The 72,089-nt window shown below is 33.9% G+C and overlaps 1 non-coding gene across 1 annotated transcript; it reads left to right on the top strand.

Annotated features, from left to right (window-relative positions):
- Nucleotides 1-51,189: 51,189 nt before the first annotated feature.
- On the top strand, nt 51,190-51,268 carry LOC137763168 (small nucleolar RNA SNORD79). Its single transcript, XR_011073731.1, has one exon. It is a non-coding gene; the product is annotated as a small nucleolar RNA SNORD79 (small nucleolar RNA).
- Nucleotides 51,269-72,089: the final 20,821 nt, after the last annotated feature.

The raw sequence follows: 72,089 nt of genomic DNA, 5'->3' as shown, positions 1-72,089 counted from the left end.
TTCTATGGTTTTTGGTGTCTGCCCCCAGTGGGTAAGTTCAGTTCAGTGGGCTGTGTAGGCTTCCTGGTGGGAGGGACTGGTGCCTGTGTCCTGGTGGATGAGGCTGGATCTTGTCTTTGTGGTGCGCAGGACCGTGTCCTGGGGTGTGTTTTGGGATGTCTGTGAACTTACTATGATTTTAGTAGGCAGCCTCTCTGCTAATGGGTGGGGTTGTGTTCCTGTCTTGCTAGTTATTTGGCATGTGTTGTACAGCACTGGAGTTTTCTGGTCGTTGAGTGGAGCTGGGTCTTAGCGTTGAGACAGAGATTGTCTGGGAGAGCTCTCGCCAATTGATATTACATGGGGCTGGGAGGTCTCTGGTGGTCCAATGTCCTGAACTCAGTCTCCCACATCAGAGGTTCAGGCCTGACAGCCAGCCAGAATACCAAGACCCTGTCAGTCACACAGCAGGTAGTTGGGGATTTTCTTGCCTTTTGGGAAGTCTGAGGTCTTCTGCCAGTGTTCAGGAGGTGTTCTGTAGGAGTTGTTCCACATATAGATGTATTTTTGATTTATTTGTGGAGAGGAAGGTGATCTCCACGTCTTACACCTCTGCCAACTTGAAGCTCCTCCATCTGTCATGATTTCTATCTTCAGATCTCTACCATCATTTGACTTTTCCATTTCATCACCTATTGTTGTTTTTCATGGTTCTAATAAATTCTTTGGCAAATTTTCCTAGTGGATTTTCATATTATCCTGTTTATTTACTTTAATTTTTTATCTCTTTTTCTCTATGTAATTATTTTAATAACTGATTTTTTATTACATCTTTCAGATTATTCTACTACTTTAACTAGAGTTGATAATTATTCCAATAACTGGCACTTACTTCACAGAGATTTCTTGGTGTTTCCAGCTCTTAAAGATTTCTTTTTTTTTCCCTTAAAGCTTGAATATGTTTTCTAAGACTCTGTGTTTTGATGTGGTTGTTTTTATAGATGATTTTGCTATTTTTATGTGATTACAATGCAAGAAGGCTCATTATATATTATTCTGATTTAATCTTTGTAAAATTCTCTCTTCTCTCTTTCCCATGCTTTTTCTACTACATTGCCTACCAAATCTTTAATTTTTAAATGTAAGAAATTTAAAGCATATTTATCTTAATGCTACAAATCTTAAGTATATTTTTGAAAGTTAGTTTTAAAGTAAGTAAAATATGGAAATATTAACAAAAAGGTAATATTTGTATACTGCCACTCTATACCAGATTGAAATGCTCTTCTGAAATGATCTACTGATACAATAATGATTATCCACTGACCCCAAATCGTCTGACATTCCCTAACTTATATGATGGTAGAGTAAAATTTCATCTAACAGAATTTAAGCAAATAAAAATTCAAAATTTTTAACTACAGGAGCTATCATCCTTGAAGAATTGGAATGTATTGTTAAGTTTGGAAATTAGATAACCAAGAGTTGAGGAATGATACTTAAATATGGAGAAACAGTGTCCTCAAGTGTGTAATAGGTTGTTTCTTCATGTGTGTAATTGCTTGGGTTAGGGTCAGCAGGAGAAGAAGGAAAAAAACATAAGGAAGAGATATGGAGTGCATTTACATACACCCTATTTTCACTTATCTTCCTTTGGAATTAGAACTTACTGAAATAGTTTTTGATGTTTTCGAGAAAAAAATACTAGTAGAAAAGCAGTAAACAGAAAAACATAATGACATAATCTGTAAGAAAATAGATTTATGTTACTTTAAAATAATAATTTGGATATATTTGTGTCCCATATAATTTAAATATTTTACACTTCTTGTGGTGCTGAAGTTCCATCAGTAAACCTGTCATTCATATTCTCTATGTCCTTGTAATATCTTGTCTCATAGAATCCACTTCATGACTTCTTGTGATCGAAAGACCTTATTAAGGTCCTGTGAATTCTGAAAGGATGTTTCTCTTCCTGCTTTTGTTCAGCTACCGTCTCACAGTTTTTCAGCTTGCTCCCACACTTTAGTTGAGAACTAATTTTTTGGTTGCCTTTTTTTTAATGATCTAGTTCCTCACTTCTCAACTCCCACTTATATTAAAATATAGTCACTGGTTACAGGTGATTAATCTTTAAAAGATGGTATTTTAATCAGGTTGGCATATTGAGATTATGAATGAAAATAGCAAGAAATGAGCTGGAGTAGCCACATGAGATTTAAACAGAGGGATTAATGTTGACTCCATGGATAGAAGACAAATGTACCTGTTATACTCTATACCTGAAAAAATACAGCTCAAACTCTTTTGTCAGGTAGGAGGCATTAAGAAAATCGGTAACCCTTTAAAATAATTAATGCAATTAATCATTGTTGAAATCATTGTCAAAATCCCAAAGAACTAGTTATGACATGCACATTAATACCAGATGAGTTCATCATGATTAATATTGTGACAATAAATACCAGAGGAAATTAATAATGATCAGCTATTATTTTAAAGCCCTGCTACAGAATTCAAATATTTTACCTTGAAATGTAAGCACTTTTAAGGTATATATTACATACATTTTAAGAATGTGTTTTTAGTCAACTTAATTTCATTTAATACTTTTTATTTTTATACTTTTATTTCAAAAATACTTATTACTAGATAATATCATTTTTTTTCTCATTTCTACCCAGTGAGAAGTGATTACGGCATTAGACAGACAATGTGATTCAATTTTAGGTAATGGAATTTTGATTTTTTAAAAATTAATTTAATTTAATTTAAATTAGAACCTCCACTACAAGCAGAGAACTGTGCCATTTATTTACTTTTTTCTCAAAATGACATTCTTTTTCTCAAATTAAGGACATTTATGTGACTAGCAGCATTAACGTTCCCCAAGGCAGAGTGTATGGCTACTCGAAGTACACGATTTTTCTAGAGCCGAGCCCCTTAGTTAGTCAGTCAGTTTTAGCAGGACTTTACTACAAGTTGAATCTGTGCAAATATTGGGAAACCTCAATTAGTCAATATTACTGTTAAACAAACTGTTTTCATAGGTCAATGACAATTTTAAATTATTGCTTCTTTGTCAGCTCTAATTGTCACCCCTCCTAGAGAAGGAGACTCAAGGAAAGTAACCCCTAATCCCAAACTTGCCCATACAGATTACTTCCTCCTAAAATCTATTTGATTTTCATTGATTTTATTCCCTTGGTGGTCTTCCGTTACTATGACTTATGTTGAGAAGTTTTTGGTCTTGCTTCATAGGAACAGCCTGTCCCGCTTAGCACACCATAAATGATGTTATTACACCCACTATTTAATTCTTCAGTTTAAACAAATGCTGAACATCACCAAACTCTGTACACTATATGGAAAAAAACTCAATAAGTATGCCCAATATTCTTTCTCTTATAGGCCCCTTGTACAGAATCGCAATTCCTTAACCCCATAGTTTTTAAATCTGTGCTTCCTCTGCAATGTGAAGTTTCTCAAGGTTATCACCCAGCATTAACAAAATAATCTTTTCTGCTTCTTGCACAGATAACAGTAACTTTTTTTTTCATGGGAGTGTCTCTTTTGTCTCTCATCCCCTCTGACCTGATCTTGGGTGAATTCTTACTATGTAGCTTTCAACAGCTCAGCTAGATTTGTGTTCTGATAAGACTTCACTCAATCCACTAAGAAAACTCATATTCTTCCACTAAAGTGGATTGTAGCTCACAGACTGGTAATGTTTGGGCTTCACAGTTTCGATATCATTGTCACTATTGCCCCACCCACTGCTTCTGCTTTTCCCTCCAGCACCAAACGGGAAGAGAAATGTATCCTCTGTCTGTGGGGAACATTGGAAATGACACATAGCTGGACTAATAGGCGTTTTAGGTTTACTTATACATTACTGTCTCTTTCCCTCACTGACAGCCATACTTCCTATTCCCAACTTAAATGGAGCCACAGTATGTGAAGATAACTAGTCTGGAATGGATCTGAGTAGCAATAGCCATAATGCATTTTAAGCACAACAACCCTCTGGTCCCCAAATTTTGTGACTGAGACTAGCTCATCATGCCAGATTCTTCTTCTATCTAGGACTTTGCCTTTTAGGTAAGATTAGAGTCTTTCTGTCTTGCACTGATTACCTCTTAGTCTACCACCCTGATACAATTTTAGTTATTTCTCTGTGAGTTTCTTCAGACCACATACAAATAAAATGACACAAAATGGGGGAATTCCCTGGAGGTCCAGTGCTTAGGACTTGGTTCCTTCACTGCTGGGTCCTGGTTTCTATCCCTGGTGGGGGAACTGAGATCCCACAAGCTGCACGGTGCAGCCAAAAAAAAGACACAAAAATGGTATTGGAAATATAGAGAACAATCACCAGGGACATATATTCAATTTCAATGTAGCCTCAATCTTGAAATCCTACAACATTAGGAGAAAAAAGCTCTTATAATTTATATCCCTTTATGAAAAATTATGATTACATTAGCATAAATAAGAATCAATATATGTTTGGATAACAAAATTATAAAGTCCAATACCCAGCGACATGTCAATCTCTAAATGCAAGTAAATTCATGCTTTAATCCACATAAAGCCTTGCTTAGATGATAGTTATAGAGACAGCATTGAGCCAGCATCAATAAAGTTGTGAATAAAGAATAAATAAATGAATCAATCAATGTATTTTATAGTCTATAATTGAAAACGACTGGATAAGCCATTAAAAAGTGGTCGTGCCTTTTTAAGGATGTGCAGTTGCAGTCTTGTGTCTGTGCAAAGAGGAATTTTGTTCTTGATAGGATTCCAACCAAGAAATTGTTTTTCTCAACAAAATTATTTTAAAATAGCCTTCTCTTTGTCACATTTTAAAAAGTAAAACAACATAACTTTTGTAACACAGATACCAAAATACCCAGGATAAAAAGCAGGCATACAGGCTTCCCTGGTGGTGCAGTGGTTAAGAATCCACCTGCCAATGCAGAGGGCACAGGTTCGATCCCTGGTCCGGGAAGATCCCACATGCTGCGGAGCAAGTAAGCCATGTGTCTCTGTCAGACATTTCACTAAGTATAATACCTTCTAGGTCCAGGTGGTTAGGAGTTTGGATTCGGGAGCTGAATCTGACTTCTGTTTTCAATGTTTAATATTTATTTGTTTTGGGAAAATTATATGGCTTCTCTATTCTTTACTTTCTGCGTATATAAAGTGGATAAAAATGATACCACTTCACAGTGCCATTTTGAGATTTAAATGATTTCATGTTTGTAAAGCACTTAAAAACATGCATGGGAAAATACACACTCAAAAATATTAACTATTATTATTAGCCTTCATTATTTAGCTCTGCAGATTTAAAGTAACATGGCCAAACATTTTATTATAACTGTGATCTACTATCAGCATGCTGTTATTATCAAACTAAGTATGGTTTAATTACCATAATAATTATTAGAATTGTGTTTTTTGAAATGAATAAATGCATAGAAGAAAGTAGATGAATTTGTTTAAAAAACTAAGCTTCAGATGTGAATTTCAATCACTTGCAGTTAATTAGAAAAATTATACTTGGTGAAATATATAAATATGAAAGCAGTGAACTAAAGTATCCCAAGAAACAGAATCTAGCTTGCTTTCTGCTATCGATTTTTATACTATAACCACAAAGCTCTGCAGAAATTTAGATATGAGACTGAGAGGTAATCAGTGAGACCTAAATATTTCCTAAGAGAACAATGATTCTTAATAAACTAGCATTTACATTTTTTTGTGAATCATAAAATAAAGACGCTCCATGTATTTGTCATAAATAGTTAAATTTTAATGTACTTTATGTCATTTATATTTTAATTTTATATGCAAAACAAACAATATTATCAACAAATGTTGGCTGAGAAAGAATGATCACTGGGATTAATATAACTGTCATTGATAATTGATTTTGATTAACATTGGTTAAGTTTAGTCTTTGCTAATTTACTAATAAATGGAGAAAAATCACCATTGGTAAGGCAAACTCATACGGATGCACTGCACACACAATATTGAACCTCAAGCAGAGCAATTTTCAGAAATGGCAAAACATATCTTCTTTAGACAGTTTATTTTAATTGTCTCTATTTAAAAGAAGAATGCCAAAATAATTGTGGCTTAATATTTGAATCTAAAACTAGTGCTCAACAGCCCTTGAATATATATCATTATATCCAGGTTATTACCCAAAGTTCATGAGAAATTATACTCTATAGATGCAAATGCTAATTTATACCTGTTTATTATTATTGGTCAGAAAATTCTCCTGGTTACATTTTCCCTAATGTATACATACTTTCTTAATTCCCTATACTGAAATGCTATTAAAAATGTCTTTTATTTTTCATTACAACACTTAAAATTATTTCTATTTATTATATTCTACTTGTGGTCTTTGGTGGATGGAAGTGTTCTCCTAAAATATGCCTTTGAATTTATAAAGAATTTTTTTTGAAAACTGCCTCTGTCACATGAATAAATGCAAATAATAAAAGTCACTAGAATCGAAAGCTTGTTAAAGATCACCTCATTTTAGCTTTCATTAACATTGCATTGGAGATATAACAGTGTTAGAAATAAATTTAGACAAAGTCATTATTCTTCAAATACAAGGCTTTCTAGAAATGTTTATGACCATAATCACATTGTTTTCAGAGTAATGAATTTTATACATTACAAAACATCATTTAGAGATATTTAAATATTATAAAAGCATTTAACTATTACAATGGACAACTAAGACAAAGTCTTACTAGATAATCTGTTCTAACAAAACATACATGTTTGACATACAAAAATAACTAATTGTATTAGAAGTTTTCTTACTTTATACTTAATCAAGCTGATTGAGTTCATTAGATCATCAATTTTGTTAATAAACACTGTATGTTTATTGTAGAATATCTATCCTTCATCAATAATTACATTATCACTACCTCTCTTGCTAGTCAGTTAAATTTATTAACATAGTAAAAATCTCATTGCAAATAAGAATATAAACACAACAGAGTTACATTTGAGTTCTCTTTAAACCACCATTTTTTCCAAATGGAAGTGGAAAATTGTAACACTTAATTATTAAGCAGAAAATCAATGCCAGAATAAGCCAATAGAAAAGATCGCGGGAAGGTACATTACAAATAGTTACAGGAAATAAAATGTAGCCAAGTAGCTTTTATAAAGACAGAGACACATTTAAGTAAACAGTGTAGGAAATGTCTAAATATGTAGAGGAACTGTCACAAATTATAATCTTGAAAGATCTTTCTAAATTTCTTATTGAATTTCAGAGCTGTCAAATGTATATAGAGTATAGAACACATTTGTTCCTTGCTTCTCTTTTAAAATATTTGTAGTGAAATAATTTTTAAATTAGAAATAATACAGAGAGTGGACAACCATATTAGAGGGAAAGTATTGAGTAGAATTTGACATGTGCCTCTATGATTACTAGGAAGAACTATCCAAATGGACGCATATAGGTTTAAGAAAAAAAATGGAAAATGTGGAGTATATTCAGTTAAAACCAAGACTGTAGTTTCTGGTTATTTTATGGTCTTAAACTTCTGAGAAAAGTATTCTTTCAGGAAACATATCATTAATATATTTATGACAATGATTAATGTTATACCCTCATCCAAGATATTTGTAATTAACATGGAAGAAATAGGTAACTTACTGGTGTATCAAAAAAAACTAGTGAGATAAATATTATTTTGAATGTTTTCCCTTAAGATGATATGGAATTTGAACTGCTATTATTACAAATGTTAAACAGAGGTCATAAATCCAGTGCCTAAGGGATGGTGGGATTATAAACTAGTTAGAAGTAACTGCCAAACTATGTACCATTATAATGATTTTACTCCTTTTGCTCTATCTTGTAAAAAAGGGATATAAGAACTAATATTTTACAATACCTCAATGCCATGTGGAAATGTCACTAGAGATATCTTAGATACAAAGGAAAGACTTTAATACTAAGGCTTAAAAATTCAAAATACATTTCAAAAGAACCAAGCTACTCTAAATTTTAAGACTACTGGTAAGAATATTGTTTATTTTGTATTGAATTGCAATTGCATAATTTTAATGGACATTTAATTTCAATTTTATTTTTATGATGATTGTACCAGATATCTATTACTGCTTAATAAGTTACTGCAAAATCTAGTGGCTTAAAACAGCAAAATTGATTATTTCAAAGTTTCTGTACGTCAGGAATCTGGGTAAGACTTTGCTGGGTACTCGCTTCAGGATTTCTCAGAGGCTGAAATCAAGGTGTAGACCCGCGTTGGGACCTCATGTGAAGACTTACTTGGGAAATAATGTGCTTCCAAGCTCACTCACATCATTGTTGGCAGGATTCAATTTACAGAGTGTCTTTGGACTGAGAGCTTTACTTCCTCCCCAGCTCTTGGCTACTGGCTGCCCTCGGTTCCTTACGATGATGGCCTCGCTGTAGAGCAACTTTTACTACATGGCAACTTGCTTTATCAGAGCAAGTACATGAGACGAGCCAGAGATACAGAGTACAAGCAAGATGGAAGTCAGTCTTCTATCGTCTAATCTCAGAGGTGGCATCCCATCACCTTTGCAGTATCCTTCTTGTTAGAAGTAAGTCTCTAGGTGCAAGCCACATTCAATGGAAGGTGGTTGATTACACAAGGGCCTGGGTGTCAGGAAGCAGGGATCATTGGAAGACGACCTAGAAAACTGCCCATCACAACATTGAACTCCCACCCCAAAAATCTGTTCTTGAGACTAATTTACACGTCTTTTTTTTGCCAGTCTTTTTTTTCTTTCATTAACTATTACTACTTCATGACAGGAACTTTCAATGTTTCTATACTTATACTCTGTCAATATTTTTAAGAAAATTTCCTAAGCTATATTGTTTCTGTGCAATACTACTTTTCAATGCTACCAGTAGTGTGTATGCTGGTAAATGCTTAAAAATGAGCTCTCTGAAAATAATGTATGAGCTTATTATTTTTTGGTACTGATATAAAAGATATATAGAATACAATTTACAAATAATAAAAATACAATACCTTATTGTAATTCCACATAGCCAATTGATTTTCACAGAATGCTTTTATTGATTTTTCCCAACCTCTTGTATCTGTAGCAAACTTGTGTTTGCAATTTAACTATGATTTGAAAACATCAGACTACAAATAAATGCAAGGAAGTCACACATATCATTGATAAATGAGTGTGCTTTGGCATGAATATTATTTAATAATTTTGCTTATTTAGCCAAAGGGATGAGAGTTAAATAATAAAAACATATTTTGGAAATTCCCTCATTAGTCAATGATATAAAAGGGTTCTTCACTGAATCAGATGATAGTGTTTAGTTATTAGAAAAATATTTTCTCTTTTGTGTTTGTGTGTGCTCACCACGTCATGACTACAGACATAGCAGCCTTTTAAGTTTAATCTGCATTATTAATATTTTCCCATCACTTTCTTAAGTCTAGGCAATCAACAAAATAGTGAATCAAGTGTAAATGATGGTTTAAATATTCTCTTCATGGCTGATATCAATCTACCAACATGATGTCACTTAATAGAGAGTTGGAAAGAAGTGCAGTAATACTACAGTAAGTCTCCTACATACCAACCTTCAAGTTGTGAACTTTCAAAGATGTGAATGAGCGTTCACATGTCCAATCATGTACGTTAGTTCACGTGTCTGGCATACATTGTGACATGCGTGCATCCTCTACAAGTGGTTGTGCAGCTTGCCTTCCATCTCCTATTGCTAACGATCCTTCAGCTCTACCATCTCCCACCTCCTCTCCCTCTTCCACTACAGTAACTCTTCTTGCCTGTTCACTTGATGCCAGCCCCTGGATGTCAGCTGTTGTACTGTACTGCTGTACTTTTCAAGATACTGTACTGTAAGAATAAAAATGTTTTCTTTATTTTTTGTGTGTTTTTATGTATTATTTGTGTGTAAAGTATTATAAACTTATTACAGTACAGTATCATATAGCCAATTTTGTTACTTGGGTACCTAGGCTAACTTTGTCAGACTCACGAACAAATTGGACTTATGAATGCACTCTCGGAATGGAACTCATTCGTGTGTTGGGACTTACTGTATTGTTTAGTATTTCACCATACCGACACAATAAACATAATTTCAAGAGCATAGATCATGATTAACATAGAAAACATATGATAAACTGGTGTTTTGAATATTTATCACCTCTGCTTTTGATAATATATAATTGCGTATTTATATAATTTAATTTTAAATAATGACTGTATTTTAAAACAAACTTGTGAAATCTCTGAAAATTTAGCAATGGACTCTCATGAGCCAGTAAGCCAAGCTCCAATACATCAGTGGTTATTTACACCATTTAAAAAATATATATACATATATAAATATTTAAGCTTTCAAAAAATAACTGCTTGATTTTTGCTCATAACATTTTTTGCCAAAATGAGTAGTAAATTGATTGCCAATCATTTTGAGAAAAGTGAGAATTTCCACATGTATTTTTCATTGCTACATTATTTACTTGAACAAAATGGATGAAAATAAATGTTTGCTACAATTATTCTCAAGCAAACTGTCATGAAAACATGAAGGAGGTAGAGGTTATGGACATTAACTAACTCTGCTAACCCACAAATTGTCCCCAGGTTTCTCATTTGTAAAATGAAGAGAAATAATATTTATCTCATTAGGTTGTTTACAGAATTAAGTGAATTAATGTAGTCAAAGATGCAATGGGAAATTTATAGATCAGGAACTGAGAAAGCAAGAAGTGCCTCAACTAATATGAGCCAGTGACAATTTCAGAGAACCCCTGTGTCATTTTGAGGAATAATCTGTTTTTATGCCACAACTCCTGGCCCCTCCGTATATGAGTATACACAGGAGAGAGTCATGTGATGAGTCGGCAGCTAAGTTACTTCATCTGAAGTGCAGAGTGTGGAGACAGGGCTCGGAACAGATTCTGATGTAGCAGTAATACCTCATGCAAGGAAATACCAGATTTTATAACATTTCAGTTTGAAACACTTGGGACAAGCATGTTCTTCAATGCAGAGAAACAGGCTCAACAAATATTCATGGAATTTAATATTCATTCCCTAAAGCAAAATAATCCTGCCATGGTAAAATAAGCAATCTGTTTCTATACTGCAATGGCAATATATATCTAAATCTTGAAATATATTGCCTATGTAATTCGCATTATACAGCTCTAGTAAATCAGCTTTAATTCCAAATTTATTTGAAATAAACTTCAACATGTCAATGCTAAAGCGTTCTGTAAGCATCAAATAAAAAATAACTGTAAAATTTACATCCTATCATTTTCCATGTAGTAGAGTAAAACTTATTATGTTAAGTACTTTGTATCAAGAGAGTCAGAAGTAGTTTCAGCAAAGCTGCACTTTGGAGCCTACACCACCATATCTGTAAAGATTAGAGCTCTCATTAAAACTTGTTTCTAACAACCTCTAATACATATTCTTCTATTCAATATATAAACATCAGATTTTTTAAAAGTTTTTGTTAGTTTTTTCATATGGAAGATGGAATTTTGGCAAGCAATGTTATCCTAAACATGGCATTAAATCCCATTACCAAGTTATAATATTGGTCACCAAAAATCAATGACCTAAAATGTAAGATCAGTAAAAATTAATTCCCAATCTTAGGAAAGTACATTGAAATGCAAGTTTTGCTTTAAGTCAAGAACAATATTGTCAGATAATTAGAATAGCCTATAAAGGTACAAATTATGTCACAAACAGGGGAAAGACTGTTGAAAGCACACTTCAAGGTGAGTTTATGGCATCCATGATGCAAATCCACAATCAATAGCCTACCAATTCTAACTTGTAGGGTCATGGAATGTATTTTATTCACCACTTCCAGAGGGACAGAGTGTAGTGGCTTACATTTCAGCTCTTTTAATTCACTGGCTTTGGACAAGTACTTAACTTGTAAGTGCTTCAATTTCCTTATCTGTAGAAAAGAGATAATTATAGGATTAAACTTAAAGGCTCGATATGAAACTTAGATAAATTGGTATATGTAAAGCACTTAGTCCAATGCTTAACATTATTGAGAGAAGTCAATAAATGTTATTTATTGTCTTATTTGCTCATATGTAAGACAATGCAATTAGTTAATTTATTGCTTTATTCAAGATCTAAACCAAAACAAAAGTAAACTCTTTCAACTTCAAATTATAATCCCATTCATTTGTAAATTAGTATTTGGTTTGAACTTTTAAAATCAGATAGCACAAAAAAAAAAAAAAAATCAGATAGCACAAAATAAGCAAAGAGCTTCTGTAGATTTCATACATTAGCATCATTACCTTTGGGGTGACTATCTTTTCTTCATCAAATTGCAAGAGTTCATGCTCCAGAAGAAACAGGTGCTATATACACTACCTACTAGTTGTGTGTTTTATATATTATTCTTTATTAAAAACAGTGAAGAGAACATTATAACTTTAATTTTAAACTGTCCATTGAGTTTACAAATAACTATGAGATCAAGCATAAAGCTATAGATATTCAACCAAGGGCATATGGTATAAAAAATACAAAATTTCCAATTATGTTGAATAAAAAAGTAAAATAAAAAGCAAATCTTTAACATGTTAAAGGAATACGAAAATGTAGAGATTTTTCTCAAAAAATAACATAGACATGCAGTTAGTAAGAAAACTAAAGAAAATACTAGTGCTCTTGACTTTGTACTAAAAGAACAACATTCCAAAAGCCACACAGTATGAATACATGTTTAGTCAGAGACCATTTCTCTAGCTTAATTTTAGACTTAGAAGAAAATAGCCATGATCTTCGGTAGAGAATAAAAAAGATACATTTGTTTATATGCAAAAGACTTAATGTTGTGTTTTACTAGAAAGACTTTGAAGCTTAGAAGGGCTTATTGCAGGGCTGATGCTGAAAGCTTGGCCTCTGTGCACTGGTGCTAAATTGAATCTCGGAGACAGAGCTTTGGGTGAAGTAGGAAAGAATAGCTTTATTGCTTTGCCACGCAAAGGGGGACACAGTGGGCTTGTGCCCCTCAAAGCTGTGTGCCCCAACCCAGAGGATTTGATGAGGAGTTTTATAGCAATGGTTCAAGGGTGGAGTTACTAATAAGGATCAGGGTATGTGCAGGACCTGCACTCCTCTAATCTGGCCTCAGGTGGTCTGATGAGCTTCTCTGGTTCTTGAGCTTATCAAACTGTGAGCTTCCCTCTGGAATGATTGCCTCATCAAGTAGTTTGTCTTCCATTTATTGGTGGTTTTAATTTTGCAGAAGAGCTCAAAGATATTATTATGGGCATCCCTTGAGGTAGAATCAGGATGCTGCCCAAAGGCTGAACTACTGTTTCTTGGCTGCTCCTCCCTTGTCCCTGCATCCCCTCCCTTCCCTGATTAGCATCTGTTCCTGAACCTGCCCTTTGTAACTCAGGGAAGTTCATGGAGGCTGGAGTCTGCACCCTACAAAGAAGAAATGGGAAACACAGAAATGTTTCCATGCTCAAAAACCCCACAGGATTGTGCTCGGTTTCAGGGACAAGCAAGGAGAATGGGCAGTTCATGCTCAAAAGAACCAAACTCCCTGATGGTTTTCAGTGAAGAGTTTTTAAAGGCAACATTTAGGGTAATGGCTGCAGGGTGTGTGACTCTCTTCTGATTGATTGGTGGTGAGGTGACAAGGTAGTGGTCCAAGAATATCAATCATCACCTTCTGGTTCCAACCAGTCTGGGGTCTCAGCATGTAGTTACCATCCTCCACCTGGGTGGGGGTCTTTGTTCCTGCAGAGCAACTCAAAGGTGTGTATCAGACTGTTATGTGTATCCCTTGAGGAGGAACTAGGACTCTGTTTTTTCCCTGCACTATTGACTGCTCTTCCTTTTTTTCTGCACTCCCTCACTTCCACAGAAAGGCTTTTGTGTCTGGGAGGGCACAGCATGGCCCTGCTGGGTTTTGTGGTTACCTGTGTGGGAGGGAAGAGGAAATAGCAGGGTGAAGAAATGGGGTGAAGATTTTTTTCACCATAAGGTTCACATGTATGTATACTGTGAAATAAAATTCATATTTTATGGCAAGATGAGAAAAATTTAAACAATTTTTCTTTTCCCGTTTGGGTCTACGCCCTTCCCTTTAGTGTGTGTTGTGCATCTGCCTTTATCAGACCTCCTTAGGAGATAACGTTTGTCCTTAATCTCATCAAGGGTCACAACTCCTTAGGAGATAACCTTCCTTCTTAATCTTGTAAGGGACCCTGATGACCCATGACCCACTACTTGCTTTGTACCTGTAGATCTGGATTGTGTAAACTATCAGTAATACATCATTTAATGTACAGCCCTCTGTCTCAAAAACTTACACAACTGTGCTTTGACCTTTAATGGGCAGAACAGTTTTTAAATCTTTCTCAGAGGCTATTCCTGGGTTATAATCCTCGGTTTGGCCCGAGTAAAATTTCCCATTTCTTTCTTTCGATCGACTGATTAATTTTTCATCAACAATACACATTTTTATACACACACACAAATATACTTTTGTATACATGTTACCTCGTGAAGCTGTTACCTATTGTTATTAAATTTTGAAAATTAAAAACTAAATGAATAATTATGTCTAGTAAAGGCAAAGAAATATGATCATCTAGAAAAAGTATGTAACAGTATTTAATAAAATATTGACAAAGGTAGTGAGGTTAAGGGGGATTTGGAGTTCCTTATCTAATGCCCTCTCTCTGTGCCTGTTTTTAAGATGGATGATCAGATAGGGTATTTCCTTCATGGCAAGTACAACATAACCTTTCCATTATGAATGGTTTATCACTTGTGTAGCCAAAAGTTTGCCTTGATAATCTGGCCTCTCTTTTACTAATTTCCCTCTACCTGTGCTGCCCCTTGGGCATCCTGTTAAAACAGTCATCATTGTCATCTTTTGCCTTTTCCTGTTTAAGTACAATGATTAACCCATTTACTTTTCAACACAACCTCTTAAAAGATTTTCCTTGTTATGCTACTTTACTTGTGGAATTTGTAAATGTGGAACTTGAATCACAGAGTGGTTAAATAATAAGGCAAGTGTCACACCATGTTAAACAGTGGCATCAAGATTTCAACTTAAGCTCTTAAGCAGTGTCCCTATAACACTAACCAATTTTATGATACAATGTTTAAAATACACAAAAAACTTAGAGAGTATAAGAGACGCATGAATTCACCATCTAGACTTATTAAATTTTTACATTTCAACATATTTGCTATAGACTCTTTTAATGGCAAGTTTTCTTGAGAGGTAAATTAAACTAATTTACTTTTTTTCTCTTAAGTTTTAGATTCAGTGTAACAGTTGACATTTCTTCTAGCAGTTCATGCTAATGACTATTCAAAATGTTTCTTCCCTAGGCCCCTGCTGCTACAGCTGAAAGGTGCTGAGGCAGAAAGAAGGAAGGAAAAGGAGAATTTATTGTGCACAACTGGGCAGCGGGTTGAGAGAGGAAGACAACTGAGGGCAGAGACAAGCAGACAAAGGAGAATGTTAAGTTTTAGAAGGAAAAAGCAAAATTCACTTATTCATCCTTATGCTTACAAAGAATATTTTCATGAAAAATTTTATATTCAGAAACATTTTCACTAGTAGACTAGTAAATGAATATAACAAAACATTTGTAAGAGAATATATACTCGAATATAGTAAAGGAAAACCATCTTCATAATAATGAATAAAATGCTATTGAATTGTTTGAAGGAATATTCTATTTTGAACTCTTCAATTCATTAAGTGATTCAATGTGTTCTTTGATAAAAGGCTAATAGAGAGAGAGAAGCCAATCTGTGCAAATAAATCAATGCAACTGCAGTTACAACTCCAAAAAATCTTTTCAGATAACATCAATAGTTGGTCCTAAAATGTATAAAGAAAAAAAAAACGTAAAGTGCCAAGATAATTTTGATGAACATGAATAAAGTGTTATTGTTATCCGAAAACTGGGTTTACCTCTTGGTAGGTGTCGAGCCAATAGAAACAACCAAGCCAAAGATTGGGAGAAGGAAGGATTTATTATTACTTGCAGCAGGTAAGCAGAACACTGGGGACCATTCCCAAAGCAGTGTCTCCTGAACAGCAAAACTGAAGAAATTTTAAGCTAAGAGTACATGCATATTCATGAAGGGGCTTCAGCAGAGGAGAATTCAGCATAGAATTGGGGCAAAGGTTAACTGAGTCTGAGCTTCAGTTGATTGAATCAGAAGGGTCCACATCTTCATTCCATCCTCAGCCTGGGTGGAGCCTTAGTTCCTACAGAACTCCAAGGTGTACTGTTATGTATATTCCTTGAGGAACCAGGCCCCTGCCCCAAGGCTGCACTATTGTTTCAGGATAGGCTCCTCCTTTGTTTCTGCATTCCCTTCCTTAAGATGATTAATTACTGAGAACTGTTCAAGGCTAAACACTGTGGCCAGGCTTAGATCACAAAATGGCTTAGGCCAGAATGGCCTTTCTTTCTGTCAAGAAAGTCATTCCTGGTTCTCTTTCTCTGGGGATCCACCTAACCTATCTGCTTATAATAATGATATTAGAGGTTTATTCCCAATTTCCTTGCCTACAATAATGATGAGCACTGTTTATATGTGGCAACAGAAAAAGAAAAAAATTTTGTTTGTTTTGTTTTGTCTTGTTTTGTTTTGACCAAATTCCACCCAGTGAGAGTAGCAATTTGAAACAGTACATAAAATCTATCCAATCCCATAGAGGAAAGGATTTAAGACTGTGAGGAATACACAGGAGTTGTTTTTTGTTTGTTTGTTTTTTTAGAAAAAACAGAGTCTGTGGGGCATAAACTATCTCTTCCATCATCTATTCTTATTTGTGTTAGATGAAGAGAGATTGAACTTGGTTCATTCATGGTGATGGTTCATGTCTAATCATTCCTAGTAAATTGGGGTGTGATATGTCTCCTATTTGAAAATTTTTTGAGACACAGGAATTTTTTCTTTGGAAAAAAAAAGAGGGAGACGCTTAAAAGTAAGTGACATTTAAACAGAGGACTCATAAAAGAAGACTGAATTCTCAACCTTTGACATGGCAGAGAGGCATATTTTTCCTATCAGTTGTACAATACGAAAGGTTTAAATCATGTTCCTGTCATACTAAAAGAGCCACTCACAGAAACAAGGAAACTGCAGCAGCTAGAGGTCATGAGGTAAGCAGTTAACTGCAGAGGTGAGGTATAGGGATGATGCCAAAAGCTCAGCCTTTCTGCACCAGTGTCTAATCAAATCTCGGAGACATAGTTTTGGGTGAAGTAGAAAAGAATAGCTTTATTGCTTTGCCAGGCAAAGGGGGACACAGCAGACTCCTGGTCTCGAAAACCAAGTGTCTCCAACCCAGGAGGATGTGATGAGGAGTTTTATAGCAATGGTTCAAGGGTGGGGTTGCTGACAAGATTAGGGTGTGTGCAGGGTCTGGTGGTTTCCTGGCTGCTCCTCCCTTGATTAGCAGCTGTTCAAGTCTGCCCTTTGGAACTCAGGGAAGGTCATGGAGGCTGGAGTCTTGCCTACCAGAAACAGGGGGACAAAAAAACTTCCATGCCCAGGAGCCCCACGGGGTACTTTTTTGGTTTCAAGAAGGCTCTTGCTTTATTCATTTACGCATAATAGGAAATTTCTTAGAGGGAGAGTCTTAAGGACTCCAGAAAGAACAATACATGTAACCATATCTGTAACTGTATTTACTAGGATTCCCTGCAGGAAACAAACAACAAACAAACGAAACACTGTAAGGCTATCAAGCAGAAAAGATGTAATAAATAAATTACATGCTTAACAAAATCACTGGGATCAGGTTGATGGACGGAAGGGAGCACCCACTAAGCTTTGAGTATCGATGTCACTGTCATTAAAGCTGATAAATACATTGATGAAAGTAGAATACTACAGCTGTTAATATCCATATTGGCCAGACCACCAAAGAGAGATATACTGTGTCTCAGTGTTACCCCCCCAAATTTCACAGAAAGATATCTCATTGGTAGAGTCTGTACTGAACCCAGAATCCTAACTGCAAAGGAGTCTAGGAATGTAGTTTTCAATCTTACTAAAAGTGTAATATGGGCTATTGTGATAAGAAAATAATGAAATCCACTGAAGGGAAGAGCAGTGAACTAGTAAATGACTAAAGGAAATAATAACTGAGTAAGACTGATAATTTACTTGTAATTGTATAGAATTGAGGACTGTTTAGGTTCTAAATCATTGGATTTGAGCAGAATTATCAAGATAGACCAAGGTAATATTAATTGATAACTCTATAACATAATCAAAAGTGGCACTGGGATAGAATTAAAGACAAATTTATCACTAATTAGGAAAAATTTAAATATATTATGTTCACATACGATTGAGTTGAGAGTGCTTAATATATCTGTTACATTGACCTATTGAAATATAGATGTTCTATAAAACAAGGACAAATTTCTTATTAATTTCATAGGTCTCCCCTCCCACCAGTTTATAATAATATAGGAAACCTAAAATCCAATGTGGGCATGGTACTCTGTCCAACATTACTAATACTCAGGAAATAATTTAATTAACCCTAAAGGTAACTTGAGAAAAAAAATAAGCATCACCATCTTTAATCTCATCTGGATCAACTTGGTCACTAAAATTAGTTGATCATTTATCTTTTTAAAAAAATAACCCAGTATTGTTGATTATTTCTATTATTTTTGTTCTCTGTTTGATTTATTTTTGCTCTATTCTTAATGATTTCTTTTCCTTCTGCTAACTTTGGCCTTGGTTTATTTTTCCAGTTCCTTGAGGTGTAAAATTAGGTTGTTTACTTGAAATCATTCTTCTTTTTATACATAGGTGTTTCATCACTTAAATTTCCCTCTTATTACTGCTTTTGCTGCACTCCGGGGGTTTTGGTATTAATTCTTTTTTGACTGGAAGAATTCACTCATGATGAATTCTGTTCCTGGGCTTTTCTTTGTTGGGAGCGTTTTAATTACCAATTCAATCTACATATCTTTCCTGAGATAACATTACTCCACAAAGCCATGAAGACTGATGATACTGCGTGAAGCAAAGAAATAAAAGGAGAAAAAATTAGCTGTGATGCTTATTATCTGAGTACTGCCATATGAGCATTTATATAGTTTTCAGATAGGAAAATTCTTGTTTTAATAGTTATGGAAATCCAAATGTTAGAAACTCATCTAAGAAGAAAATAGATAACACTCAGAGAGAATCAAAGTCTTGGGCTTTACTCTAGGTAACTGTCTTAATGCTTTTTGAGTAGAAGTATCCTTTTATTACATGGAGAAATGAAAATCTAAATAAAGAAGCTCAAGGATTTAATTACATGTTTTCAAAGTCATATTTAGGCAGGAAAGTACCAACTCATTTGAATAATCATTAATTTTTCCACTTGACAAATTATTAACCAAAATTGTCATTTGGGGAACTTATAATTAAAAATTGAAGTGATGAAACCATTTATACTTTTTTTCTTTCCAATATAGGCAGTTTTTGTTTTGTTTTGTTGTTTCTTAATATTCTTTTTTCATTTAACACAGATCTTGGATGCATTTTGCATATTATACAAGATTTGTAATGCGTTAATATTCTCTCTGTCTGATTTCAAAATGGAAGATGTTTTGCTAAGTATTACAATTTTATGATTTCTGGCTTAACCTTGTTGCAGCAAATATGATGTGTTTACTACTATCCCAGCTAAGTGAGCAATTTTAAAGCAGTTTTAAAGTAATTTAATATAGTCTCTCCATTATCATGATTAACAATTTTTCCTTAGTGATACCCCCAAGTTACCAATTCTCTTATCTTCAATTCTAAGGGCTCAAGACTGCTGAGGTCTTTTCCACTACAGAAGAACTGTGCAAATGGGCTGTTTAGTCATCAGAGGAGAGGAAGACAAAATCTCTGAAGCAATGATGTACTGCTCATATCCAGATGGTCAGAAGATCAAAAGGCTGATCTCTGTTGGCCAATGTTTCTCCCTGTGAATAACGGGACCCAATCCTCTGTGTTGAACTGGCTTCTCTACTCAGAGTTCTTGTATTTCTCCCCACAAAATATTTCTTTTCTTCTCTCTTTCCCCTTGATAGGTGTGAATTTTAATCTTTATGTCCCAGTCAAGATTTAGTATTTGTTTCTGTTTCCACTGACTCAGGTTCACTGGGGAAGAGAAGATTTCAGTGGAATCCAATGGAAATAATATAGTGAACATGGTGGATAATATATACATGAAGATTAACCTAAAGAAATATTATCTACTACGCTTTTATATTCTCATATTACAAAACTCACAAGAAAATCTTAAAATTTATTATAACGTGCACAAATTCAGAATTGATTTCAACTGGGCACAGTTTCCTTGTATCCCAGTATATGTTAAAAAAAAAAAAAGAAATGTACAATGACATAAATGATATATCTCATAAATGATATTTAGGAGATAAAATACCCAGGATTTTATGAAGGCTTTAAAATGGAGAGGGTGAGACAATGGGAGGAGGTGGTGGTAGAGTGCTGTTCTTCAAGTTAAGGAGAAAATCAGGTTTGGAGGGAGACTTTTGTGAATTCAGTGATAACCATGTTGAATTTGAACTGTTTGAGACATTAGGAAATTGCTGTCAGCAGAAGGGAGCCCCTCAACCAAAGTCATCCCCTTCTAGAGGCAGAGCTTATATCCAAGTCAATGTAAATCAGGATCTCTTTGCCCCCGTTGAGGACATTTCTGAAGAGCCATGGCAATTCACTTCTATATCGAATTGGCTGATGCTTTCCAAATTTGGCTTAGACACAGAGTATTTTCATAATGGGAGCCTCTTAGTGCTAACACCAGGATGGTCACAAGCAAACCAGAATGGTGTGTCCTCTGTAGCAACTAAATTATATTGGCTTCTCACTCTGCTCAATCCTTTTTCTTGCATCCCATTACTGGTGTTGTTTGAAAACACTGCCTGTGAATTCTTGTAAGCAAATCTTCTCAGATCCTATTTTGTAGGAAATCTCACCTAAGACAGATAACAAACCATATTCCCTTTGGAAAAGCATTCAGTGCTACACCTATTTTTAAGGGGTGCAATATTTAATGGATGTATGTGAGTCTGCCAGAGACTCAGGGCAAACATCACTCTGTCTTACTGTGTCTCTTTTTCCTCTATTTATATATGTTGTCTTTACTTTATATGCCCCACACTCCAAGTATTTATACTATCTATAATATTTTGTTTTGTTTGAGATAAAGATTTCAGTTTAAATCTCTTGAATCTAGCTTTTAGACTGAATATATATTCAAGCTTTTTTTTTTTTAATGATTGAAGTTTTATAAAATTTAATTTAATTAATTTATTTTTTATACAGCAGGTTCTTATTAGTTACCTATTTTATACATAATAGTGTATACATGTCAATCTTAATCTCCCAATTCATCCCACCACCACCACCTCCTCCCTCCCGCTTTCCCCCTTTGGTGTCCATACGTTTGTTCTCTACATCTGTGTCTCTATTCCTGCTTTGCAAACTGGTTCATCTGTACCATTTTTCTAGATTCCACATATTCAAGCATTATTAATGCATGCAATCAATAGGTTAATATTGAAGTACTGCCTTTTGAAAAAAGTTAATAGTTTTTTAAATATTTGAGTTAAACATTCATCTAATATTTATTATGCATTTTTGTTGCTGCCAAATTATTCTTCAAAATCAATATTTTTTCTCTCTCTTTTTTTTTGTTGGTGAGGCATGCATATTACAAGCCTTTTTGCTTAAAACTAGAATTTCACCAATACTATCCCCATAATCTCTGGTTTCAAAGACAATTGCTGTCTGTGGTGATGGATACAGTATTAATGTCTTTCTTCAAAACAAAAGGGTGTAATTGATATATCCCTGCATGCTGTCTAATTTCTCCCCCTTTTTATGCTTTTCTAATGTGATTTTAAGACTTTTAAAGTATTTCATGTCCATCAAAATTCCCCAGTTACTTAAATCTTAAAAACTTGAAACAATAGTTACATTGGAGTCATTCTTTGCAAACTTGTCAAGTTCATATAAAGCTCAACCATTCACCATGAACAGCCATGAGAGTTAATCTACAAACTGATGCTGATCATTCAAATTCTAGCATCTCTTGTTTTAGTGAAAAATTATCTCACCTGATAAGCTCTTGCCTATCCCCAATCTCTCCCATCCTCTGTCTAATTAATTGATAAGAAGTATGCTACAGACTTTCTCAAACAACCCTTCTTCTTCTATACTGGTTTCAAATTTGTTGTATTCCTGTGGCTAGTTGTATTTCCAAAGAGGCTTTCAACAATATACCCCATCCTCCATAATCTTCTACATTGTGAACTTACCACTCCCCAGATAAAAGTGGTATCTAGTTCCTCTTTTATTTCTTTATCTGTGTTGGCTTGGGACTACTTTGACCAATTGCATATGGCAGAAGTGGTGCTGTGTGACTTACAATGCTAAGTCAGAAAAAATCAAACTATTTCTGCATGGGTCTTTTGACAGTCAAACATTCTTTGGACCATCTTTGGACACTTGAATCTTTTGGACACTTTCAGACACAACCTCCACATAAGAAATCCTTCTACACTGGAACCATCAGGCTGTAGGGGCTCTACATAGCATTGTTAGCCAGCACTAAGTGCCACATATCAAGTTATTTTTGGGAGAAGATGATGGGAATAAGAGAAGTATTTCAAATGTGTTTTTTTTGTTTATTTTATAAATTTATTTATTTATTTTTGGCTTCAGCAGTTGTGGCTTGCGGGCTTCAGTAGTTGTGGCTCGCGGACTCTGGAGCGCAGGCTCAGAAGTTGTTGTGCAGGGGCTTAGTTGCTCCATGGCATGTGGGATCTTCCCGGACCAGGGCTCGAAACCATGTCCCTTGCATTGGCAGGCGGATTCTTAACCACTGCACCACCAGGGAAGCCCAGATGTGTTTTTTAAAGATAGTGGACATATTAATTTTGGCACTCAATTATCAATATGCAATAGATATTCAATAAATATTTATTAATGCATGAATTAATGAACATAATTGAAATTAAAATATTTAATATACATAACGATTTTTAATAATAGGAGTTTCTAATAATTTGAAATTTCTATTGTTTGAACATGAAAACATTCAGGAGTTTTCATTTCTCTCAATAGAAATTCTATGACAATGGTTAGTATTTTGGAGAATAAAAGTTTCATCTAAAATAACAAAATTCATTGGAAAGAAGATGCCTAGAATAAGAGAAATATTTTATATGTAGATTTTAAAGCATCATGTCAGAAATATTAAATTTGGCACTCTTAATTATAAATATGGGTCCTAGGATTGCTAATTACTTTGCAACGATCAATTCTAATGATAAATTTAATGTCTAAGAATAGCTCAGTGTTCGCTTTCATCTACCTTATATACATATAGGGCCTAAAATATCACATTTAGCAAAATTACTCATAGTATTCATTTTGATTATTGCACAGAAGCTCCCTCAAAAACATAATGTCAAATTCTCCTCATTTGACCCAGCAGTCTGACTACTGGGCATATACCCAGAGAAAACCATAATTCAAAAAGACACATGCACCCCAATGTTCATTGCAGCACTATTTACAATAGCCAGGTCATGGAAGCAACCTAAATGCCCATCAACAGACGAATGGATAAAGAAGTTGTGGTACATATATACAATGGAATATTACTCAGCCATAAAAGGAACAAAATTGGGTCATTTGTTGAGACGTGGATAGAGCTAGAGACTGTCATGCACAGTGAAGTAAGTCAGAAAGAGGAAAAGAAATATCGTATATTAACGCATATATGTGGAACCTAGAAAAATGGTACAGATGAACCAGTTTGCAGGGCAGAAGTTGAGACACAGATGTAGAGATGAAATGTATGGACACCAAGGGGGGAAAGCTGTGGGGGCGTTGGGATGGTGGTGTGATGAATTGGGCGATTGGGATGGACATGTATGCACTGATGCGTATAAAATTGATGACTAATAAGAAGCTGCTGTATAAAAAAATAAAATAAAATTCATAAATAAAAAAAGAGAACTTCAGTATAAAAAAAAAAAGTGGTTCACACATCATACATAATTTTATCTCAATAGATTTCCCACTCTTAAAAAATTCCGTGCAAGTATTTGAATACATATTAATAACATAAGGATTTATTCTAATTTTAACTATTAGAAGTTATTTCTGAAATGTTATTGCATTCCAGAAAATATTTAGTTTTATTAGTATATATGGAAAAAGTCATATTTTGAATGTATAATACAAAAATATTTGAAAGTTTAAATAAACTTACTGCAAATTTCCAGAAAGCTTATAAAATTAAAAAAAAAAATTTAGGCAATTGTGAATTTTTTCCATGTCAAAAAGCTCCTACTTCTTAGTTTTCTGTGATATTTAACATTAAATATTAACATATTTAAAATTAAATAAACATATTTTAAACATATTTTTAAAAGTAGGGGACAATGGTTTCAAAGATGTTAAGTGAAAGCTGCAATTACTGTTTAGAATAGTACGAGATTCTAAAGAAATATGATTGTCACTGGCAGGCATAATTAGCCTTATCATCATTACCCTGAAAACTGCTGCTCTTGGAATTTGTTGTGAATCATCTAAAAATGATAACCAGAGAAACTGTGCACCCATAAAGAGATACTTTCACTAATAGCAACTATTAAAAAAAAACATTGCTGGAACAGACTTGTCATTGTGAACCATCAACAAACAGGAATATTATCAAAAGCATGAGAAAACATTGAGCTAATAGACTATACCACTCTCACCTTCTCCCACCATAGTCAGAAGAGTCAATATCTATTTTTGAATTCCTGAAGATGGGGATCAGAACGTTGATTCTTTCATTAAAATTTGTACTAGGCATACTGATTCCACAGTTGTCTGCAGACTTCTAGTAAAGCTATATGTGTGTATGTGTGTGTGTGTATATATATATATATATGAATATATACACACATATATATTCAAATAGCTAGGAAGAGAAATATAGATATTGTAGATACAGATATAGATCTAATGATTTAATGGAGTAATAATTAAAATTAAATATTTCAGAAAGAGACAGAGAGACAAAGAGATGAGATTTTCCTGTAACTCTCAAATTGAGACCTGAGCCTAAATTAATGAAAAAGCACTATATTTCCCACCTTTTAAGTTATAATACCCATTTTTTGCAGTCAAGACCTGCCCCCTCCCTACAGTTTTCACTCTGAACTGTACCTTTGCCCAAATTACCATGACCACCCTTCTCATCAACAGTCAGAGAAGAGGGAAGAAAGTATATTGATTTGTGGAATTGACCCACAAATCAGGTTATTTCCTCCTCTTTGTAAAGGAGGGATTCTTCTCCTTCCCAAAGCCAACCGACAGAGATTCCAGAAGATTCTCTCTAAAAGAGGAAAGGCCAGTCTCCTGAGTGGACGTGTGTCTGCACAGTGGCCACGCTCTCCAGCACCTAAAACCAACCTGTGCAGAGGAAAAGGTGTGAGAGACTTTACTGCAGTCAGACCCCATACCTTTCCACAACTTGAGTCTCTCATGGTGTGACAGCTCACCGAGGCAGGTAGCTGGGCTTGAGCCACCTTGTTGTCGCTTCTAGAAGAGGCACTCACAAGTGGAGAATAGCTCTTTGTATGTGAGGTGCACCTCATTTGGTGAGAGCTGGAGAAGAAAGAGAAGAGGAACATTAAGTCTAGATAAAGCTCCATTTACAGTATCAGGGAACATCAGGAGAGGGTGGCCCCCCAGACTTCAGGAGAACCTACTCAGTACCCCATTGCAGAAGCCAGCTATGAGGCTGGTGAGGGCTCCTCGGTAAGGCTCCCTCAGACAAGACAACTGGTCACCACAGACCCCTAAATGAGATCCACCTTCTCTAACTCTTTCCTGCCCCAACACCAGAGCTGAAACGCACGGAAAAACTTTCCTCCTCCACTTCAAGCCCATTGAAATATAAGCAAATGAACTAAACTATGAGTAGAATTTCAGTGATGTTTTAAGACAAATCAAACAAACTTTGATTATGAAATAAGACTATTCTATGAAAATTAACTGTAAACTTATGAAACAAGGCCCATTTTTTATTAGGCATGCTACTGAGTGGTAAAAAGAGAAGAGTCTGAATAGCACGATCAGGAGATCAAATTAGAAAAATAAAACAGATCCATATTTATGCCCTCGTGTTTAGAGATTCCCCAAGTTAATACTAATTTTTGTGACCTCCAGTATATTTTTACCATGAACTTATGATATAATTTTAGTTGTATTTATTTTTACAAAGGTAACTAACATGTAGCTATGTTTCAGTATTTTTATCTTAGTCTTTTGTTAGGATTTACTTTTTAGTAAATAACCAATTTAAAATAAACGGAGAGGGAATTCCCTGGCGGTTCAGTGGTTAGGATTTGGCACTTTCACTGCCATGGCTCAGGTTCAATCCCTGGTCAGGGAACTAAGATCCAGCAAGCTGTGGCCAAAAATAAATAAATAAATAAATAAATGGAGAACTTCAACTAAATGAATCGTTTTTCTCTAGGAATTATTTCACACTGAATACAATCATTCTTTAATTAATCTGTTTGTAACTCTATAATATAGTACTTAGGAATGCTTTCAATTGGCACAAGTGTAATCTGAATTAAAAAGATAATTACATAAGATATTTATTTTCCCTGTGTAATGGTGGACACCAGTAATGTTTTTCTGTTTCAAACATTTTCATACCAATAACATTTCTCTAGGACTCTCAATAAACTTACTGGTATTTCCTTCTAAAATACAGAACTATAAAAGCCACTTGGTTCAAGGGTATACTAATAAATATTTAACCAAAATGAAGTACCAATTACATTCAAAGGGCCCATCAAATTATTATTTTCAAAGGTAAATTGCTTGGGAAACTTGAATATTCCACAATAATTATTTTCCTCAATTTCTAAATATTAAATACAAAATTAAAATTTTGAATAATTTTTAAGCATAAAAGCTCAGTCAATCGTGTATTTGTCTTTAAAAAAGAAAAACAATGGTGTTACTCTGTTACAATAACAAAGAAATCTATTTATGCTTAGTAGAATTTAAAAAAGTATCCATGCATGAATATCTATCTATCTATCTATCTATCTATCTATCTATCTATCTATCTATCTAGATATCTAGATATATATATCTGCCTGACTGTCTGCCTGTCTGTTCATCTATATAGTCTATCTGGTGTCTGTGTTTTCACTTATGATGCTGTGATCCAAACAAAGAAAAGAAATCCCTGTATTTACATGGTTACTCCACTCTCATTATAGAACTTTATTTGGTCAGCCTCCTAAGCCATTCTTTTGTCTATCTGATTTTAAGGTCAGGTCTTATGAAGAAGAAGCTATTAATAAGTTTATATTAAAATCAATCCTTGTTTAGGCATTTTAACAGCTTAATCTCTCTCTGTTTTTCTCAATCTCTCTTTCTGTCTCTCTCTTTCCAGAAAAATGATGATCCTGTATTTACAATTGTGAAACTGTAGATTACTATAAAACAACTAAATATATTGAATTGTTAATATGTCTCAACAACTATACTAGGCACATTATATAAAAAAATTATTTAATCTAAACATGTACAGTTACTATTATAATCCCAATTTAAAGGTAAGGAAAATGAGGTACTGAGTATTTAAGAAATATACCTAATTACATAAGTAGGAAGCAGCAAAACCTAGATTTAAACCCACATTTTCTCTCTGAAGAGCTTAAACTCCTGACTTTTATGCTATACTTCTTTAAGTTACTTAAAGTATCTGAGTCTCAATTTTCTCAGAAAGTAACCAAGTCCTTTTTTCATTCATTGAGTTAGTCATTTAAATAGTGTTTACTATGTGCTAGACTACATTTGGATGCAGGCACAAGTATTAACCAGAAACAAAACAGACTATGTTTCTGCCCATAAGGATGTTACTTTCTGGTTAGTTTGTCATGGTATCACTTCCAAATCTCTGATTCTTTACTTAGCTATGTCTAATTGCTATTAAACTAATCTATTGAGGGTTTTTTTTTCTTTATATTTTTGTCTGTGAATTTCTCTGTGGCTTTACTTAATCTAATCTGTCACTTTTTATAGTTATTACTTTCTTGTTGAAGTTTCCAAGCTTACTCCATCTCCTCAAGCATAGTAAATATAGTTACTTTGACGTCTTTTTTAAATTTTTAAATTTTATGTCTGTTGATTCCCTCTACAGTGTCCCTTCATTTATCCATATATCTTTGAATATATTTGCAAAATATGATACGTGAGCAACTGTTTTTGGCAGTAGTATCTGGAGGCTTAAATGATGTTTTCTTCCTCAAATGATTATTATTTGCTTTGCCCAGGAGGATACGGGCAATGAAATCCTGAGTTACTTTAATACAAACTCAGAGTGTGAGATTTTCTGGGCTACTGAAGTGGATAGCAGCCAGGCTGCACGTGGTAATTGGTTTAATTCTGATAACTTTTTAGTAAACCAGCAAGCTTTAGTGTCCTGGTCCGAACTAGGTCCTCACACTGTGGGTCCTCATCTCCAAACGTGGCTTCATTAGCCCTTCAGGACCAGCAAGACTGTACCACCACCAGCTAGTAGCCCCCATCCTGAATAAGAAATGCTCCCGGGCATTTGCAGTCCTTGCCTCTCGATTCCTTTTCTCTCCTAGATCATAGCGTGCCAACTTTTGACTGTTTTTTTCACTTCCATGTGAAAGCTAGTTTGAGTTATTCTAAAATATGTACTCTGCCATTATCAGAAACATAAGACTGACCCTTATTCACCACAAAAAAATGCTATTTGAAATTTCATCTCATTTGTGAAGTCTTTTGCCTTTGACCTCTGTTATGAATTTGTCAAATTGATGCTTGTTAAGTGGAACACAGAGTGCCCCATGGTGAGCCGCAGATCAGCAACAGACCACAAAAGAAACTGAAATCGAGAAACTGAAATCCAGGGTACTCACATACCCTGGAAGAGGTACCCTGCATGCCTTCTGGGCCACATGAGGAGGTCAAGGCAGAGAAAGGCAGGACCTAGAGAACAGGCCTTTATTAGGGTCAGTGGGTGAAATGCTTTGGGGTTCCTGGGTTAAGGCAGAATTGGTTGATCCAAACCAAAACAGTGGGGTTTTGGTAAGTTATATGGGGCCTTATCTGAAGGGCACAAAAGGGGAGGACTCTGGGAAGCAGGAGAAACTGGTGGTCACAGAGCTGTTGGAGAAAGCACATTAGTTACTTACATTTCCTTGTGATTCTGTAGGATGCTCTCTAGGGCGTGTATTTGTTTGAAGGGCTAATGTCAGTCTAAAGTCACCACAAGGGCTTCCCTGGTGGCTCAGTGGTTAAGAATCTGCCTGCCAATGCAGGGGACACGGGTTCAAGCCCTAGTCCAGGAAGATCCCACATGCCGTGGAGCAGCTAAGCCCGTGCACCATGACTACTGAGCCTGTGCTCTAGAGCCCACGAGCCACAACTACTGAGCCCGAGTGCCACAACTACTGAGGCCCGTGAGCCTAAAGCCCGTGCTCCACAACAAGAGAAGCCACTGCAATGAGAAGCCCGCGCACCGCAACGAAGACTCAGTGCAGTCAAAAATAAATAAGTAAATAAGTTTATTGAAAAAAAAAAGAAAGTCACCCCAGGCCTGCTTGGCCAAACAGAAAGAATGGCAAGGCAGCAATTCCATAGAGTAGCTAAACTCTTGACAAACCCATAAAAGCATCTTTTAAAAAGGTTATGTCTGACAATATCATTTCACTTGAACAAGTGAAAATTTTTGTTTCTTTGGGTTACTCTTGAAACTTTTATCTGTTAGATAAAAAGGATTAGAAAGTGTTTTAAATTGGCATTACAAAGTAGTGCTAAGTAAGTACCTATGTGGTAAAATAAAAATTGTAATATCTGTCTATATGCATATCCCAGCATCTAATTTGAATGTATTATATACTGCAAATAAAACTTGTTTCTATTTATAAACATGAAGCTTTGGTTTTGCTTTTCATCAAAGCACAGAGTTATGTTAAAAAAGGAGAGGGGCTTTAATACGTATAACCTCTGTTATCCTTAGGAATTGTTAAATATTGTTTGTGGCTATTTCAGACATCTTGGAGACTGAGCTCAGAATGTGATGTTATTCTCTTATCAATACAAGGGAGAATGAGTAATTAGTCTAGATCTGGCAGGGTACTCTCATTCTATTAAAAAAGTACTTGAAAAAGTGATCTGGGTGCAGACACTGACATATTCATTCATTATTCAATTATTCATTTTACACATGTTTAGTTCCCACCTTATACCAGACATAGAACTGATGATATAAATGATATTTAATGAAGATAAAAAGATAACGAATATGATGGCAACTGCAATAACAAAGTTCTTTCATTGATATTAACAAATCAAGAGATGCCCTAAAGGTTATTTCAAGATATGAACTATGGAGACTGAATTACATATAATAACATGTGATCAGTTGTAATACATAGATAACAGATGAAGTGATAATGCAGAGATAAAGACTTTTCAGATAGCAACAAGGGCCAAAATAGCTCAAAGAATTAACTCTTATGATCCATAATGTTTGACACTGGAGTCCACAGTAAGGTAAAAGAACCAGAAAGAACTGGACAAATACAATTTGATAAAGTCATGGGTGTACGAGGCTCAATGCTCTGAGTAAGCAGGTTGTGATTGCCCCGATCTGTTCACAAAATAGTCATTATTTGGTCAAAGACATCTTGGAAACCGAGATTACATTTTGGAGTCTGGAGAATAGCAACATCTTTTTTATGAAGGACTTGCACAGTATTTGCTCTGTGTCAGAGATGTCAAATATCTCGGATTCTTAAGTCAACAGCAAATAATACTTATTATTTATTTTTTTCAATTGAACAAATTAAAAACCAAATATGAAGTCACATTTCCATAACACTGCTGGTTGATGAAATAGCTGAGATAACAAGACATGAAGTTATAACTCCGAACAGGAAATACCTATTAGACGGGACTTGCCTGGTGGTCCAGTGGTTAAGACTTTGTCTTCCAAAGCAGGGGGTGTGGGTTCAATCCCTGGTCAGGGAGCTAAGATCCCATAGACCTCATGGCCAAAAAACCAAAATATAAAACAGAAGCAATATTGTAACAAATTCAATAAAGACTTAAAAAAAAAAAAGAAATACCTATTAGAGCAGTTGTCTCCCTGAAAATATTAACATATTAGCTGGCAAAAGACTCAGTTACTATGGGAGGTTTTTCTAGATTTGTCCAGAAATAGAGACAGGAATGAATTCACTTGTGGTCCCAACGAAAAGAATCAGAATTAATTGACTATTTGCCAATGATCAATTTTGGGCTTGATAACTAAAAAGGAGGCCACACACACATTCCCAAGTACTAATATAACATTTATGTAACTGCTGGTACCATTGAATTAATTTGACATATTAAAACTGTTTCCTGTAATCATTTAGACTTTTTCTGTAAAAAATCTAGTTATAACTATCAATTTTATAACCTGCAAATTACAAGTCATATTTTAAATTTAAAAAGCAGTCAAACTCTTCGAAGATTTATCTTAACAATGACAGAGCAATTAGTTGGGAAATAATGTTTTAGTCATCTAATCAACTATCCGACCTAAGAATATTGTTTGCATATATATTTAATTTCTAATGAAGCAAGTGAATATAATAGTTTATACTATGTATTTATTTGATTTTTAAAAATTCAGTCAAGGCTGTCAATTCTAAAGCATCAAATTCCAGTGACTTTGGCAGTCCTGCTTTTGAATTCAGTGGTTTAAGTAAAATATTAATGATTTCATGGCACCTTCTACATTTTTTCAAAATGAGAAAAACAATAATACATTTACTTCTGCTGATTATTAAGGAATGTTCTCTGTATCATCTAATATTTATGTTCTCTGAAAATGCAAGTGCTGTACACTGGTATTTTAAATAACATTATCATTCCTTAAAAAACCATGTATCTTTCATGCATCTTAGCCATCTGATCAATGGTTGGAAAAGTTGAATGTGAAGCAGTGTCACTGGGATACTATCAGAGTCACATTTAATAGGCTGGGCCCAGGGCCTTTGAATTTTTAATCTAGAATCCTCAGAGATTAATGAACAAGCAGTCTCTCAGTATGAAAGCAATTTTAAATGTTGGGCATCACTTCAATATTGGAAAACTCTACAACTTTAACTGTGACCTGTACAATTGCTTTGTTTTTCCTGGAAGTTTTCTCTCTCCAACTCAGTTCAGAGTTTATCACATTACGCTCATTTTGCTAAGTTTGGTTTTTTTTCCTTCAGAAATAAAAAAGAAGACAATGTTGGAAAACCAGTTTTGTTTGACAAAAGAAGGCAATATAACCACAAATAGGTTTTCAACTTAATTCTACAGTTCATGCTTCACGTTCAATCTCTTGGTAGTAACAGTAGACCATTTCACGTACAGGTGGCAGATCAAATGTGAGGGCCATTGAACACAGCTAATTTTGCTAATGCATCACAATTACAGAAACACCTGTGCTAAATAAACGTCCTATTTCCATGAAAATGAATAGTGCTTAATAACCCTCAATATATCTCATTTCATGCTGATTCAGATTTCCTCTAACCATTTTTCTGCGACATTGCTTCCACAACATACCATGGTTTTGAAAAACCAAATTCAGTTTGTTTCCATATGTATATTTCAGATACTTCTTCCTTCATTTTCTTTTTATAAGAAAGCACTGTTTCTTGAAGCTATTGTCATAGACATTCTATAGTTTTAGGCCTGCAGAGAGCAAAAGTGTATAATTTGTTTTAAAAAGCCAATCCAAACATCACAGCTCTGCTTACATAGGTGTACACACTATTAAACTGCACAAATAGACTATCAGTGACTAAGAATGACTTGAAACACAACTTCTTGTTTAATGCTCCAAAAGTTACCCATGCCTGATGATGTGTTAAATAACCATAGCTTGTAAATCGTGAGCTAGCAATTAGAGTTTCATTTACCTTTTAACCAGGGTGGTAATGTACATTTGTCCTTCCAGAATCTTTATCCATTTAACAGTAAAAACAAGACAAAACAAAACAAACCTAAAACCCCTGGTGTATAAGAGCCTTTTATTTCAAACCAAAACCACCATGTGAAACATACAAATTACTTAACAACTGTTAAACTGGGGTGCAAAGTTAGTAAAATATGTAATAAATATATCTAGAGGCAGCTGAATGGTGAGTAAGCCTAGTAAGTATACAGTTGATAGTATTTATTTAAGAGCAGTGTTGACAATTATATTTGAGAAGTTGAATGATAGCATGCAACATAAAATTCAGAAGATAAAGTGCATGAAATTATCTGTATCACTCTGCATAACAGATGTGAAAAGCTTGGGCAGTATGCAATAAGTAACTATACTGATTTGGGTGCCTGGCTCACAGGAGCTGCTGAAACATGTTTGTTAACCAGCTATCTGACAGAATGAACGAATGTGTGCTGTAAGCAAACCCCTTTCAGAGATGAAGAAAATTATTTTCTATATGAGTGCATCAAATCTTCATTTTGCTTTCCAAGTGTAAACAAAGTTTTCAATTTGGTAGAGTAAGATAAAGTTTTGCTTAATTTCTATATTTATCTTATGTTCTGGTAGAGACATTTGCTTGGAAATGCAATATAATACTCTGCATCCTTGTCATCAGGAAATGAGATATCAGTACATATTCCAGGATTTGAAGCTAGAGCATAAAACAAGAAAAGACTGAAAAACTGAATTACAATAAGGTGGTATGAGGTGCATTTATATTCTCAATTTTTAAATGCTTATTATTCAGAAAGCATATGCAATAATAGTCATCTTCTATAAACTGGGATTTTATGGCAGAGTCACCTGTATCTATGAGTACATGTAAACATCTACGAATTTCTACAATACCAAAATAAGGAAGCAAAATTTAGATTTAATATATATATTTTTCTTCTTGAATTTTTGAATTTTATTTTATTTTTTTATACAGCAGGTTCTTATTAGTTATCCATTTTATACATATTAGTGTATACATGTCAAGCCCAATCTCCCAATTCATCCCACCACCATCCCCACCCCACCCCCCACCGCTTTCCCCCCTTGGTGTCCATACATTTGTTCTCTACATCTGTGTCTCTATTTCTGCCCTGCAAACCAGTTCATCTGTGCCATTTTTCTAGGTTCCACATATATGCGTTAACATACAATATTTGTTTTTCTCTTTCTGACTTACTTCACTCTGTATAACAGTCTCTGGATCCATCCGCGTCTCTACAAATGACCCAAGTTTGTTCCTTTTTATGGCTGAGTAATATATATTTTATATAAAGGTGAAATGAAACACAAGATTGCATTATCTACAAATTCTTCTGACTATAAACATGAAATTATACTAAAAAATGAAATGACAAAGACAACTTAAGTCTGTGTTTTTTATTAAGAAAAGCTAAATTTGTATGGGTTAATTATTGAATTAAAAAATTAACTTAATTCAAAAAAATTAAGTAAAAAATTACTTAGTTCAAAAAATTGAATTAAGTAAAATTCTCAATTTATAGACATATCAGTTTATTGCATCTTTTTTAAAGTAACATGTACTCCCCTACACAAGGAATGCTATATTCACAATAATGTTTTGAGCCAAAATCTTAAATCTCTAAAGTGTATTTCAAAGTCTTTTCCAAGAGGCAGAGTTTGGGGTTATGCCACTTGAAGCCAAGGAATGCCAAAGATGGCTGGAAACCACCAGAAGCTAGGAAAGAGGCAAGCAAGTAGGAGATTTTTCCCCAAGAGCCTCCAGAGGGAACCAATCATGTTGGCACTTTGACTTTGGACTCTGGCCTCTTGAACTGTGAGAGAATAAATTTCTATTGTCTTAAGCCACCTGGTTTGTGGTCATTTTTTATGGCAGTACTAGGAAATTAATACAGCATGTTAAGGAAAAAGAAGACAATTATGCATTAAATGTAATTTTACCTTTAAGATAGCTCACATTGACAGTAAATGTGTATTCTTCCAAGATTCATATACAGAACATACATGGATAGTTTTGGAGATCCATGACATGATCAATAAAATCAATAAAATTCTAATATTGACCTGCCAAATGAGTTATTCTTTCTTTTACCATCCTTTAAAGCTAATAAGCAGAAGCCATGAGCCTATGAAAGTGCATGTATTCATCTATTATTAATTGATATCTATAGTCCATTGACATATTTAGATTCCTAATTCTTTATCTATACAAATCGGGTTTTGTCTTGCACTCATTTCATTTTAGTGCATTACAAGTTTATCTTCATCTGTCTAATTTAAAGTTTTTCAAAAGTAAATAATTTTGCTTTAGGAAACACTCAAAAGATGTCCATCCATGTTCTCATAACAGATTCTTCTATTTAATAAAGCCCTGCTTCCATTTTTCCTTTTCTATAGATTCTAAATAAAATCTGCAGCACTTGCAATGTAAAATCTGTTCCAAAATTTCTATTTCGTATCGTCTATAATGTAACATAAAAATTTCTCTATCTTCTTTTTCCCCTCATTCACCAACAATTTACTTTAAAAAGAAAAAAAAAATTAAACAAACAAAGCAAAACAAATTTTCCATATGTCAGGCACAATGATTGGAATTGGAGATTCAGTATTGAACAGGGCAAACATGTTTCTTCTCCTCATTAACCACTTTTTCCAATGAAACCTACTAAAATGTTTTCAAACAATATCAGATTGTGTCCATATGATTATCTGTTCTTATTTATTTATTTATTTATTTATTTATTAGAATGAAGAAAATCAGGAGAAGGGAATGCACAAGTGAGTGCAATGATTTGGTTTTTACTGAATTGATATTTATGATCCATTGCAGCTGAATGCAATGATTTGAGCAAAACATAATGCTTTTAACATTTACTCATTTTCCCATCTATGGTAAATAACTTATTTTCAAAGACCAGACCCAGTTAGTTGGATATCAAGTAAAATGATTTTCTAAACAGATCAAGAATGGCCATCTTGTTGCTGTTCATTGACAATCCCAGTCTTAGAGACGATTTCGTAACTGTGAACAAGACATGGGGAAATGCTCTGCTAAGTTCCTACCCACCCGCACAAACACACACAGGTCCCTAGACACGCATGGGGATAGGGAAAGAATGAATGAAGTTTTCCTCTGTTGGGAGGCTGAATTAAGACAGGCACAAAATCCTTGAATCTGACACACTAGACTTTACAAATAATCATGGTAATAGGAATTATGTTATTTTTCAGAGTTCAAAGGAGGAATAATTTCATTCCTGGAACACATGTTGGTAAAAACAAAACAGATAAAACTCACCCAAAGCATATCAAGTTTAGTTTTATTCCAAAGGGAAAATTCTCAAATCATGTCCTTATGCTTAAATTCTCAAATATTTAAGAAATGAGTCCCAGGTATACACTCCTTCCCCAATAAATTTGGAAACATTTGATGTGACATTCAGATTCCATGTCAAATCCCTCTTCCTTAGAGATCTGCTCTTCTAGAGGGAGTTAGACACTGAATCAAGGGTGTAACTGGAGGTCTGTCTGGCTACCAACCTTGCCTTCCTCTGCCAGGTGCCAGGTTGTCACCTGAGTCACCCAAACACACAGGAGTCCCTGGTTATCTATACCGTCTGCTTGCTGCAGGGGAAGAAATGGCTTTTTGAAGCTACTTGGGGTCTAAAGGTTATCTGAAAGGCATAAGTCATAACAAAGATTGTGCTTTCTGTAAGCACAGTGACACAAAATACTCCATTTCATTTATTCAGTGCAAAAAATTTCAGTCTAACGTGCTGTTGGCAAGATGTCGAAAAATAAGCAAATGTTGACTGAATTTTTTATTTACATGGCTGATAAAAATAGCATTATGGTATCAGGCAGTTGTGCTACCTACCTGCCACACTTTCTATTCTCTATCATTATTTATTTGAAAAGTTCTGTTTCAAAATGCATCCTTACAATAATGACCCTGCTTGTATGTACTGTTAAGTATACTTATATAAACTAAACTAAAATTTTAGGGATTTTCATAGTGATATTAAAAAAAAGTAAGGATCATTGCTCATTTATCTTTCTAAACACAATAATTCTAAACTGCTTGACTTTAAGATACATCCTTTTTGGATATACACTTCATCAATTTCCATGAAAAGAGATCATTAAAATGTCATGCATATGGAATATTATTGCTCAGAGAAAGGATTCTGAAGGCAAAATAGAAGTATTGGAATATCAGGTGTATTTATTTTAGTGAAAGTACATAATCATAATGTTTCATTTAACAAGTAGTCTGCTTAATTAGGGTGTAAACCCATGTAAATAGAGTCTACCATCACTATCACACAATGTAAATACTTCAATTTAAAATGACTTTCCCAAGCATAGCGTTTTCTTATATAGTGTACTTTTGTGAATGAAGTTACTAAAAAACACTACACATAATTTTCTTTTCCAAAAACAGTGACAGAAATTGAAAGATAATTTTTAAAGTTTTATGAACATCTTTATTTCCTTAATTAAATTTTGTGCTACTGTACCACGTAAGATAAATTTAATTTTGCATTAGAAGTCCCAATATTCCTTTTAATGGCTTCAAAGAGGAATGTGAAACCTCTTTAAGTAGCTATTTTACAGAAAATATTCGTTTCTAAATTTTACACAGCATTTTTTTTCCCACCAGATTGGGTAAGGATAAGTAGGCTATCCCTACATAGTACATTTCTAAGTATTTTGAAAGAAAAAAATAACCATAATAAGAGTAACGCAGTTGAGAGATTTTTCATATTACATTTTCTAAATCATCTTCCTGAATATATGGATACCCCATTATGTGATTGAACTGCTTCTGCCTTACTCTGAAAGGTAACAAACCTAGATTTCTAGTATGGCATGAAATTTCTAGTACGGCATGAATCTAATAGACAAATGAACTGAACACAAACTACTCAGATTATTTTTATACTATAAACTGAATCAATTACAACTATAAAAATAGGAGTCGGTCGTTTACTCACTTTTTTGGTCAACGATTCTCTGCATAGCCATGTGTTCCAATGATAGAAGGATTATACAAAAGGAGAGCTAGCTATGTTTTCAGTTTCGCTGATAGACACTTGGGACATTGAGGTATCAAAGGTCTAGGAAAGGAGGAAGAAACTGGGCCTATTGAGAGAATCTCCATTATCAATAGTTAGTACACTGGAACAGAAATATTCAGCTATACAACTCAGAAGCGGTATCACATGAAGCATTATTAAAAGTAATGTATCTAAAATAAATAATATGTAATTCTGTTTCAGGCTTGGGCATATAGAAACTTCATATTTTCTATAATAGTTACCAAAATAAAACTTAACTGTGCCATTTCCAGTACTGTTCTCTGACAAGGTGTCTTTCAAATGAGAGACGTATTTTTTTATTTAGATGGCTACATGAACTTATCAGAGCCCTACCTATTTAATAGCTGTATTGATGTCAAATCAACTGTTCAATAAGACCTACCTTTTACTTATACATTTGTTTACTTAATAAATGGAACTCTTGCCTATGATGTAATTGACAGAACTCAACAGTATAAGTAAATAAATATAATTGATAGAAATTTAATGTTTTGAAAAAGCCCATAATTTAAGTAATGATAGCATTAATCCTAAGCATCTAATTATAATATAATACAGTATAATGTAGTGTGATACAGCATATAACATATAATGACACAATACAACATGACATAACATAATGTAACATAATGCAATGTATGACAATATATGTAATATTTGTAGTACATAAAAAGTACTACAGGGAACATTTTTATTCAAGTTAATACTCTGAAGTAAATAATCTCCAGTAGTGCTGCAGATAGTAAAATCAACAATTTGATGAATTTTTTCATAAATAATGTGATTTTCCTAAAAAAAATCCGGTTTTAGGACTGCTTCGGCATATTAGGCAGTTTCCCTGGTGGGCATCCTCTATACATTTCATACAGGACACTGGTTAGTCTGAGGCACTTTATCCTAGCTATGGGAAATGGACAGGCTGAAGGAGTGAATTAGGCAGTTCTTACTTCATCACATCTTTCTGCGGTGATGGCACAGCATAATATGTGGTCTGACTGCAGAATGGCTCAGGGCATCATTACTTGTTAATGCTTTTTCAGGGTCTTGACAAGTTTTGATTTCAAAATCACTGATTAAATAACTCTAGTCCTCTCCAATTCATGTTGTCACAAAACCTATAACTATTTTTTATTAGAAAAAGGTTAGAATAAAGAAGAATGAAATATTGCCATTTGCAGCAACACGGATGGACCTAGAGATTCTCATATTAAGTGAAGTAAGTCAGACAGAGAAAGACAAGTATCACATGATATCACTTATTTGTGGAATCTAAAAAAAATGATACAAATGAACTTATTTACAAAACAGAAATAGACTCACAGACATAGAAAACAAACTTATGGTTACCAAAGGAGATAGCGGAATGGGGGAGGGGCAGATAAATTAGAAGTTTGAGATTAACATATACACAATACTATATATAAAATATGTAAACAACAAGGACCTACTGTATTGCACAGGTAACTATATTCAATATCTTGTAATAACCTATAATGGAAAAAAACCTGAAAAAGAATATATATATATATGCACATATATATACACACATATATATACATATATATGTATAACTGACTCACTTTGCTGTATACTTGAAACTAACACAACATTGTAAATTATACCTCAATTTAAAATAAAAGCTTAAACAAAGAAAAAGGCTAGAATAAAGTTTTTCATGTGTGTTAGTAGAAAAAGCCCATGTAGTAATTTTGCTATTTTTGATAACTATAACTGATAAACTCAGTTCTTATTTTCCAATTAGTGTATGCGTACATTCAGTAGATGAAAACTATTTTCATTAAAAGATTAAAAAAATAGTTGTACTAATGCCTTATATTTTTTTACACTTTCTATTTAAGATTTTATGGTTAAAATGTAGGTTGCCATATAAAAGAAATAGTACTATGTCATCACTTTAACATATTGTAACTATTAACAATAGGCAATGAAATAACAAAGCTATGATTCAGTCAGAGTGAGTGGACAACTGATTGAAAAATAGTACTCACCAAAGATTTTTAAATTATGACTTTTTAATTATGTAATGGATTTTACATGCATCGTTTCTGATGTCATAATTCAAATGCATTATTGTAATATCACAAGAGTACTATAGTACGAGATTTTATTTTATATTTATCTTCATCTTACCATGGGATACACCAAAAAATGATATATAGAATTATTTTGCAAGCTGATGATTTCCAAATACGTATTTCTGTCTCAGACCTCTTCTGAAATCATCATCATATATATATATACATTTATACTTATATTTATATTTATACATAGTATTTGATTATATCTCACCACCACCAACTTTTAATCTTACCACCTAGCCTCATTTTCTCCTCCCTGGACTGTAATCATCTGCTAATGGATATCTTTGCTTCTATATTTGTCTATTCTCAAAACGGCAGCCCCAGTGAATGCTTTTATGAGCTAGAAACTTATTGCAACCTACTATTGAGCACATAGTAGATGCACAATTAACGTGTACAATAAGTAGGAGTAAATTTTAAAATGAGTCAATCATAAAACTCCGTACCATGTTAGATTTAAAAGGCAGTGATGGCATGTATTAAGGACATGGCTTAGAGTGTGCAGCTTTACTAGTTTTACAAGCCAAATATACCACATACAAGCAAAGTGTTATTAAGAAACCTGGATTATCCATTTTGGGTCTTGATTTCTTCTTTGGTTAAATGGTCTTAACCATAACTTTTCAATAGGAATGCCAAAGCTAAATGAGTTTACATGTAAGAATTTGCATAGTACACTATATAGTCTCTTAGTAATTCTAAATAATATGTATGCACTTATTTTCACTTTCCTTTAATGTTTTCTTTGTACTTTAGGTACATCGTAAAGTCTATTAGATATTGGATAGTAAAATGTTTGATAACGATTCTCTGAGCTTCTAGTGACTGTGTGACATTTAAAAGTGTTATTCTCAATATATCTTGGCACTGAAAAGAAGTAATGAATTTTTGAACTTGGAAGCTAATCAGGAAGTGAATCTTGCTGTCAAAGCTAGAGGCAGGGATAAAGCATCGGGAATAGAGAACACGGACAGGTAAGTAGATTGGAGCTTTTAGGTTAGAGCAGCAGCATGGAGAAATTCTCATTAACACATAAACCAGGCAGCCAATATTTTGCCAAAATTACTGGAATGAAGCAAAGTCTTTTGCAGAATCTACGGAAAAAGATTTATTTCTTAATGTGAACTTTGAGCAATTTATAAGGCTAATGATTTCTTGAAATTACCCAGGACTGTAAATCAAGAGGTAGAAGCTTCAGAAAGATGTTTTGAGACTTCTAGAGGATGATCAGAAGGTCCTAGAACAAGAATTCCGATAGCTAGAAAACAGGCCGTTCCCCTAACTATAGTAACTAAAATTTTTATTTGTTTCTAAATGACTAATTTTTCACCTGGAAAGCTTTTTATGTTTAGCTTTTTTTAATGGAGAAATCCATGCAGGTATAGATACAGCTTCTTTTTATGATTTCTATCCATATATTTGAGGGTGGATTGCAATCATCCTTCTTATTACCAAATGCGGCAATGACAGCTCTTCCTAAAGTCTTAAAACTGAAAGGTTCTAGATATTGATCAGTAAAACCATTAGCATAAACACCATTCCGCAGCCCATTTCTTCATTCTGCTGACTGCAAACCTCAATCGACAGATCCATTTCACTCTTGTTTCAAACTGTTTCTATTAAATACTTAATACTTCCCTCTGGTGTTCCCAAAATATTCTTGGAGAATAACTGGCTGTAAATATTCAAATATTCTTTTAAAGTAAGTTATTAGTTTAGTTACATGTTGTGTGTAAAACTATTTATTATAATAATGCAACTCTATTTTTTAAAAACTGATCTCCATTATGCCATTAGTAAATCCTATAGATAAAGGCATATTATACATAGTGAGAAATTCAATTATAAATTATCCTTTACCTAAAAGGCTAATTCCAGGTTTGGAGAGAATTTGAGATCATAAATTCGCAAATTTATGGAGAATTGTGGAGGTATTCAATAACAAAAAATATACAATTGTATATAAAAATACAGTTTGTTCAACTATTCTTTTTTGAATTTTAATTAATTAATTTATTTTTACAGAGCAGGTTCTTATTAGTTATCTGTTTTATACATATTAGTGTATTATTGCTCAACTATTATTATTTTAATTAACTGTCTGAAATGACTCTATAATAATTTTTCCTCTATTTTTTAAATGAATACTCTTTTGCCTCTTCACGTAACAGAAACTTTGTAAAGTAATTTCCTATAGAGACAATGGAAAGATAGCTCAGTCTTATTTTACAGCATGGTTGATTGAATTTTTAAAAATTTTAAATTGGTACTGACAGCTTAGTTTAGGAAAGTTTCTTTCAGTTTATAAATTCTTATAAGTAAAACTATATGGTACCCTCTTTAGTAGCTTCTCGCTCAGATTTTTCTTCCTATCCTGGCTCTTGGCTTCTGAGAACTTCAGCCTTGGAAGTCCCTAGACTTGGTCCCTGACCCCACCATTACAGCAGCTTGTTCTGCTCCCCTGGGTCCTTAGTGGGCATCACTAGGAGACCATGAGCCTCGAGCTAGTGACTCCCAAGCAGGATCTCATGCAGATCCTTCTCCAGAGACTCAAAGGCAGGCCTGGGATGCTGAATGAGGCCCACCAGGGACAGGTTTTCTCCTAGGAGGCAGGTGGTTGTAAATGTGCCAACAAATCACTGGACCAACCTGCACCCCATGGTCATCCACAGGGCATAGAGGAGGACTCCCAGGCCGAACTCCATGCCTCTACACTATGGCTCTGGGCACAAGGCTAGAGCTACTGCTTCCTGTTTAAAATCTCTATGACAAATGCTAAAATCTGTCCAAGAATAGAACTATATGCACCAATCAAAAATAATTATCAATCACAAAGGAGTTTACGCTTGTTAGCCGTCTTCTGCAAACTCCCTGCTGTGGTTCTTGGGCCTATAGAACAATTGAAAAATTTCTTGTATAGATTGAGAGTGGGGGTCACTTTCTCTTGGAGTGTTCTTAGTGTTATGCAAGGCAGGAAAGGGCCATCACTGCTAGAATCTTGACTGTTGTACCTACTGACAGCTATGTACAGTCCATGCTATTTAAATATGAGTGAAAGAAACAGTAGCTGTGTCATTTCTCCCCTTTAAGTTTTTCCTTCAAAAAACCTATGTTCATCTTCATTGTATAATCTTACTGGTATGCATCCTTGACCCCTTTGCTCAGCAAATATCATAAAATCTACACAACATATGACTGAAAAATATTTTCTTCCTAACACACACATAATTTGTTGGATATTCTATGAGTTATAGCAGAAGTTTAAAAGTTCATAATTGTTTAAAGAATTCACTGAAAGGAGAAGAAAGTTTGCCTTTGCACGTTAATAACTCAGCCAGATTTGCTATCAACCTTCAGGGCTATCATCACAAAAAGGTTTTTTTTTTTTTTTTTTTTGAGTTTTGTTCTATTTACCAATGTTGACACCGCTGACAGATGAATTCTGAAAATTTGATTAACTGTGTTCATAATAAATTTACACTTGGTGTGTGTGTTTATTCATTTATTAAATATTTATGCAACAGTTGGTATTTTGAGGTAATTGTTAAGATGATCAATCAAAAAGGAATCCCCTGACAAAAGGAATAAATTAAATATGACATTCATGCATTTTATGATGTATTTTATAAATTGACCAAGCATATTATGGAGATTTGGTGGCAAGTTAGAAGCAGAATCCCTATTCATAAATGATTTAATATGTATTACCTTTCCATGTAAGATATTTCTGCAATGGTATATATTATACAGATGAGTAATATTTTAAAATATCTTAATTTCTTTTTAAATAAAATTTGCTGAGATATAACTTATATACAAAAAATTCTACTGACTTTTGGTTTCAGCCCAGACATGTAAAGAACTTGGAAAGTGTCTCTTAGGTTCTTACAACAACAAAAATCTCAACAAAATGAAAATCAATGGCTTTTCCTGTACCCATCAGGTAAGTGAGGCAAGGGAAACCACCATAAAATCTGGAGAGATGGTCAAATTTAGAGAGTCACAGGAAAGTTCTGCTTTTCTAGAGCAGAAGCTGCTGATGCCATCATGGTAGGAACACAAAAGGTAACTGACAAATTCCTGGAGGCTGTGTGAACCAGCTTGCAAGTTAGAAATTCCTTAGCTGCAGTCTTGGGGGAGTTACCTTACTTTCATGGGGTTAGCCTCCAGGAATCTTACCAGGTTTTCATGGTTAAGATTCAAGAACCCCACACCCCTTCAGAGGGATGAGTTTTTAGATAAAACTTTAGAACAATATCCATGAAAGAAACCATAGGTAATTTGGACTTCACTAAAATGAAAACCTTCCACTGCTCAAAAGACGTGTTAAGAGAATAAAAAAGACAAGTCACAGAACAGGAGATAATATTTGTGAAACACATACCTGATAAAGAATTTGGATCCAAAATATACAAAGAAGTTTTAAGTCTAACATGAAGGAAACAACTAACCCAATTAAAATTAGGCAAAAGATATGAACAGACACTTTACCAAAGAAGATGTACACATGGTAAATAAACATAGGAAAGATGCTGAACATCATTTGTCATCATGGAAATGCAAATTAATTACTACAGTGAGATACCACTATGTACCTATTAAAAAGGCCGATACCCAAAAAACTGACACTACCAATTACTGGTGAGAATGCAGAACTACAGGAACTCTCATTCATTGCTGGTGGGAATACAAAATGGTATAACCACGTTGAAGACAGTTTGGAAGCTTCTTACATGGTTTTATCATACGATCCAGCAATCCTGACCCTCACCATTTACCTAATTGATTTGCATAAATGCAGATGGTTACCATATATACGTGTGTGTGTGTGTTTATACATGAGTTAATGTGCACATGTACCCCCTTGCTCTGTCCACTGAGAGATCCTAGGAGCAACTATACTCTGGTAGCAAAAATCATACTTTTTACCCAGATCTAGGTTTCTAATATCATTTTCCAACAAAGTAACTCCAGCTCCTTGGAGCAATGATTGATTATAGTACTAAGTCAGGAACTATACAGGATGAGCCTGGAACCACATATTTCTGGCAGATTAAAAATATGGAGGCATAGAACACCCAATGAACTATAGACAAAGCTGGAATAACTTTAGCAACAAAATAAAGTAGTTTTAGATCATACCTCCAAGCCTAAAATGTCCCAAGTCCATGACTCCATATTGATATAAATAAATCATTTAATAAATAAGTAGATGGAGGAAAAGAATACATCTTTTGTTCAGAAAAAATTCCATATATTTTTGTAGATACTCTACCCTCAAAGAAGTAGGGCATAACTCCCTACTGTTTGAGTATGAATGCAGTTGGGGACTTTCTGCTAAAGAATACCAAGTGTCAAGAGGAATAAAAGAGTAAACTTATAGTGTAGAAATCTAACAAACACTACCTCAGTCAGGTAACCAATGTTAACATCAACAGTAATAAGTCAGATTATGTGTATGCTTATATTAATGATATATTAATGTGCATTTGCTTGCTTAAATTAACATCTTGATTACCAAATTAGTAAAACTTAAAAACCTTTTTCCTAGACTTTTATGCCACTTTCTAGATATGGAGTTTACATTAGTTACTTCACAAATTTATTTAAAGGTTAAACTTATTGAAATGCAACATCCATTCCAAATTTAATATTTTACTCTAATTTTAGCACTGTGTCTTTGTATTATTCAGTAATCTTAAACTCAGGAAGATGTAAAGTTTTGTAAGACTTTTAAAGTAATAAAAGTTAAAAGTTTAAAAACTGTGATATTTGGTTGGAATGCTATTTTTAATAAGTCTAGATCTGACTAACTGAAAGATTTGTATTCACTTTTGTTGTTGTTAATGATGACTTTTATTTTGTATTTTTGAGTTTGCTTTTTTTTTTAATTTTGAAAATTTCCCATCCAGCAAACAACCTCAAATACATGAAGATATAAAAAAGATCACAAATAGCTAAGAAATATAAAGATATCTCAATTTTTAAGCAACAAAATCTTGAATTCATCTCAGTTAATACACTGCAACTCTTGTTCCTTATTGCTATGGTTATCTTAATATTACATTTTAACCTGAATATTGAAAAGCTCTTCATTTACAGCTTGCATTGAAAGCCATTTTAAAAGCAAATGGAAATTAGCAGTGTTTAGGTTTTTTAAACCAAAATGCAGACAACAAATAGCTTTTCTAAGCACATTAAAAAAATTATGCTACATGGATACTAAGAGTATGCCTTCATCTACTGAAAATCATGTGTTCTCAAATGTATGTGACCAGATAATTATGTAGTGCAATGCTTTGGACTGTGATTTATATTTAAGCAAAAGCTTCTGAATGGCCATATGTTTATAGGCAGTTATAGCTAGCTATAGTTATGAATTCTTACCATGAAATAATTATTAAAACAACCACAATCATACTTAAATGCATTACCTAAGGAGTATGGTTATGAAAAGGAATTTAATCCTACAAAACAAAAGAAATACTCAGAAATGGTTTTTTTATTGAATTTTTTCATACCAGGATCTGGTTTCTGATACATTTAGGAAACACCATAAAAAATGGCTTTTTACTTTCCATGCTGTGTTCAGTTCGAAATCACAAAGCATCTTTTTAAAACAAATTTTTAAAAATTTAATCAAAGTATTATATATACAAGTGGAATAGGAAAGAGTTGAGGTTCTACCAATAGTCCAGAATTTAAAGCTAATGCTCAAATTTGAGGGGGGAAAGGCTGAATGCTTCATATTCTAAATTTAGAAATAAAGTGAAAGTTATCGTTAGCATCCGTCCTCCAGGGTTTATTCTGAGGACTCAACTCAGAGAACCACCTATCAACAGCGCCATCCTTGCCTAAGCTGTATAAGGAGGTACTTGGGATAGAAGACACTAATTTGGAGGAGGTCAGTGATTACGAAGGCCATTTTTGGTGGCACTTTGTTGGCTTTCTGCTTAAAAAGCAGAGTTACCCAGCTATACCTTCAAAACCAGGGCAGGGGAAAAGAGAGATGCAGATGACTGTATGGATGGGTGGCCAAGTGAAGGAGATCAAAGACTCCTCTCCCTGAGTTTCCTGATTTCATAGAAATGGCTCCTACATATGCCTGTAGGCCTGAAAGTAATTCATGGATACTGTATGCTTCCCATTCTTCGTAGGGAGTAGCATGGAAGATTTTACCTGTCACAAAGTGGCTGATTTATCCTACCTAGATCAGAGATGATTGGCAGTGTTGTGGTCCAGTCTTATATCACTTTATTTGACATTTCAATATTCAAGTTCATCTGTATTCTTTGCTGGCAATAGTAAATATGGATAAACAAAATACTGGACAGTTCAAGATTTTATTTTAACTGAAGCTTTTCAGGCATATGTGAAGCAAATGTAAAATCCTGCAAAGCATACCCAAAGGTCAGGTGGAATTTTTATGGGAGTGAAGAAATTGTCAACATTTTATTCCCATGAGAAAGAAAATCTTATTCCTGTGATAAGTGTTACAGAGCTTTTACTACTCTCTTCCTCCTCCTTGAAAAATGTGACTAAACAAGTCCTAGCAAAAGAAGAGAAACTTAATTTCTCACGTTTTTTTCAAAAATTTCCTACATTTTTATGTAGCCACATTTCTGAATTCCTTAATTGTTTCTAAAATATTTTCATTTTCACCATTCTTTGTTGATTTTTTCGTATGTATTTTTTGTAAATAATGAAAACATTGCTTCCCTATTTTTACATTTGTACCTCATTACTCTCATTTCTTTTCTTATCTAATTGCAGTGTCCACAACTTCCAGAACAATGTCAAATAGAGATATTAGACATCCATATCAATCAATTTAGTGTAAGTTATGCTGTGGTAACAAACGACAAAACATCAGTGGTCTACCTGCTTACTTCTTATACTCATGTCCATCTCAGTGTAGCTGAGAATGCTCTCTGTGTCTGCTGTTTCCCAGGCTGAAAGCTGGCTAAAATTGGGCTCATGGCAGTGAGAACATTAGAGTAACAGCTATAGGATAATTCTAAAAACTATATTCTTCCTGAAAATGGCACAATTATTTCCACTCACGTATCATTAGTCAAAGCAAGTTATTTGGCCAAGTTCGTAGGGAAGGGCCTGAAAAGAAGGGTGAGCAAATATTTTGATGACAATACAATCTGCCGCATCATTCTTACCTCTATATTTAATGATATTCTAGTGTATCTTTCAATATTAAGGATGATGGCTACGGATTTCACACACACACACACATGCACACATGCACATGCATACACATATATTATTCATTGATACAGATAAGGAAAAATATGTATAGCTATTGATATATATATATAAATATGTATTTATATATACATATCATGTGAAAAGATACTCCACATTGAGTTTTGTCTCCTTTTCATTAAGAATGATTGTTTAATATATAGTATTGAAGAAAATTTTCTCAAACCTCTATTCATAGTCTAATGATATAATAATCATTTATCCTTTTTCACATGTAAGTTATATTACTATATATATTTCTCAATATTTAAGCACTTGCATTCTTGGAATAAATTTCATTGAGTGATGCTTAGTGGGATTTTTCTGTTATTTATTTTTAATAGATTATATTTGTAAATATTTTATATAGAATACTTTTTTGGTATATTGAGGCTAAACTATATTTGAAGCAATTTAATTTTTAGGAAGCACTTTGTTTTCTTATGCTTTCTCTGACAAATTTTGTTATTTATTTTATGCTGACTTGATTAAAGATTTTAGAAACTTTCCTAGAAAAGTTAAAATAGCTTTTCAATTATTTTTTTGAAGTGAAAAATAATTCACTTTGACTCTATCTAGGTTAACAATTTTTCTGCAGAAGTTTTCAGAATTCATGACATTTTTATGTGGCTTCTATAGTAATATATTTGTTAATCTTATTTTTGAAAAATTAGCTATCCAGGTTTTCCAGTATATTTAGAATTAAAGAATATTTAACATTGTGATTTTTCTAATTTCTTCTGAATCTGATTTTACATCTCCATTTTCATTTTTGATGTTTTGTGTCAATTTTTTTCCACATTAGTTTAGCTGGTTATTTATTAAAGTTCCAAAAGGACTAAATTTTAATTTATTTGTCAGGCATTTATTTTTTCCGGTGTTAATCACTAATTCTTTATAATTATTAATATTGAAAATAATTCTATATTAATTTGGTTATATCGCTAAGCTGCAAACTTACTGAGCAGCATTCTCTTTGTCTTTCTTTTGTATTTTAGATTAGTGTTACTATAAATGTACTTTTGTAGCTCAGAGTATATTTAGTATATTTAATATCTGAGTCTAATTCCCTGCATCTAGACCCACTGGTTATCAACTGGGTGCTGGGCATTTTCCTAAGCCTCAATTGTTTATTATTTATTTTTTAACATTTGAGGATAAAACTACTTTATTGTAAAGCTTAAATGATGTATTGTATAGACATTATTTGATACCATGTTTTTGGGAAAAAAAATTCTTAAAGGATTGCTTCTATAGTTTTCTACCTGCAAACAGATCTTACATAATTATGTAAATCTAGCATTTAAAAATCTTTAATAAACAAATTAGAAATGCGACTCTTTTCCATTTTCAGTCAAAACTAAAACTCAAATCACCGAATACAAAAATTTAGGTTTATATTTTTGTAAGTAGCACATTGATAACATATGTATTTGTCTAACACCAAGTCTGAGGATCAGCTTTTGATAACATCTTAACCCAATTTGGCATTTCTACGTATGCTTAAGTGTCTAGACCAATATTTTGCAGTACAGATTTTTCTGATGCTGAAAATGTTCTTTATTTGTGTTCTGAAATATGCTAACCACTACCCACATGTGGCTTTTGAGGACTTGAAATATGACTGGTGTGACTGAATAACTGAATTTAAAATTTTATTTCATTGTAATTAAGGTAAATGTACAACAAATAGCTGCATGTGGCCACGTGTAAGTACTGGGGAAAAAAATCTAAACCAAAAATCATTGGTATCTAAATAGACCAAATAATTCACAGAAGTTTCTCAATTACTCTTATTGTTTTTAATCAATGTCAAAGCGATGGTTTGCCTTTTTATCTCGAAACTTTTTCGTTGTCCCCATTTTTTACCCTAGAATATATCTTAGTAGATAACATTATGCACAAAGGAAAAAAAAATCACATAAAGCTAATGGCAAACCACAGTAATCAAAAGTTTTTCTTAAACTCTTTGATATGGTTCAACAAATAATTTTGTGTTTTTAGTGTAATCTCTATGTCTTGATTTTATTATCTGTAAAATGCTGATAACACTAGGAAGACCTACTCCATATAATTTTGAATTAGCCAACCGAAGGAACGCATACATCATAACATATCATGCTTCACAAAGCATGAAGTCAGGATAATGAGGTGGTTAGGGGCATGAGTTTGGAGGTCAAACCAGTCTGGGCTCAATGATAGCACTGCCATTTAATAATTGTACTGCACCGAACACACTATTTACCTGCTCTAAGTTTCAGATTCATCATCGGTAAAATATCGGTAATAATGCTGAGCTTCAAAGACGTTTGTGTAGATTAAGTAAGACAATGTTGATAAAGCCCTTGGCACCGAGTGCAGAGAGGTTGGCAAAAGGTATTAGCTCAAAGGAGCAGCTGTGTTAGTGTGGTTACTACTGCTGTTGTTAAAAAAACTTGAGAAATACAACTTCTTTTTCCGAGGATTTTTTTAAGTGCTCATTGTCAAGTTAAAAGATATATCCCCCAACATATGAATTCAAAAATAATTTGAGTAGACTTTGCTTTAACTATAAGACAACTACGATTAGTGATTTTTTAAATTAAACAGATGGGAATCTCTCTGAAAAAGACTGAAGATTTTTTAAAACTGAAACAGTGAAAAAAATAAATAAAATAACTATAGAACACAAAGGAAAATAACTATAGAACACAAAGGTGATGGGGTGTCAGAAATGGATGAATGCCTTCTGTCTGCACTGAGGCACCCATGCAGTACGTTTTTCAGCAATCTGCACGTCCTGAGTCCCCCTTAGGCAGCAAAAGTAAGGAGTATAGTCGACTGATCCTAGAAATTATGATTAGTGGCCTGGCAGCACAGCCATTTTTGTTGCCTGCTTTTTGTCTAAATTTAACATGGCAAATGTCCTAAATAAGTAAACTTTTCTGAACTCTCTAATGAAAATTAATGAGGTGGCTGGCTAAGTCACTTGGAATTTGGGGGGTTGCAGTGAAGACACATCCTCAGATGACTTTAATTTTTAAAGTTCTTCAAAGAATATACAGGAAAGTAAATGAACAGAAATTTTTCTCACTTTGAACAGTGTGAATCACTATTTAGCCAGACATAAAACATGATGGTGTTTCTCAGGAGCTTGAAGATCATCGAGAAAAAAAAAAGATGTATCTTTAGCAAACCTCCAGACGCAAGACTGCAGTTGCTTCCCCTAGCATCCCACAATTCAGTGGATTCAGCCCACAGCCCTTCAAAGTTCTCCTTACATTTCTGTTTATTTCATGGACTTTGATGAGTCATGGTTTCAGCTAACTTTCTTCTCTTCACTTCTACTTTCTCGCATCATCTTCTTTCTTCCCTGTTTGAGATTTGAACTCCTTTACGAATGGATTTTTTTTTTTAAATAGTCATTCTCTATTATAGGGTCTTTTTATAATCAAGTAGTTACAAGAAAATGACTTCCTAGCTATAGATCAGCTGCTTTGGTGCCATTTCCACTCATTGTTCATCCAGCTAAGGTTAGAGCTTCAGGGTTACATTCTACAAAAAAACAATTGAAGAATAAAGTGATCTCCGGAGCAACACTGTTAGCTAGCATTGCTCTTGACCTTTCAAGTACAAATACTTTTTTCTTTTTGGTAGAAAAATATATGACAGGTTTATTTGCAGTTTGCTTAGACTCTCATCTGAAAATTTGCTCATTACATAGCTAAAAACGTATGCACATTTTTAGTCATAAACTCCTCTGGGTGTGTTAATGACATGTCAGATCTTACCTGTAATTACATGAAATCAACTTCTTAATTTTTAATCTACCATTTTAAGGAAAGTACCCACAAAAACCCAATTACTTTTGTAAAGGATTAACTAGTACATTTGGAACTACATTATTTTCTGAACACAGTTCCATTATATGATTTTAAAAAATAATTCTTTATTTCAAAACTGCATTTTTGTAGAATAAAGTTTAATAAAGTCAGATTCATGAATAATATCTACTTGTGGGGAACACTGTATTACCTGTCAGTTAGAAAATTAATCAAGGTAGAATAGTTTACACTTTGATCCTTAAAGATGATGTAAATGGTATTATTTAATTAATAATATACTAAAAATTACTCATAATTACATAAATCTGAGGCTGAAATCACATTACCTGTGGGTTAGATTTTTGGTGATCTAGATCTTATCAAAGAAAAATTTCATTCAGATATTTCAAAATATTTTGCATAAAAATTTTAGGGCATAATTCATAAATTATTTTCTAGTCAAGACTAAAAACTAAACTTGTTTTTACCTACCCAGTGTTATCTACAATGGATGTTTTTGCTAAAATTGTAATAAAATATATAGAAACATAAGGTTAAAGCATTTAGCATAGTCTCTTTTCTTCCATCCAAACAGTTAAAAAATTAATCAACAAACATTTTATTTTATTATTTATTAATTTTTATTGAGGTATAATTGACATATAACACTATGTTAGCTTCAGGTGTACAACATAATGATTTGATATTTGTATATATTGCAACGTGTTCACAACAAGTCTAGTTAGCATTTGTCACCATGCATAGTTATAGAAATCTTCTTTTCTTTGTTTTTTTTTTTTTTGAGGACTTTAAGATTTATTCTCTTAGCAACTTTTAAATACACAATAGAGTATTATTAACTATATTCCCCATGCTGTACTTGCCACCCCCATGACTTATTTATTTTATAGCTGGAAGTTTGTACCTTTTGACTCCCTTCACCAATTTTGCCCACCTACCTCCTACCTCCAGCTCCACCCCAGCAACTATCAAACTGTTATCTCTATCTGTGAGCTTGTTTTGTTGTTGTTGTTTGTTTATTTGTTGGTTTAGATTCCACATATAAGTGAGATCATATGGTATTTGTCTTTATCTGTCAGATTTATTTCACTTAGCATAATGCCCTTAAGGTCCATCCATGTAATCACAAATGGCAGGATGTCACTCATTTTTATGGTTAACTAGTATTTCATTGTGTGCGTGTGTGTACATATACACACACCGCATCTTCTTTATCCATTCATCTATCGATGGACACTCCAGTTGTGTGTGTCCATATCTTGGCTATTGTGAATAATGTTGCTATGAGCATTGGGGTGTACATAGCTTTTCAAATTAGTGTTTTCATTTTCTTCACATAAATACCTCAAAGTGGAATTGCTGTATCATATAATTCTATTTTTAATTTTTTAAGAAACTCCACAGTGTTTTCTACAGTAGCTGCGCCAATTTACATTCCCACCAACAGTGCACAAGAGTTTCCTTTTCTCCACAACCTCCACAAAATTTCTTACCTTTTTTTATAATAGCCATTTAACAGGTATGAGGTGATATCTCATTGTGGTTTTGATTTGCATTTCTCTGGTTGTTAGTGATGTTGAGCATCTTTTCATGTGCCTGTTAGCTGTCTGTATGTCTTCGTTGGAAAAATACCTATTCAGATAACCTGCTAATTTTTTAATCAGGTTGTTTGTTTTCTGCTATTCCATTGTATGAGGTTTTATTTTTTAAATGTATTTTGTATTTAACCCCTTGTCAGATATATGATTTGCAAATACTGTTTCCCAGTCAATAGGTTGCCTCTTCATTTTGTTGATGATTTCCTTTCCTGTGCAGAAGCTTTTCAATTTGATGTGGTCCCACTTGTTTACTTTGGCTTTTGTTGCCTTTGCTTTTGGAATCAGATTCAAAAAATCATTGCCGATACCAATGTCAAGGAACTTACCACATATGTTTTCTTCTAGGAATTTTATGGTTTCTGGTATTACAAACATTTAGTTTTAATGCAGACACTCACAAGGAATCTGTATTGCTAAATTTGAATTCAGTGAGTACAGGGTATATTCTGACAATATGGGTCTTGAAATTCATCCCTAAGTAATTACAGTGTAATCTTTGGTCGATCATCAGTCAGTAGAGCCACAAAATCGTGATTCATAAAATAAAAAATGGACACATTAGACATCATAAAAGTTAAAAAATATCTTTTTTCTGGAAGTCACTATGAAAATAATGAAAAGACAAGCCTTAGGCTGGGAGAAATTATATGCAAAGGAAATATCTGATAAAGGGTTTGTATCAAGAATGAATAATGGGGACTTCCCTGGTGGCGCAGTGGGTAGGACTCCTCACTCGCAATGTAGGGGGTCCGGGTTTGATCCCTGGTCAGGGAACTAGATCCCACATGCGTGCTGCAACTAAGAGTTCGCATGCCACAACTAAGGAGCCCATGTACCACAACTAAGACCCAGCGTAACCAAATAAATAAATAAATAAAAAGAATGAATAATGTACTGTCGAAACACACACAAAAAACAATTCAATTAAAAAATGGGCAAAAGATATGGACAAACTTTTCACCCAAGAAGATAACAGAAATTGTGCATTATTATCTGTTGTTGCATAGTAATGTTGACACACTTGGCAGTTTAAACAAAATACCTTTATTATCTCACAGTACCTGTGGGTTGGGAATATAAGCAATGGCTTAGCTGGGCCCTCTGCTTCAGAGTCTCTCACTAGACTGCAGTCAAGCTATTGTCCAGGGCTGGGGTCTCTTGTAAGACTCACTGGGTGAAAGATCTACTTCCAAATTTAAGTGGTTGCTAGCAGGATTCAGTTTCCTGCAGTTGTCAAACTGATGGACTCCTTTCTTTGCTGGTTGTTGGCCAGAGGCTACCCTCAGCTCTTTGTCACATGAGCTTCTGTATTCTGTTGATTAGAATTAAGTCACAAAATCACCTCCATGCTAAAAAAAAAAAAAAAAAAAAAAAAAGAAGGAGGGAGATTTTACACAAAGGCATGAAATATAACAAGATGTGGGGATAACTGGGGCCATCTCAGAGTCTGCCTGCCACAGTGAGCAGATAATCACATGAAAAGATGCACAATATAATTTGTCTTTAGGGAAATTCAAATTAAAACCACAATGAGATATTGCTAGTCATATATTATAATGGATGAAATTTAAAAGGCTGATCATACCAGGTGATGTCTACTATGTAGAATAACTGGAACTCTCATACATTGCTTGTGAATATGTAAAATGGTACAACCACTTTGGAAAACATCTTGGCAGTTTCTAAAAAAGTTAATCATATACCTACCTTATGATTCACCAGTTATTCCACTTCTAGGCATTTAATAAACATGAGGAAAGAAAGCACAAGTTCAGGTACAAGAAAGTCCATAGCAGTTTTATTTGTAATAGTCAAAAACTGAAAAGAACCCAAACAAACATCAATTTATAGAAGGACAAACAAGCTGTCATATATCCCTACCCAGCAATACAATGGAATGAACTATTGATTTCTACAGCGTTGATGAATGGCAAATAATTAAGCTGAATGAAGGAGGCCAGAGCAAAAAAAAAAAAAAAAAAAAAGAATACATATGGTATGATTCCATTATATAAAATTGTAGGAAATCCCAAAAAATTTTTAGCAACAGAAAGTAGAACAATGGTTGCCTGGGGATGTGAGAGAGAGTCTGGGAGAAGTAAGAGGAAGGGATCACTGAGTCATGAGGATACGCTTGGGGTGATGCATATATTCCTTTCCTTGATTATGGTTTTGCTTTCCTGGAGTACACTTATTTTGAAACAAATGTACTTTAAATGTGTGCAGTTTAATTTCTCCCATTATGTACAAAAAAATCCATTTCAACCCTAATTGTGTTTCTGCCTAGTTCCCTCTTCAGAAAAAAGTCATCCAAAGGATTGTCTAGACTCAGTTTCAACTTCTGCTTTTCCCACGATCCTCGTTAGTCAGTTACAATATTTTCCATACTCTTCAATCAAAACTTCATTCTTCAAAATCGTAATGACATCCATAGACTAAGTACGGAATCCATTCTCTTCTTGCTTGACCTAACAGTAGGATTTAAAGCAGTTGATCCTACACTCTTTCAAAGACATCATTCCCCTTTGATTTTAGCATACCAAGATCAACTGATTTTCCTCACAGTTTCATTTTCCAGTTAGTTCTTAGTCCCAGACCTTTAAACATCAAATTATATAAAATGTTTACAGCACTACTTTTTAAATTATTAAAGGATTATATTAAAGTATAGAATTTAAAAATATTATTTAAATTATTCAAATTGACATTTAAAATGTGAGAATAAAATTCTGAGTTGGAAAATGGGTATTATGCTCTGAGAATATGTAATTTGGTATTAGGAGAGTCAGTTAATTTCCTTAGTACTTAGTTTCCTTATCTATAAATACCATATCCTTTAATTCTATTCTTAATTACATGTGGTAAATTAATGACTCATACATAGATAATTAACCTGATGCATCCCTTCAGTATGGCATAACACAAATAATTAATAAAATATGTGTTGAGACATAGTAGACCCTACTTTACAAACTAAAATTCAAATACATATGGATATATTATCTTTTCTTACAAGGGTCTCTATATATAGAGAGAGACAAACTTAAGGTTATATTCTACCTTTTACAGTGGTATTCATTGTACGCTTTAATTATAAGAACATTTATATTTATATTATTCACTTACTCCCCTATTTCACAATTTAGAGATGGCTTGAAATGAAAAGAAAAAAATTAAACTATATGTATTGAAATATATTATCTCACATAAAAAATATTTTGACTTCACTGCTGCCCTTTATCAGAATGTATACTAACTAATTAAATGTTATTTTAAAGGACTTATAAATGAAGATTAAATACTTTCCAGTGTAGTTTGTAAAAAAAAAAACAAAAAACAACACGACACCCCTTGCTCTTGCTGTTCCTTTCGTTCCCTAAATTTATAGCTAATTTTCACGAGTCATAAAGTTCAGGATTACACATCCCCTCACCCACAATACTTCCCAGCTTTTAAAAGAGCTTAACAATTTATTATAGCAATTTAGCAAAAGTACTGCTGCTTCCTGTCAGAATTTACTGGCATCTTTGCTCACAAGCTGAACATAAAATATGTCAATGTGACCCTTATCAGTATCCTTGATGCTTGACATTGATTGCACCTCTCCTTTCCTCCAATTTTATGTGCATGTTTGATAGATCAGCTAAACCTGGAATGCCTTTAAATTTCTATAGTGAAATTCTTGGATTTGCAGAAGACAAATTCCTATTAGAAGAACAATATGTTGAAACAAAACAGAAAACTTAATAGAGGCGATTTATATAACCTGCTAAAAGATAACAAATATTAAGCTATATTTAATAATCACATCTGACTTTAAATCAAGTAATTTATAATTATAGAGAAAGTATACAACAGAAGATATTTATTATGTGTGTTATTATGAGTTATAATAATTGTGTGTGTTATTATGTGTTATTATGATTCTCTGGTCCACTTCGTATTTCTCTCACTAAATTATCCAAGAATAATAATAGTGCTTTCTCTCCAGCCCCTCACTCACTTTTTTTTCACATGCAAAGATGTGGACCCCAGTGGAAAATAATATCTAGGCCCATCAACACCTTAATAGTTGGTTCATGATACTATAAATGAAAACTGTTTTCCAAATAATGTTAGTATCTGTCTCTATCACCTCTGTGTCATCATTTGCATGATCTTATAAGATTTAGAAGGCCCTGAAGGCTGCCGGTGCTTTTGTTCCTTTGCTTAATAACTTCATGTGACATTAACATCAATAATCTTCACTACTTACATGCCAATAAAGCTCATATATTGGGGAGTTTATGCTCCCAATAAAATATTCTAGGAAATGAAATTTATTTGTAATAATGGAAAACAGAGTTTTTAAGGTAATGAGGAAGTTATCTTTACCATTTATCCTTGATTTTGAAAGTGAAATCTTTCAGTGATTTATTTTACCTGAAAAGTTCTTAATAAACTTTATTAAAATAACACTGCTATATTTCTTTTATTATTTATTTGTGTATCCTAATGTCAGAGGTGAAAAGCCCAAACTAATATAGAGAAAATTTAATTACAACTACGAGAAGAATGCTAGGTTGTCTGAGGGAAGCATTTAGACAACATAAATATGTATATCATTGTATATATATATATATATATATATATATATATACACACACACACACACACACACATATGTATGGTGGTGTATACTGAAACTTATTTCTCTAAGATACTGATTTTATTTAAAATTTGAAATTATTTTAGTTTTAAATGTAACAAATTTTAAAACTTATAGAGTGATAATATAATTGCACATGTTATAAAAGGCACACAGTTTATTGCCTGATAAGCCAATTATTCTGTTTGGAGGCTAGAAGCATTTTACTTTCTTATTGAGACTTGGAGTCTCATTAATAATAATATCCTTTATGCAGAAGGCCATGCGCTGACAATAGCAGGCATATGTAGCATGAGGTTGTCCTCACACTGTGAGGCCCTCTTCACTCTCAGCCAGGTGAGGCTTTTATTCCTCACACTCTCTCTCTTTGTGCTTATCTGTATTTGATGTAACATCTTCCAAAAGTGACCATGACAAGTACATTTTTTATGCTCTTCCTTTGTTCTCACACAAATACATCAAAAACAACTTTAGTTTTTAAAATGTATTTCATGCTTTTTGTCTATATTCCTGTGGAATAATCTGGGTCCATATACTTGCGCTCTTCCAGGTAAAACAAGGTAAATTCTGCTCTCTGGACTAAATGCCCACGACTACTGCTCTTTCAAGCATTACCTTTTTCTGTTATTTTTTTTTAAATTAGAAGTGATCAAACGTATATTAACAACTTTTCTTTTCAACTTAACCACATTTATTTCAAGAGAAAAATTAAATATTTACCTCCTGTTATCAAGAATTATCTCAATGAAAAAACGTGTATTTAAAAAAAAAAACTTTAGGGTTTCCCTGGTGGCGCAGTGGTTGAGAATCTGCCTGCCAATGCAGGGGACACGGGTTCGAGCCCTGGTCTGGGAAGATCCCGCATGCCGCGGAGCAACTGGGCCCGTGAGCCACAATTACTGAGCCTGCGCGTCTGGAGCCTGTGTTCCGCAACAAGAGAGGCCGCGATAGTGAGAGGCCCGCGCACCGCGATGAAGAGTGGCCCCCGCTCGCCGCAACTAGAGAAAGCCCTCACACAGAAACGAAGACCCAACACAGCCAAAAATAAATAGATAAATAAATAAATAAAGTGGTTAAGATGAAAAATTAAAAAAAAAAAAAAAACTTTGGAAGAAATTGAAAATACCCTTAAGTTACTACTTTAAAAAAGTATACTCTCATTTCTTCCAAATTTCACGGAATAGGTAAATTCCATCAATTTTGTTTTAAAATTTATAAAATTTTTGAAGCCTTCAACATCAAAATGTACAGTAGCAGAGCTAAAATAATGAAGAATGAAGAAACAGCAACAGAATCAAACCAGTAAAAGGATTCTATAGACCCATCTAACCAAAAGTACAGGTACGGACTCCTGATTCAAAGATCAACAAGTCAAATTCATAACATATGGTATAAACCCCCTACAAAAGTCGAATAGGATTTATTATACTTGAATGAAATTATTGGTTGAGAGTCAGAAATCAATCAATTTAACAAATCAAATTAGTGGTTGTTTATGAAGAAATTATACTGCTAATGTTGCGTTATTTTGCAAGGTATTTAGAGGAACACACGGTATTCTAAAAGCAATTGCTAATATAGTTACAAGTCTTGTCACTGAAGTGAACGCATTAAAAAATCATAAGGAAATGAAGAATGGCTTTAAAAAGTATTCAGGGATAGTTGTTTAGGTATTGAGGGAAAAAATTAGATTTCATATCACATATATACAATATTTAAAAAATAGAAGATACATTTGTTCTTCTTTTGCTCCTAAAAGAGCAGATGTTTGAACCGCATGCATTTTATTTTAAAATTTAGGAAATGCTTACAGTTTTCTACATTAACATTTACACTAGCAGAGCTAATCTAATTAAATACAAGAAAATCAAAACAAAAAGGTTTCTCTAGACAAATCTTTTCTCTTGAATAAAAGATGATTTTTAAAAGCCTTTAATATGCATACATTCAAAGAAAAAATATTTTAAATAATTCACTTATTTGAAAATATTTTCAGAGCACTTACAATCTGCCAAATGAATTCAACTCTTGGAGATAAAGGCAGTGCAAAGTTGTCCATTTTCATGGAGCTTAAGTCTAATGTGAGAGAAAAGAAGTAAACAAGGTAAGAAAGAATAGCAGGAATTGTAAAGATTAAAAAATTAATAGGGATCCAGATCCTACAGGGTCTTGTAAGTCAAACCAGAGACTTTGAGTTTACTTGAGTGAAAAGTCACTGAAGTGTTTTATCTTTATTATTTTTTTTTCCACATTTATTTATTTATTTATTTTTTTTCACACACACACACTGTATTTTATTTTTACAAGAGATAAATAGACTGACACCAAGCATTGTACATGGATGACCACAACAAAAGCAACAATGATTGCAATTACCAAACATGAAACACACTCATACTATGTCATAATATTGACATTCAGTCCAGTAATCCTCCACTGTAACAGCTCCTTTACTTTGCAGTGAAAATTGATTTGTATATTCTTTGCCTCTGAGTCCTTGTGGGATTTTTTTTTTTTTAATTCAGACAGAAAGTCACAAAAATTATACTCATCCTCATCAGTTCACTCAGTCCCATGTAATTAATTTTTTTTTTTCATCTTGATCTTTTGTTAGCACTTTTATGAGTTCATCAGTTTTTCATTAGAGTTCTGAAAATGCTTATTCATTCAGTTCAGCAGTACAGTCAGTTACCAGAAACCTGTACTTGTCAGAGTCTTTTCCATGAATTTCTTGAAGATGAAACCCTTTTATAGGAACATATTTGCAAAATCATCAGAGTACACCCAGAACTGTCTGTAAATGACAAAAGACTTAAAAATGACCACGGTTAAAGATTTGATGAAAGTTCATAATAATGCAGTTGACAAGAAAATTAGTTATTTCTGAGATATACATTTTAAAGTAATAACTAGGATTATTACTTATAACATTATACCAGAACATATAAGATTTTTAGAAATTTCATGTAATGTCTGAAACATTTATATTAACATATTTCCATACAAATACAAATATAAGATTTTTAGAAATTTCATGTAATGTCTGAAACATTTATATTAACATATTTCCATACAAATACCCAATAAAAGTTTAGTATTAGTTGTTTTGTTTGTTTTTTTATACTGCAGGTTCTTATTAGGCATCAATTTTATAACACATCAGTGTATACATGTCAATCCCAATCGCCCAATTCAGCACACCACCATCCCCACCTCACCGCAGTTTTCCCCCCTTGGTGTCCATATGTCCATTCTCTACATCTGTGTCTCAACTTCTGCCCTGCAAACTGGCTCATCTGTACCATTTTTCTAGGTTCCACATACATACATTAATATACAATATTTGTTTTTCTCTTTCTGACTTACTTCACTCTGTATGACAGTCTCTAGATCCATCCACATCTCAAGAAATGACTCAATTTCGTTCCTTTTTATGGCTGAGTAATATTCCATTGTATATATGTACCACAACTTCTTTATCCATTCGTCTGTTGATGGGCATTTAGGTTGCTTCCATGACCTGGCTATTGTAAATAGTGCTGCAATGAACATTCGGGTGCATGTGTCTTTTTGAATTACGGTTTTCTCTGGGTATATGCCCAGTAGTGGGATTGCTGGGTCATATGGTAATTCTATTTTCAGTTTTTTAAGGAACCTCCATATTGTTCTCCATAGTGGCTGTATCAATTTACATTCCCACCAACAGTGCAAGAGGGTTCCCTTTTCTCCACACCCTCTCCAGCATTTGTTGTTTGTAGATTTTCTGATGATGCCCATTCTAACAGGAGTGAGGTGATACCTCATTGTAGTTTTGATTTGCATTTCTCTAATAATTAGTGATGTTGAGCATCTTTTCATGTGCTTCGTGGCCGTCTGTATGTCTTCTTTGGAGAAATGTCTATTTAGGTCTTCTGCCCATTTTTGGATTGGGGTGTTTGTTTCTTTGATATTGAGCTGAATGAGCTGTTTATATATTTTGGAGATTAATCCTTTGTCCGTTGATTCATTTGCAAATATTTTCTCCCATTCTGAGGGTTGTCTTTTCGTCTTGTTTATGGTTTCCTTTGCTGTGCAAAAGCTTTGAAGTTTCATTAGGCCCCATTTGTTTTTTTTGTTTTTATTTCCATTACTCTAGGAGGTGGATCAAAAAAGATCTTGCTGTGATTTATGTCAAAGAGTGTTCTTCCTATGTTTTCCTCTAAGAGTTTTATAGTGTCCAGTCTTATATTTAGGTCTCTAATACATTTTGAGTTTATTTTTGTGTATGCTGTTAGGGAGTATTCTAATTTCATTCTTTTACATGTAGCTATCCAGTTTTCCCAGCACCACTTATTGAAGAGACTGTCTTTTCTCCATTGTATATCTTTGCCTCCTTTGTCATAGATTAGTTGACCATAGGTGTGTGGGTTAATCTCTGGGCTTTCTATCTTGTTCCATTGATCTATGTTTCTGTTTTTGTGCCAGTACCATATTGTCTTGATTACTGTAGCTTTGTAGTATAGTCTGAAGTCAGGGAGTCTGATTCCTCCAGCTCCATTTTTTTCCCTCAAGACTGCTTTGGCTATTCGGGGTCTTTTGTGTCTCCATACAAATTTTAAGATGATTTGTTCTAGCTCCATAAAAAATGCCATTGGTAATTTGATAGGGATTGCATTGAATCTGTAGATTGCTTTGGGTAGTATAGTCATTTTCACAATGTTGATTCTTCCAATCCAAGAACATGGTATATCTCTCCATCTGTTGGTATCATCTTTAATTTCTTTCATCAGTGTCTTATAGTTTTCTGCATACAGGTCTTTTGTCTCCCTAGGTAGGTTTATTCCTAGGTATTTTATTCTTTTTGTTGCAATGGTAAATGGGAGTGTTTCCATAATTTCTCTTTCAGATTTTTCATCATTAGTGTATAGGAATGCAAGAGATTTCTGTGCATTAATTTTGTATCCTGCAACTTTACCATATTCATTAATTAGCTCTAGCAGTTTTCTGGTGGCAGTTTTAGGATTCTCTATGTATAGTATCATGTCATCCGCAAACAGTGACAGTTTTACTTCTTCTTTTCCAATTTGTATTCCTTTTATTTCTTTTTCTTCTCTGATTGCTGTGGCTAGGACTTCCAGAACTATGTTGAATAATAGTGGTGAGAGTGGACATCCTTGTCTCGTTCCTGATCTTAGAGGAAATGCTTTCAGTTTTTCACCATTGAGACTGATGTTTGCTGTGGGTTTGTCATATATGGCTTTTATTATGTTGAGGTAGGTTCCCTCTATGCCCACTTTCTGGAGAGTTTTTATCAGAAATGGGTGTTGAATTTTGTCAAAAGCTTTTTCTGCATCTATTGAGATGATCATATGGTTTTTATTCTTCAATTTGTTAATATGGTGTATCACATTGATTGATTTGCGTATATTGAAGAATCCTTGCATCCCTGGGATAAATCCCACTTGATCGTGGTGTATGATCCTTTTAATGTGTTGTTGGATTCTGTTTGCTAGTATTTTGTTGAGGATTTTTGCATCTATATTCATCAGTGATATTGGTCTGTAATTTTCTTTTTTTGTAGTGTCTTTGTCTGGTTTTGGTATCAGGGTGATGGTGGCCTTATAGAATGAGTTTGGGAGTGTTCCTTCCTCTGCAACTTTTTGGAAGAGTTTGAGAAGGATGGGTGTTAGCTCTTCTCTAAATGTTTGATAGAATTCACCTGTGAAGCCATCTGGTCCTGGACTTTTGTTTGTTGGAAGATTTTTAATGACAGTTTCAATTTCATTACTTGTGATTGGTCTGTTCATATTTTCTGTTTCTTCCTGGTTCAGTCTTGGAAGGTTATACCTTTCTAAGAATTTGTCCATTTCTTCCAGGTTGTCCATTTTATTGGCATAAAGTTGCTTGTAGTAGTCTCTTAGGATGCTTTGTATTTCTGCGGTGTCTGTTGTAACTTCTCCTTTTTCATTTCTGATTTTATTGCTTTGAGTCCTCTCCCTCTTTTTCTTGATGAGTCTGCCTAATGGCTTATCAATTTTGTTTATCTTCTCAAAGAACCAACTTTTAGTTTTATTGATCTTTGCTATTGTTTTCTTTGTTTCTATTTCATTTATTTCTGCTCTGATCTTTATGATTTCTTTCCTTCTGCTAACTTTGGGTTTTGTTTGTTCTTCTTTCTCTAGTTACTTTAGGTGTAAGGTTAGATTGTTTACTTGAGATTTTTCTTGTTTCTTTAGGTAGGCTTGTATAGCTATAAACTTCCCTCTTAGAACCGCTTTTGCTGCATCCCATAGGTTTTGGGTCGTCGTGTTTTCATTGTCATTTGTCTCTAGGTATTTTTTTATTTCCTCTTTGATTTCTTCAGTGATCTCTTGGTTATTTAGTAACGTATTGTTTAGCCTCCATGTGTTTGTCTTTTTTACATTTTTTTCCCTGTAATTCATTTCTAATCTCATCGCGTTGTGGTCAGAAAAGATGCTTGATATGATTTCAATTTTCTTAAATTTACTGAGGCTTGATTTGTGACCCAAGATGTGATCTATCCTGGAGAATGATCCGTGCGCACTTGAGAAGAACGTGTAATCTGCTGTTTTTGGATGGAATGTCCTATATATATCAGTTAAATCTATCTGGTCTATTGTGTCATTTAAAGCTTCTGTTTCCTTATTTATTTTCTGTTTGGATGATCTGTCCATTGGTGTAAGTGAAGTATTAAAGTCCCCCACTATTATTGTGTTACTGTCGATTTCCTCTTTTATAGCTGTTAGCAGTTGCCTTATGTATTGAGGTGCTCCTATGTTGGGTGCATATATATTTATAATTGTTATATCTTCTTCTTGGATTGATCCCTGGATCATTATGTAGTGTCCTTCCTTGTCTCTTGTAACATTCTTTATTTTAAAGTCTATTTTATCTGATATGAGTATAGCTACTCCAGCTTTCTTTTGATTTCCATTTGCATGGAATATCTTTTTCCATCCCCTCACTTTCAGTCTGTATGTGTCCCTAGGTCTAAAGTGGGTCTCTTGTAGACAGCATATATATGGGTCTTGTTTTTGTATCCATTCAGCCAGTCTATGTCTTTTGGTTGGGGCATTTAATCCATTCACGTTTAAGGTAATTATCAATATGTATGTTCCTATGACCATTTTCTTAATTGTTTTGGGTTTGTTTTTGTAGGTCCTTTTCTTCTCTTGTGTTTCCCACTTAGAGAAGTTCCTTTAGCATTTGTTGTAGAGCTGGTTTGGTGGTGCTGAATTCTCTTAGCTTTTGCTTGTCTGTAAAGCTTTTGATTTCTCCATCAAATCTAAATGAGATCCTTGCCGGGTAGAGTAATCTTGGTTGTAGGTTCTTCCCTTTCATCACTTTAAGTATATCATGCCACTCCCTTCTGGCTTGCAGAGTTTCTGCTGAGAAATCAGCTGTTAACCTTATGGGAGTTCCCTTGTATGTTATTTGTCGTTTATCCCTTGCTGCTTTCAATAATTTTTCTTTGTCTTTAATTTTTGCCACTTTGATTACTATGTGTCTCGGCGTGTTTCTCCTTGGGTTTATCCTGTATGGGACTCTCTGTGCTTCCTGGACTTGGGTGGCTATTTCCTTTCCCATGTTAGGGAAGTTTTCGACTATAATCTCTTCAAATATTTTCTCTGGTCCTTTCTCTCTCTCTTCTCCTTCTGGGACCCCTATAATGCGAATGTTGTTGCGTTTAATGTTGTCCCAGAGGTCTCTTAGGCTGTCTTCATTTCTTTTCATTCTTTTTTCTTTAGTCTGTTCCGCAGCAGTGAATTCCACCATTCTGTCTTCCAGGTCACTTATCCGTTCTTCTGCCTCAGTTATTCTGCTATTGATTCCTTCTAGTGTAGTTTTCATTTCAGTTATTGTATTGGTCATCTCTGTTTGTTTGTTCTTTAATTCTTCTAGGTCTTTGTTAATCATTTCTTGCATCTTCTCAATCTTTGCCTCCATTCTTATTCCGAGGTCCTGGATCATCTTCACTATCATTATTCTGAATTCTTTTTCTGGAAGGTTGCCTATCTCCACTTCATTTAGTTGTTTTTCTGGGGTTTTTTCTTGTTCCTTCATCTGGTACATAGCCCTCTGCCTTTTCATCTTCTCTATCTTTCTGTAACTGTGGTTTTTGGTCCACAGGCTGCAGGATTGTAGTTTTTCTTGCTTCTGTTGTCTGCCCTCTGGTGGTTGAGGCTACCTGAGAGGCTTGATGGGAGGCTCTGGTGGTGGGTAGAGCTCTATCTTTATTTTTTTAAGTGCCGGGATATGGCTCAGATTTTTAATTGCATACTGTGGTTTCTGTGTGGAGACTTATTTGAAAGAAAGGCAATGACAGAAGCTTGAACCAGGAGAGAATAGAGCTATTTGGTAATTTTGAAGATCCCTGAAACAAGATTTTATAATAATTCTTGTCATTTCCCCAAGAAATTTCTGCAGTAGAGCTTTGCACTTGTGAAGGAAGTAATATAGTTATTGGGTAGTGGGGGCGGGAAGGTGCATTTCAAAACACCATTTGGAATTACTGCATTTTAAAGATGAAGATGACAGTTTTCATACATTCCAGATGTCGAAACGTGTGTGTGTGCGTGTGTGTGTGTGTGTGTGTATACTTTTGGGGTGTGTTTAAAAGAGAAAGAGAGACACAAAGAGAAACAGAGCAACAGAGACAGAGAGAATTAAAAGCTGACACCAAGAATAATGAGCCAACCGACTAGAAAAAGGGAATTATCTTTAAACTGGACGGAAGAGCAGGTCTGGGGAGAATCAATAGCTCAATTTGCATATATTAATTTTGAGATTCTTAATAGACATCAAAGTGAACAAGTCAGAAAGTGCTGGGCATAATGCCTAGTGCTCAAGTGTGATTTTAAATACTAGGAAATTAAGAACACAAAAGTTAGTAAGGGTAGACAGGAAAGAGAGGAAGTCAAGCCCCGAGCCTTGAGGTTCTCCAACATTAGAAAATAGTCAAGAAGAAGAGAAACCACCAAAGAGGACCAGGGGTAATTATTAGAAATGTTGGGGGGAGGGGGAGAAACAGGTTAAGTATCTAGTTCTGTGATTCTATCAAAGAAAGTTCAAAAAAGAAGGGAGGAATCAACTATACCAAATGCTGCTGATTCCTAAATTAAGATGAGGGTTGAGAAGTTTTCCTTAGATTGATACATTAACAATGTGGATGTCCTCTGCATTTTGTTTTTTAACATCTTTATTGGAGTATAATTGCTTTACAGTGGTGTGTCCTTTTTATTTTGATAAAAGCAATTTTGTTAGAATTGAGTAGGTGAAAAATCTATCGAAGTGGATGCTTAAATGAATACACAACCTCTGCATTCTCAAGAAATTACTTATTGGACAGCAGAGACACATAGTGGATTAACTTTATTTCTGGGCTGAGGGCACACTGAACATGTGCCCTCACATGCCCTGCTTTTATCTAGCTACTTATTCCATTCATTATCTTTTGATAATCTAATACTTGCAGAAGCACTGCACATCTTATTAGCAAACTTCATAAAGACAGTTATAGAGATTGTTGGAGAGGATATTATTCTATGTAATATCTTGTGAGTAACTGATGGGCAAGTAAGATGATAATATGCCTTTGGAAAAACTGACAAATCCTCCTAAATTTGAACATTGAGATATCAAACACACAGGAATTTTATATTTTGGTATATTTCCAAGGGAAAGAAACAGGGGACTTGTACTAAAATGTCTGTAGTACATCCACTGTGCCTGTTGGTCACAGTTGCAACTAAAATGCGAATATTCATTGACAAAAGAGTGAGTGAATAGTCTTTCATATTCCCAGAGTGGAATATTATATCTCCGTCAAAATAAATAAATAATAGTAACACAGTAAAAATATGCACAACTTTTAACAACTTAACATTAAATGAAAACAGAAGTTCTCAGGATTATCCAAAACATAAACTTTTTTATAAAGTTAAAAAATACTCTTGTATACAAACATAATATATAAAAAATATGTTCTCAATATAACTTAAAAAGGTAAAATGTATGGAATTAAAACATACTTGGTAGAATGCCATATAAATAGAATACATTATATAAAGAAGAAAGCATAGGAATGATGATCACAAGAATGGTGTGGTAAGATATTGGGTTTAGATGGTAGGGGGAACAAATGCCTAGGTATTAGTTATAATCAAGGTGTTAGATTTTGTTTTGGAAGTAATTACTTAGCTTTAATCCAAGGAGCAATAACACAAAATTCGAAAAAAAAAAAGATAATTACCTATCTATAAGTTATAAATACCTCTCTTCAAAATGTAATTAACCAATGTAAAATGCAGATTTTCTCCTCTTTATCTCCACTTCCATGTCTAATATCTAAAGAATAACCTAACAAGTGTATTACATGCAAAACAGAATTTACTATCTCCGCCCCCAATTCTGCTCATATATAACCTAAGGATTCAATTCTGCCACTCACTTAGTCCAAAAATCTTAACCAAAAATCTTAGTCCAAAAATCTTTAATCTTAAGTTAAAAACCTTAACTCAATCTTAAAGTTGCCCTTGACTCTACTCTTTCTTGCTTCACATCAATCCATCAGCAAATTCTTGTTCTAAAACATCACCATCTCTTCTTGGAGTATTACAATAGCCTTCTCAATTATTTTCCCACTTGTCTTTTATTTTCATATTATCCTTTTTCAATAAAATAGCCACAGTGTTTCCATAAAACCATTTTAGATTGTTACTTTTGTGTTTAAAAATCTACTTTGCAATGATACCAAAGCCCTTAATAATCTGGCTCCCAACCACGACCTCTCCCATCCCCTGCTGCCCCAAATTCTGTGCTCACTATGCTCCAGCCACGCTGACGTTCTGGCTGTTCACTGAATTCACCAAGGACACTCTATCCTCAGGGCATTTGCACTGGCCATTTTCTCTGCCAAAAACTTCTCTCAAATATCCATGGTTTACTCCATCACTTCCATCAACTCAAATGTCACCTTATGGAAAAGTGCCTTCTTAACAATTACATGTGAAATAACCATACTGGAATTCCTGAATTATTTTTATCAGCAGTACAACCTCAGCCTGATATATAATATATTTTGTATTAATTTTTAAATTTACCACTCTGAGAGAATAGACTATATTTTATATCAATTATGCATCCAGTGTCTAGAACAGAATCCAGCATTTTGTAGATTCCAGAGAATAATTTGTTCAATAAATAATTGAATAACGTAAGGTATGTTATTATTTAAAACACCTATTTATAAACAATATTCCACCTCAGCATACAATAATAACACTTATTTTTGATCCTCTTAACAACATGAACCTTAGTTTTACTTACTTTTTTAACAGATGGCTTCTTAAGTAAAATATATTTCATGTAATTTTAATATATACATCAACACTCCAAACAGAGGCAAGGGGCCCTCTTCTTTACTATCGCTAACCTGTCCCTCCACATCAAGCTCACATTGGATTATCAAGTGCAAACTAACTGAATTTGACCTTGCTATAGGTAGCACAGCTCTGTTTCTGGAACAAAGTCATTGCAGAAAGTTAACTATGTAAATCTCTGGAATTTCTTGAAGAAGTGGACAAAGAAGGAGAATAAGAGTAAATAAAATTTCATATTCTGATATTGTTTTTTGAGGAAACAATTGGAATAATTGTCAAGATTAAACCAGAACCACTATTAGCAGCACAGGATTCAAGCATCATCAGAAGGAGGAGGTGAGTGCCCTCCGCTGGGAAGACATGTGGAGAGAAATTCAGAAGAGTCCGTCTTCCTCACAATGGGGGTAGCACTAAGATGACTGTCACCGAATGAATATATACATAGGAATTTGCATAAATATTTTAATCACATTTAAAAAATAGAAATTTGGACTTCTAGAGTATTTTTGGAATTTAACTGAACTTTGGAACTTAATTATTCATCTATGTGCTTATTAAAAGTTATTTTTGGAACTAAAGTGAAAATCAGGATAACGTTCAATTAAAATTTAAAACAAAAACCAAAAAATAAAACAACATCATAAAAAAAAAAAAACCCACTTATCCAGGGGTGGGGGGAGGAAAAAGAAGCTATAGTTGACCCAAAAATCTGACATAAATCAAGTTTAGCATTAAATCTTTTCTTTTATTAAACAGTGTTTCAAAGAGATACAAATACTGAAGAGAGAAAAGGGAGGAAATACATAAAATGAATAATAATTCCAGTTCACTCATGAGTCCTATTTTTTCTATAAGCTCCAAATATTAGGGTTTTTTTTTTTTTTTTGTAATCATTCAATTTACATAACAGTATATGTTTCCAATGGTGAAAAAATAGGTTTTCATAACTAGAATAAAAGGGAAATTATGAAGATCCAATATTTAGATAGTAAGCATTTTCTAAGTGATTATTCTGATTACACAAAGTAAAATATAATATCTTGTGGAATTAAAGGTCACGATGAGTTCATGCTGTTATCTGTCTTTTACCTTTCTTATAAACAATATGTTTAAAAGGAGACTTGTGTTTAAAGGAGCATAAGCTTGTGTTAAATTTCCTACCCATACTTCTATCAAAAAAGCCAAATAAAATGAAAAATAAGTTGCTGATTCCACTGATAACATCTGCCAAATTGACAATAAAATGTAGCATTGGATACCATCTGTTCTTTTTTCAAGACATGCAGCAAACAGACAAATTGTTTGGAGTATTTTATTTACAAATATAGAATAAATCAGTATTATTTAACTGCAAGTGATAGAGAATGGGAATCAATATGTACAACCTTTTGAAGCAGTAGGATAATAATTTATCTTAACCGAATGCATTAAAATAATGCAAAACAGGACAAAATTTTGAAATGTACATAATTATATGGCATATTTTACATATCTTTGTTGAGGTATAGTTGATGTATAATAAACTTCACATATAAAGTGTATAACTTGATCTTTAGATACATGCACACTTGTTAAATCTTCACAGATGACAGTAGATGACCTCCTGCACTTTCAGCTGATTGGAGAGTACCACTCCCACTCTGAACGACATCTGGCCTTCCCTGCAAAGAGTGTACTGTACTTGAAGCAAAGCAGTCACACACAAATGGCCATGAATGGAATTGTTTGCCAAAGAAAATTTCTGGCCTTTTCCTTTCCCTTAACTGCATCAGGGAAGAATCCTTATCTCTAGCTTGGTTTCCACATAAGGTTTCTTTGAGGAAGGGGACTCGGACAAGAAATCTGTCATGTAGTTAGGTAGACAAGAAATCTTATTAATTCAGTTTTGTTTGAGAGTTGCTTGTTCATATGATTTTTTTAAAGTGAAGTTTAGTTTCACAAAAACTTTTTTTTCTAAAATTACTTTTGGGGTAATATTTAAAATGAGAGAAGTTTTATAACCCTGTAAA

This window comes from Eschrichtius robustus, chromosome 3, assembly GCF_028021215.1.
Source record: "Eschrichtius robustus isolate mEscRob2 chromosome 3, mEscRob2.pri, whole genome shotgun sequence".
In the NCBI taxonomy this organism is placed as follows: Eukaryota; Metazoa; Chordata; class Mammalia; order Artiodactyla; family Eschrichtiidae; genus Eschrichtius; species Eschrichtius robustus.
Note: the sequence above shows the minus strand (reverse complement) of the source record. Positions and strands in the feature narration are given on the sequence as shown.